At 34.4% G+C, this 72,089-nt stretch overlaps 3 protein-coding genes and 1 long non-coding RNA gene across 7 annotated transcripts; 1 reads left to right on the top strand and 3 right to left on the bottom strand.

Annotated features, from left to right (window-relative positions):
• Positions 1-11,264: 11,264 nt before the first annotated feature.
• LOC109819358 (putative methyltransferase PMT20) lies at positions 11,265-21,483 on the bottom strand. Of its 2 annotated transcripts, none has more exons than XM_083075074.1 (8): positions 21,467-21,483; positions 14,896-15,186; positions 14,661-14,809; positions 14,350-14,545; positions 13,702-13,912; positions 12,580-13,252; positions 12,403-12,480; positions 11,265-11,567 (listed from the first exon to the last, which is right to left on the bottom strand). In XM_083075074.1, the coding sequence occupies exons 2-8, from the start codon at positions 15,160-15,162 to the stop codon at positions 11,345-11,347; spliced, it is 1,797 nt and encodes a 598-aa protein (XP_082931200.1). In that variant the 5' UTR covers positions 15,163-15,186; positions 21,467-21,483; the 3' UTR covers positions 11,265-11,344. The 2 variants fall into 2 exon arrangements, with proteins under 2 accessions (XP_082931200.1, XP_020240651.1); XM_020385062.3 differs by lacking the exon at positions 21,467-21,483 and adding an exon at positions 15,752-16,073.
• Positions 21,484-23,254: 1,771 nt separating this feature from the next.
• Positions 23,255-26,153, top strand: LOC114915054 (uncharacterized). The gene is made up of 2 exons (XR_014433977.1): positions 23,255-24,859; positions 24,924-26,153. It is a non-coding gene; the product is annotated as an uncharacterized LOC114915054 (long non-coding RNA).
• An 11,640-nt stretch (positions 26,154-37,793) lies between these two features.
• LOC109819359 (putative methyltransferase PMT20) lies at positions 37,794-44,150 on the bottom strand. Of its 3 annotated transcripts, none has more exons than XM_020385066.3 (8): positions 44,002-44,150; positions 42,495-42,783; positions 42,257-42,405; positions 41,956-42,151; positions 41,275-41,485; positions 40,122-40,794; positions 39,946-40,023; positions 37,794-38,741 (listed from the first exon to the last, which is right to left on the bottom strand). In XM_020385066.3, exons 2-8 carry the CDS (start codon positions 42,759-42,761, stop codon positions 38,519-38,521), a joined length of 1,797 nt encoding a protein of 598 aa, XP_020240655.1. In that variant the 5' UTR covers positions 42,762-42,783; positions 44,002-44,150; the 3' UTR covers positions 37,794-38,518. The 3 variants fall into 3 exon arrangements, with proteins under 3 accessions (XP_020240655.1, XP_020240656.1, XP_020240657.1); XM_020385067.3 differs by having other exon boundaries at positions 42,495-42,811; positions 44,002-44,142; XM_020385068.3 differs by lacking the exon at positions 44,002-44,150 and adding an exon at positions 42,947-43,956.
• A 23,898-nt stretch (positions 44,151-68,048) lies between these two features.
• Positions 68,049-69,010, bottom strand: LOC145957890 (protein FAR1-RELATED SEQUENCE 7-like). The gene is made up of 3 exons (XM_083074314.1): positions 68,743-69,010; positions 68,564-68,689; positions 68,049-68,251 (listed from the first exon to the last, which is right to left on the bottom strand). Exons 1-3 carry the CDS (start codon positions 69,008-69,010, stop codon positions 68,049-68,051), a joined length of 597 nt encoding a protein of 198 aa, XP_082930440.1.
• Positions 69,011-72,089: the final 3,079 nt, after the last annotated feature.

Here is a 72,089-nt window from a genome sequence, read left to right as displayed (position 1 = left end):
TTTAAATTTAAAAATAAAATAATAAAAAATTGTAAGGAAATAGGTGGTTATGTATTCATTCCAACTTTGATTATAAAAAAAAAATCTATTTGATTAAACACGGGTATAAATCATATTTAATTTATTAAATTAGATATGAAAATAAATTAATTATCTTATTTCCATTCATGTCTCATATAACTTTAATTTGTATAAATTTAATTTATTTTTTTAGAGTTTACTTCATATTTATATAATTTTTATTCTATTTTAAATTTATATAAGATAAAATTTAATTAATGTTATTTTGTAATGATTACTCTATGGTCAAATTCTTAAATTCTTAATTTTATATCTTTTGTAAAAAAAATTATTAATTAATTTTTGAGTAAATTAAGGATAAGTATGAGTATACATGAAAATGAGTATGAAGCATAAATTTCCTATTCATTGAGTATGGGTATACTCAATACCCAAAAGGTTGTTAGCAACAACAAAAGTGGTGGCGGCCTTAGTAGTAGTGGCTTTGACGCGAGCACATTCCTTTCTCACTTGGCGGAAAAATGGAATATTAGAGTCGAGGGCTTCCATGATGCCTAGAACAAGAGGAAAGTCAACAATCAAAAGTAAATCAAATAAGAGAATCATAGGAAATTTGCTTACCTTCAAGACCTTTGGAGGGTTGAGGCAATTGGCGCAAGATAATAAGCCATCGACAGGAGAGGTCTTAGGACAAAGAATCAAGAAATTTCAAATCTGAAATCTCTTCGTCAAAAAGAAAATCAATAGAGAGGGTATCATACCAAAAAGGATCATGTGAAAAGGATCATGTATCCAATATAAAGGAAACACAAAGGTTTATTTTCCTTATCAAAAAATTGAAAATGGCATCAAGGATGAATCCCTATCTTGAAAAATCCTACTTTAAAGGTTTTGTATGAAGAGGCATAAGGTTTAAGGAGCTTTCGACCAAGGACACAAGCAAGAGAAACCCACTTGATGTTCTCGGAAGGACAATAGTAGTAATGATAAAGAAATAAGCTGGGTGAAAGGTTCACATGACAAAACCTACATAGATAAAGAAAGGCTTGCATAACAGCCTAACTGTTAGGGTGAAGTTTGGTGAGAGCAACATTTAAGGTCCTCAAAATGTTACAAAAGAAAGGGTGGAAAGGGATTGTAATACCAAGATCTCAAAAAAGACAATCATACATATAAAAGAAAGGGTTTGGATCTTGAGGATCTAAGGACGCGAAGATGTAGTCAGGGGTAGGAGAGGCATCAGTTTTGAAGCATCGAGCAAAGACTAGATAAGGATCCTCTTTGGGAGGGATAACTATGGAGGATCCAACTCTGTACAACCCAAACAAGTGTCTAGACCGATTGTTATAGAGGATCAAATCGAACTCTTAGACGTTATAAGACAGCTTCACAAAGAGGTAATAGGCATTAGACAAGCTTGGGATAAGGACACTCAAGAACTTGAAGCACTCCAAAAAGAGAATGTAGAATCAAAAAGCTTGAACAGAACTTGGAATCCTAATGGTCAGATCGAAGCCTCTTCATATCATGTGCCGAAAACTCCCCAAACACAGGCCCCACTTGCACAATCCTCGATCATTCGCGAGCAAATTTTCCCTTGGGGGAACAATAATAGGATCCTATAAGCACCCGTTCACGTAAAAAATTATGGAAATAGTATTGGCCAATGGTTGGAGAAACCTGTCGTTGGAAAAATATGATGGGTCTTTAGATCCTGATGAACACTTGAATACATATTTGACCCATGTTACGCTCTTAACTCAAGAGGACACCGCTTTGTGTTGTATCTTTCCCATGTCGTTAAAAGAAAGAGCTTTTAGTTGGTTTATGAAGCTTCCCCCAACGTCAATTAATTCTTTCCAGGAATTAGCCAATCTTTTTACTGTACAATTTGCAATTAGTTAACCCTATCAATTGGCTTCATTAGCACTAGCTTATATCCACTAAGAAAAAAGAGAATATCTTCAGTCTTTTATGGATCATTTTAACAAGATAGCCATGGAAATAAAGAATTTAAACCTAGCAGTAGCTATGGATAGGTTGAATACTACATTAAATCCAAGAGCATTCGTAAATAACCTATGTAAAAAGCCTCCCTTGGATTTGAACGATTTGAGGAGGAGAGTGAAAAAATACATGTAGATGGAAGAATTAGCAAAATCGAGAAACTAGGCCAGAGAAAATGTTATAGCAATAAAAAAGAAAGCTTTAAGGAGGTATATTAGAAAAAAGGAGATGGAACGAAAAGTTAACAAACTAGGGGACCACAGTATACTACCTATATTCCCCTAAATGCGAGTAGAGCAAAGATCTTAGAACAAGCACTATCATCTGAAATCCTAATGATGCCAAAAAGAGTTTATGCTCCCCCGTTGGTAGATTTATCTAAATCATGCTCATATCATCAAAATCATGACCATTCGATCGAAGAGATTATGACTTTAAAGGATAAAGTAGAAGATCTTATTAAGCAGGGACAATTGAAAAACTATGTTGAGAAATTCAATTATCACAAAGAACAAAGTTCAAGAAGAGAAGACTACACACAACGAGGAAAGGGGTCAGAAAGAGGAGAAATGAACGAGAAAGAAGTAGATTTAGGGAAAGGAAAAGAGATAATGATATTTTAGAAACCAACCAAAGAGGGTAATTAACATTATTTTCAGGGACTTCCCTAGTAGGGGAGCTTCGTTGTCGACTCAAAAAAGACACCTTAGAATGATAAAGTTAGTTAATGCAATAGAAGAAAGAAGAAGGACAAGAATACTGACAATAACGTTTACTAATGAAGATTTTCAAGGCATGGACCCCAAGAAGGATGATCCCATGGTAATTAGTGTCGAAATCAATAATTGCATCATTAAGAAAACCTTGGTAGACCAAGGAAGTTTAGCTGACATCTTGTATTGAAAAACTTTCAAGTAAATGAGGATTCTAGAAGTGGAGCTAAGATACTACAGTGAGTCGTTGGTTGGCTTTTTGGGTGAATGGGTAAATACAAGAGGTTGCATTGACTTGTATACCTATTTTGGGTTTGACCAACAAGTTAGTAAAACCACAAAAATTAGATATATTGTAGTAAACACAAATACTTTATACAACATTCTGCTTGGAAGACTTTCCATAAATGCTCTCGGGGCTATAGTTTTTACTCATCAATTGGCAATGAAATTACCTTTTGAAGCTCGAGAAATAGTTATTGTGCATACAGATCAGAAGGTGAAAAGGAAGTGTTATATGGCTAGTTATAAAATAACCCCAATCGTAGAAGAGGAAAATAGAGGTATGCAAATGATTGGTCATAACTAAAGAAGCCTCGGAGTTGGTAGACCTAGATCCCAAGATGGGCAACGATGACTTCAAAATGGAACCTAGTGAAGAAACCTTATCTTTCCAATTGGGAAAAAAGTTGGGGCAGAACACATTTATAGGGTCCTATTTGGGGAAGTATGATCAGGAGTTGATTCAAGAAACTCTTAAGAAAAATGCATAATTATTCACATGGTCATCAGCAAACATACTCGACATCGATCCAAATTATCATTGTCATCCGTTGGCCTTATGTAAAGAAGCGAGTCCAGTGTCACAAAGAAAAAGGACAATGGGAGAGGAAAAAAGAAAAGCAATAGAAATGGAGATATATAAACTGAAGAGTGCTCGGTTCATAAGAGAGGTGCAATACCACTTGGTTGTCAAATGTGGTCATGGTCAAAAAATCAAATAGGAAATGAAGGATATGTATAGATTACATCAATCTTAATAAGGCATGCCTAAAGGACGCATATCCTTTACCCAACATTGACCGACTAGTTGATGGTGCAGCAAGACACCAAATTTTCAGTTTTGTGGATGCATATTCAGGTTATAATCAGATAAGGATGTATATTAGAGATGAGTCAAAAATGACTTTTATTAAAGAATCCGCTAACTAATGCTACAAGGTAATGCCTTTCAGTTTGAGAAACGCGAGGCAACATATCAAAGAATGATGGATAAGATCTTTTGTAAGCAAATTGGGAGAAACTTTGGCATGAACTTCACTCCTCTTACAAAGGCAAGGGGAAGTTTCCTTAGTATGTTCTTGACAAACGCCATGATCGTTATGCACACCATCATACGTCCTAGTTTCTCTATCCTACTAGTGAAAAGCCTGAACAACTCCCTCCGGCCTTGGGGGCCAATGCTTCATCATCTATCTTTTCACTTTTAGGGTCGAGCCTACCTCATTCAAAGTTGTTTCTATTAGACAACGCATCTACCAATATTATTCCCCTTATAATATTACATTTCATATCTTTCTGCCTAGGAATATCATTTTTTTGTACAACCCTGGCTCTTCATTTCTAAAATGCACTCTAACACCCAAAACCCCAAAACCTCACACCTCTCATTATAAATCCATCATTCTTCAAGGATCCCTCTCACATTCTCTAACCCTAACTTTTTTCCAATCTTTAAACCTTCAAAACCTTCATGCCTTACCTTCTAAATACTTCTATGGATTCATCTTCTTCTAAAAGACCAAGAAAGCTTGAAGTAAAGAGGAGCAAAAAACCTCTACCTTCTAAGAGACAAGCTCTGGTCAACTAGTGGTTCCTGGAGGAGAAAACCCAGAAGGAATATTTTGAATGGTATGATGGGAGAAGAATAATCCCACCAAATACCATGAATCTAGAATGGTTCACCAACAAAGGGTTCACATTTCCATCTCTATTGAAGTTTCAAAGGCCGAAGCAATTTCTGGAACTTCAAGGTCCATACTACTCGGACTTGGTGAGGGGTTTTTTTCTATTTGGCATCAAGTTCAGGGAGAGTAACAAGTGTTGTGGTGAAGGGAATGCTTATTAGGCTGGATGGACCTACCCTTATGGCGATTATTAGTTTAAGGGGTACAGGCCAAGAGAGACCACAAAGTGCAAGCTTTGGTGATTTTAGTGACATGACCACTTTCAATGATTGTTAGAGAAATCTTGAGACTGCAAGTTATAGTAATTTTCTGGGTATTGGCCTAAAAAAGAATCATAGGCTAATTTCTTTCATTATTGCTTGGATGATTAAACCTAGGATTCACAACCATGCTAAGATGTCTATGAATGACTTTCTATTGATGTATGTTATTAATAATAAAGTTCAATTGGATAGGATTTCTGTTGTGAATGATTGTATTCTAAAAGCAATGAGAAAGGAAGATGGTCCTTATCCTTATGCTATACTACTCTCAAGAGTATTTGGGTACTTTCGAGTAGATCTCATGGTAGAAAAAAAATTATTCTCTACTCATCCAACATGATTGAAAGAGAATCTCTTCATCACATGGGGATGAAGAATCAATAGCATAGAAAAATATTCAAAGGAGATATGCCTCAAACTCCATATCGTATGGCTAATGAGGATGGAGTAGTAGGTGATCATGAGGTTGTAGAGGAACAAGAAATGGAGCATGCTGGAGAAGTAGAACCAAAACTTAAACTGTTCTCTCCAGTTAAGCAGATGATAATTAACAAGATGGATGTTATCATGTAAGCCAACCCAAAGCATGAGTCTACATTATCTGGGATGCTTAACAAATTTAACGAGCTTCTATATGGGATCAATAAGATTAAATATCACTTAGGCATAGTGGACGACTCAAATTGAAGACCTTAGTCTTAAGATCTTCTATTTTGCTTAGTTGGTGTACTCGTAGGATAGTTATGTTATCTTGTTAGGTTCTATTGTTGTTGGGTTGTAATCTTTTTAACTCTTGAAAAATTTGGTTTGTAGTGTCTTTAATTTCTTGATATTATGCACAATTTAATTCAGTTTGGTTTGATTTGGTTGAAATCTTGATGTTTTATGAATTTAGCATGGATTAGTATGAATGCTTGAATGCTTTAAACAATTTCATGTTGATTTTAAAGAAATATAACTATAATTAATAATGACTTAGCATGATTTGAATTTGAAAATTTTCATGGTTTACACTACTTGTATGGTTTATACACTGTATACATGTTGAGTGTATAAAACAAATGGTTGATATTGGGTATAATCTGTAATGTATATGATATTTCTCTTGAGTTCTAGACTTTTAAACTTGGCATAGATTTGTTTTTGATGATGTCCAAAGTAGGAGAAAGGTTTGTAATTGTTTGGCAAGTTAAGTGTACAAAATGTTGAAGCAAAAAGATAATAAAATTTGGTATTTAAAAAAAGGATAATAGTATAATTGGATGAGTTAAAACAAGTGAAATGAGGACTTGTCATCATAAAAAAAAAGGGGAGTTTGTTGATCATGCTCAAGATGAAGGCATGATCCTAGTTGATTTTGATGATTATAAATGAGCCTTTTGAGAGATAAGGGTGCAACTTGTAATTGGTTTTGTGTTTTGAGCCTCTTGATAAACAAGAGTACAAGTTGTATCTTATTTTGTGTGCTTTTAAGCTTTGTTGCTTGTGTGTTTTGTGCTTGGTAAGTAACTTAGCAATTTATCTCTATCTAGATGATGATTGATGACTTAGATATATATTAAAATTGATTTGTAAAGAGAAATGATATGAAAAATCGAGATATTAAGTTTTTACTTAAGATAATCGATTATTTTCTCTATTTGTAATTTATCATGAGAAGATATAGGATATTAAAATCCTATAAATTTGTTCATGTCACTGAAGTAAAAAAAAAATGAGGCTCCTAATATTAGATTAACATTATGTTCATCATTGGAAAAAATTACAGTAATAAATCCTAAATATTTGTCCCTAATCCTAAATTTGAAAATAATAAGTTGTATTTACATGATGGATCTTTTAATACAATTGTGATAAAATGGATATATGAACCTTTTATCATTATACTTGACCTTGATGTCAAAAGGTAAAAATGGTTATTATTTGATGCATTTGTTATTTGTCAAGAGAAAAAGTCAGCTAATAAAATCCTTAAAAAATTTCATAGATCCTAAAGTCAGAAAAAATGAGGTTCTCATTCTTAGATGAACATTATGTTCATCATTTGAAAAAAAAGGATAAATAAACTCTTTGGTTATCCTTAATCTTGAATTCGAAAAATGTCGATTGTATTTACATGATAATCTTTTGATCGATATATGGTTAAAAAGGTATATGAGCCTTTTATGATTATGCTTGACTCTAATGTCGAAAAATAAATGTAACTATTATTCAAAGCATTTTTAATAAGTCAAGAGAAAACATAGGGTATTACATTCCTAAAAATTTGTTCTTGTCGTTGAAGTTGAAAAAATGAGATTCTCATATTATGTTCATCATTTAAAAAATAGGGCAATGAACTCTAAATGATTGCCCTTGATTATGAATTTGCAAAAATTTAATTGTATTTACATGATGAATCTTTGAATAGACATATAGTGAAAATGATATATATCTTTTTTATCGTTATTCCTTACCTTGACGTCAAAAAGTAAATGTGGCTATTATTTAAAGCATCTAGTATTCATCAAGAGAAAATTTAGGATATCAAAACCCTAAAAATTTGCCACAATTCCTAAAGTCAGAAAAAAGAAATGTTTCCATTATTAGATGTGCATTATGTTCATCATTTTTAAAAAAAATGTGGCTATTATTTAAAGCATTTGTTATTCATAGTAGTTTAGCCTTTCTCTCAAGTTGGATGATGATGATTCTTAAATCCTTTCTTGAAATTGTCCATAAAGGATCAAAGGATTTTTTTACAAAGAGAGCAGAGATTTCATAGACGCTTTTTTGCAAAGACTGTCACAAAGATACAAATTTATCAATTCTTTTTTATCTAAGTTTGAAAATTGAAATTTAAAAAACTTTGTCAGAAATAATCAATTATCTTCATGGATAATTGATTATTTTGTTCTTGGTAAATCTAGAAACCAGTCAAGAACAATTTATTCAATTATTTTCTAAGATAATTGATAATTATTAAGTACTGACTTTGAAATAATTGATCATTGCACAATGATAATTGACTATTACATTGGGTCAATGTCTTTCTTCTTACTAAAGCCTTTCATGACTAACCTCTCCTTGTACCTAGGTCATGAGTTATTCTTATCACTCTTCAACTTGTACACTCATTTGTTTTTAGTGTTCTTTTACCTTTCGGTAACTCTACCAACTCATAAATCTAGTTCTCATGCAAGGATTGCATTTCTTCTTACACGGCTTTCAACCACTCTCCCTTATAGTCATCCAACATAGCTTCTTCATAAGACTCTAGTTCTCCTTCATCAGAAGTAGCACATACTTCGTTGCAAGATATTTGGTTTGTGGTTCAGGCATATTGATCGACCTTAACTAGGGCTCTTGAATATCTTATTTTTCCTCATAGACTTCATTCATATCATCATTGGTACCTTGCTCTTGTTACCATCAACTACTTCATTTGGATAGTTATCACTTTGTGGTTTATTTTCTACATCTCCAACATCTTCTATTGCATCTCCCTTGTAATGTTTTAGAAGATGAACCAGATCCAAGTTGATTGGATGTTCTCTAGAACTAACATGCTTAACACCCTTCTAAATATCTTCAATATTCTAGTCTTCAAATAAGACAACATCTCTGCTACTAATAATCTTTTTATCAGTAGGATCCCATAGCTAGTACCCAAATTCTTCATTTCCATATCCCAAGAAGATGCATTCCTTCAACTTGAATGTTGATCTCTCATCTTTTGGAACTTGAACAAATGCTCTATAACCAAACATCTTTAAATGGTTGTCGGATACACTTTACCAGTCCAAAATTTGTTTGGAACATCACCATTCAATGGAGCTTAAGGGAATAAGTTGATCAAATCAACTGCAATCATTAGAGCCTCACCCCAAAAGCTCTTGGGTAACTTGGCATGAAATAACAACATTCTCACTCTTTCAATAATAGTTTTGTTCATCCTCTAAACCACTCCACTATGTTGAGGTGTCTTTAGAATAGATTGTTTATGTTGAATTCCATTACTCATGTAGTAAGTCTTGAAAGCTCCCATAAATTCTCCTATGTTGTCAGTGTGAGCACACTTTAACTTAATTTTAGTTTCTCACTCAACACTAGCATGAAACTATTTGAATACTACAAACACCGAATCTTTTGTTTTTAGGGCATATGCCCAAACCTTCCTAGAGTGGTCATCAATAAGGGCAACAAAGTACCTTGTACTTCCATGAGTATTGGTGGTCATTGGACCATAAACATCATAATGCACCAAATCTAAAATATTTGGTCTTCTATGTGGGGCCTTGTAGCAGAATGAAACTCTATGTTGCCTTTGGGCCAACCAATATGTACATGGCTTAAGTGACATTTTTTATCCTTTCACACCTACTAGTGTATCTTTTTTGGCTAGAATTTGAAGTCCTTTCTCACTCATATGTTTGAGTTGTTTATGTCATAACTCGACCGATGAGTCTTCTTCAAAAACATTAACACAACCATTATTAACTTTGGCTTTTATCAGAAAAAGAGTACATGCTTCCTTGACTCGAGCTATCACTTGGAAACTTTTTTTTAACTTCCATTTTCTATCCCCAAATACACCAATATAGCCTTCTTCATCTAATAGGTCTATAAATATTGGATTGAGATACATATCAAGGACATGTCTCAAATCTTTCAATGTTAGGCGACAACAAGTGTTTATTTATATGCAAACATCTCCTTTACCCACAATCGTAGATCGAGTATCATTTCCCATCCTCACATGACCAAAATCACCATTTGTATAGGAGGAAAAGAAATCCTTTCGTGAGGTTAGATGAAATGATACACCAAAACCCACGAGCCAACATGTATCTTGTGATGTCAAATTAAAATGACCATCATCGCAAACAAAGATTCCCTCATTTCCATGAAAAAAAGGTAGTGACTACATTACTCACATCACCATTTGCTTATTGCTCTCTTTTAAGCTTCGTGCATTCTTTCTTCATGTGGGTTTTCTCATGACAATAGTAACATTCTTCATCTTTTCTTGCCCTCGACCGTCCTCTAAACTTATCTTTTGATTTGCCCCCTTACTTGTCTGTAGTGTTGAACTTCTTATGGATGTTTTTTCCACGATACTCTGTGACAAGTGTCTCAGACTTTATGGACATTCCTTGTTCCTTTCTTCTTGATTCTTCATTAAACATGTTATCTTTTACTATGTCCAATGTTAGAACACCTTGGGTGTTGTGTTACTTGATGAAACCACAAGTGTGACCTAATTGTCTAGCAAGGAACTTAGTAGTAACAATGCTTGCAATTCATTGTCAAACACTATCTTCATATTGGTGAGTTGATTTACCAATCTTGAAAATCCCTAAAGTATTCGAAAACACTTCAGCTCTCTTTATACTTGAGGTTCACCAATCACCGAATAGTAGAGGTTTACTTTAGGTCACTTTTCTCTCATACAACATTTATAGTCTCATCCATAACATGAACGCAACTATTTCTTACGCCGCATGATGAAAAACACTTTGATCTATTCATTGTCAAATTTGTCCAGCAGTTTTCCTATTCATCAAATTCTAGTCATCATTAGACTTTTATTCCTTTATTTTGCAAAGGCTAGTACAAATCTTTGCAATAAAGGATGTCTTCCATTCTAGACTTGCAAATGGAGTAGTTTAAAGAAGTTAACTTAATCATTGTTCATGATGACATTAAGGTTCACTTGTCCATTGTGAATAAAAACAAATTAAACTGCATAATAAATCATAGCTCTAATACCACTTGTTAGGAAAGATACCAAACATAATCTCAATGGATAATTGATAATCGCATGATCAAACTTTTCCCACACTATGTATAATCACAATGATACAACAAAAATATCTTCTATTATAAATTAATGAGATTACAAAAGTTGTAATAATAATCCCATTAAAAATATTTTTGGTTAAACTCTTTTTTAGATTTTTCTCTCGAAAGAATTTATCTTTCACCTACAAACAATGATATTATCTCTCTCTCAAAACTTTCTACATTTTGGTTTCTCTTGCACATGTTAATAGAAATGAAAACATGCACAACTTTTATAGCCAACATGTGTAATAAAATATGGCCATAGTTTAAGGAGAGTTTTTCTCCTTCTCTTTTTCATTAAGTTCCTTAAAAATCTTTCGTACCTTTCTTTCCATTTGCTATTATTTATCTCTCCTTTTTTTCTCCTCATAAAGAGGAAATCCCATTAGTATTAACATGATAAATCTTTTAATCAACATATATTAAAAGGATACTTGAATCTCTTATGATTATGCCTAAACATGATGTGGAAAAGTAAGTGTGACTATTATTCCATGAATTTTTTATTCATCAAGAGCAAATGTCACTGTGCAAGTTCCATAATTTGTCATCTTGAACTCTGGTTGGATGAATACCATAGCTTTTTCTTGCATATTAATATCTTCTGAATGTCACTATCATTCTTAGCATCTTCTTGACGACATTCCCAACGCATACCCTTAGCAATGGTTGTGATAGCATCCGTAAAATAACTAGATTCACGAATGATTGCATACCCACTAGGTCGTAAGATTCGATCCATTTCCAGCAACACATACTTCATTTCACACCTACCATGTAACAATCATTGTCAAAGCAGTTCGGGCATATTTAAGAACATAAGTTTAGTGTGAGCCATTAATACAAATAATATAAAGTTCAAGTTAAATATGCAGTTCAATTCGATGTAGATTATATGGTTTTTAATTCAGTGAAGAGGAAAGGGAGGCCAAGAAGGATATTGGAGAAAGTACTCAAGAGGGATCACAAGGTAAATATTAAATAACATCTCTAAAATGTTGGTCTTAATTGAACTGAATGAATTATCCATGTAGTTGACTTCACCTAGTGAGATAAGGCTTTGTTGTTGTTGTTGTAAGTCAACTAATGTCATTTCTATCGGATTAAACTAAATATTCTAATACTTGAAAAGGATTAGATAAGTCATTGTGTTACTCTGGTAATTAGAACATATTACCAGAAAAAATATGGAATACATTGTCAAAGATACAATAAATTTTAAAAATTTTAGAAACTGCCTGATGAATGTAATTTATATAAAATAACTTATGGAAGTTATGTATTAGGAGTATATCTTATAGTAGGATATATAGTTAGGCGAGTATATTATTATTTGCAGTTCCTAAACAGAAAATATTATTTGTTGCAGACTTTAGTCGCTTGGACAACTAATGTATTGATGTATTGTGTGTGATTTCTATGTTCAGTATTATATGTTATTAAATTATCAATTGGTAGTCTATGAAAATGAGTTGACATAAAGTCTATTTGGATACTAGCTACAAGCACTTTGAGAACTTCATTACTAAAAATAAACAGTATTTTTCAATATAAAAACTCTAAAAAACGCTTTTAAGCTTAATATTCAAACAGACTCATAATCACCTGTGGCTTTCTGCAGTGAAGAGTCCATCAAGATGAAGTAGGTCAAAGGTTCGAGGATATGTTGAAAAAGCTTCACACCTACCATAAAAAATCAAATCAACATCAGATCTTACAAGACAAAAGTATGTTCATGACCAAAAAGCCTTATGGTTCATATTCAATATATTTCCAAATTACCAGTCATGGAGGGTTCCAATTAGGCCTCGATCAAAAACCACAGGAAGTGTATTGGCAGCATATGATGAGACAACATTCATGACCCACACAGGATCATCAATCAAGGCTCCAGCAAAACCTCCATATACTGTATTCATGTCCATTATGTTTCGTATCTTGTTAGTCCCAAGGTCAGGAATCAACTTTTTGTAATACGCAGTCTGCTTTTTCCACTTACTGTCATCATGTTTGAAAGCACTAGCACTCCCACGATGAACCATTGAAATCCGTACTGGTGTAACGTGCAACCGTTCAGGCCACTTAGAAATGGATGACAGACCTGATATTTTAAACTTAGGATCTGGAACCACAATACAGGCACGAAGAGGAGTATACCAAGCTGAATCTGGTTCAAGGCTGTTATCACATTTAGGTGGATATGTATCTCTAGCTAGCTTATTATAACAATTGTTATCTGAAGCCTTCTGCCATACAGCAATATCACCCTTTATCTTGTACATTTTGAAGCACAATGAAGTAAGCAATTCCTGCAACTTCTCATAATCTAATCTTTGTGCTTCAACAGTGGAGTTCCATCCACGCCACCTGCGCTTATAATTAATGGGTGGACCAGACAAGACCCAAAATCCTCCAGGACGAACAATCCGGTGTATTTCAAGGAGATAAATACCGCCTAAGATCAGATACCCGTCAAAAAGAACGAGAATTTTAGAGTGGACTTCTCAACTCAAAGCAGAAAAGATTAGCAGAAAACAAAAAACAAATCATCGATGAGGTAAGATTAGAATGAACTTGACAGGCATGTGGGATCTAGTTCAAGGGTATACTGTTTACCATTTTATAAAACAATCACGCTTATCAGGACAAGAAACAACAACTCGAATAGTGGTGGCTTCACCTTTACTAAAAGCAAAGTAGTAAAAAGTTGCCAACTAAGATCTAAAATTCCAGGTGCTCATTGAAAACAAGTTATCACCCTGATTTCAAAGAAACAATGTATTTACAGCAGATGCATGAAATTTAAAAATTTAAGCAGCTACATACCGATCACTAGAAACTGTTGCATAAACAGGAATAAATTCTATTTAAATACTAAATTTCAAAATCCATAGAAAAAGGTACCAAACTCTGTCCATGGGATTAAGCATCTGGAGCAATGAGCCATATCAAAGGAGTTTGATGGGAATGGAAGTCTCTGTGTAGAAATGACACCAAGAATTGCAGGGATACCACGCTCCAGAGCAAATTGAACCTGAGCTCGATGGTTATCTCTTGGTGCAAGAGAAAGAGTTAGAATCCCACGATCCAACAAGTCACCACCCCAGCTAGCAACCTAAAGTGGAGTTATGTGGATTAACTGGTGTAACTCTTGTCTATAACATGCTTGAGTAATAGGACTCGATCAGAATTAGAGTAATGAAATAGGAATCATATTACTGGCACTTCCCAAACCCTTAGTTTAGTATCAAAAAGATACAAGAACAGTGATGTAGGTGAAGAATACATAGTATTTTAATGCCCCGTTCCCCCTCCTAACCCTCTTAATGGATGGGTGTTTTACTTGCACAACTAAAATTAATTGATTCTGTTTTCAGGTATAAAGTAAATTGGTTTTAAAATATATATGTGCAGCAGTTAAAAAGGCACCACTAATGGAATCAGCATGTGTAGTTAAACTAGAAATTTATAGTTAATGAAGGAAATCTGGAAATTATTATTTGCAGGCCAATCCCTATATAATTAAAGGAAAGGAGAAAATATAAAACTCACCCCACAACCAGTATCAATGGCAGTTCGGATAGTCCCATCTTTCATTTCAGGGATTAGATCTTGCATTAAATCAACATATTTACCAACACCATTGGGGAACATAGTACCCCCACCAGGAAAGGTGAATTTCTCCCCTTCCTTTTTCAACCAATGCTGATTGGACTTCTGCTTGTTAATCCACTCATTTGGAACATTGCTGAAATTAGACATAACAGATGACATGAAGGAGTGACAAAATGTCAATTACATTTACAGGAAATTTAAATTAAGCAAACCTTTTGTTGTTAACTTATAATACATCTATATTATACCTGTACCAACATTCATCTCTGCTCTCTGGCCATCTAATTGGAGGCTTATATCCGTCTGGGGGAGGAACTAAGCATTCTTTCCTCTCAAATTTTGGAGGGCAATGGCGTTCCAAGAGAGTCTGCCGATAGGAGCCATACTTCTTCCATCTCTGTTAATTAAAGCATACATACATAACAAGGAAACTTTCTTCTACAAGTCATATAGCATAAAAATATGGACTATTAGTAATTTTACCCTTGGATCTGTGCATGGAGTGTAATCTTGAAAGTCAATGCTGCATTCAGGAAAACTCATGTATTTAATTTGCAGAGGTCTTATTGATGACTCCTCGCGGTTTTCAATGGATTTTTGGCTGTAAATTAACAGAAATTTGTTCTTCTCAGAACAAAAGAGTATACTCATATAGAAAGAAAATCCACATAGCACCACCAACACGATTGCCATAGGGGCAATCCTGCTTTTTTCTGGCTGGGTGACAGGTCCTTCATCTTGGTTGTTCATTGTCCGAGAAATAATCAACTATCTCTGGAAAAGCAATAAACTAAACATCATGAATATGGAAACTTGTGACCTCCTCTCTTAACTCATATATTAAAGAATGATAAACCCAACAAATTAATATTTTTTTCAAAATAGTCGGTTATCAATATTTATCATAGAGAATCACTAACAAGTGACAAAATAGGACTCTTGGAACCCACAAGTTTCAAGAGCCACTCTAAACCACTTGGCAAGAAATCAAGTTTCTGTTAGTTTCATGATCTTTTTCCCCCAGATAATAATGATTTTAATAATAGTCAATAAGATCCTAGAATGCTTAAAAAAGTTGAAGATGGCATCGGCTTCCTATCTACTACAGAAACCAAACAAGCATATCAGTCACGCACTGTGGCTCATTCAACTCCAACAAACCACTTGATCCAAAATTATCAATCCTAGTTTAACTACGGAAGTCAAAGAATAATAACGGATTAACAGCAGTACATTAAATCACTGAAAAAAAAATCAATAAAAACCAAAGGAATCAGTAATCCATAAAGAACAACAACTGATGTTGATAAACACATAAACAAGACTTAAACACCATTACCTCAATCAGACCTGTTAGGAAAAATTACGCTGATCTTTCCCGTAACTTCAGATTTGAGAATGGAGCAAAAATAATTGTGGACTAATAGCACACACAAAATTGATAACGGAGTTCGGCCAACTCTGCCTACGTCTCCGGGCTGCTGCAGATATTTTACTGAAAAGGGAAATATAAATAGTGTTTACAAAACACTCACAATCTCTCAAAATACTCACAACCACTCACAACCCATGACCCAACTATACCCAGAAAAATTAAGAACTTCTCTCTCAATTTTTCTATACAAACGCTTTGCTAAGTATTTGCTTTCGTTGGATACAAAAATGAATGGAGGGGCTTGCTATTTATAAGGAACGATTGCAGTGTGAACGCTCCAAATTCGGTGCCTCCAATTTGGAATTCGGTGGTCTGCCTGCCAAATTTGATTTTGCATTCTGTCAAGCCTCCAATTTTGACTTTTCAAAGTTTGATTTCTGCCAAAATTGATTTCTGCTTTCAGCTGCCAATTTGGACTTTTCAACAATCTCCCACTTGAAGACTGATTTCAATCTGTCTTCACACTTTAATCAATGCAGCAGCCTTCCTTGGTCTGTTACTCTAGCAGGCCAACTGAAGTTGAGCACAACTTCAGTTTGTCAATGGTCACCACCTTTGTCAACATGTCTACTGGGTTCCTGCTTCCTAAGATCTTCTTCAATGTTAACACCTCATCCTCTAGCAGAGATCTGATAAAGTGATAACGAATATCAATGTGTTTTGTCCTAGAGTGAAATGCTGAATTCTTTGCCAGATGTATTGCACTCTGACTATCACTATGCAAAACACTCTTCTCTTGGATGAATCCCAGCTCTGTTAACAAACCCTGAAGCCATATCAATTCTTTGCTGGCTTCTGTCACTGCTACGTACTCAGCTTCTGTAGTGGATAAAGCGACAATTTTCTGTACCTGCGACATCCAACTAACAGCTGTAGTACCAACAGTAAAAATGTAACCGGTGGTACTTCTTCGGTGATCGACTTCACCTCCATAGTCTGCATCTACATATCCTTGCACCTTTATTTTGCCTTTACCAAAGTGCAAACATCTTTCTGTGGTGCCTCGTAGATACCTCAAAATCCATTTAACTGCTTCCCAATGAGCTTTTCCTGGATTCGACATAAACCTGCTAACAACTCCCACTGCATGGCCAATATCTGGCCTTGTACAGACCATTGCGTACATCAAACTTCCAATGGCTGAAGCATATGGAACTTTAGCCATAAAATATCTTTCTTCCTCCGTCTGAGGAGACTGATCCTTGGATAGGCGAAAATGACTAGCCAAAGGTGTACTAACTGGCTTGGCGTCGCCCATGTTAAATCTTTGCAAAACACGGTTGATGTACTCTGCTTGAGATAACTGCAAAATCCCTCTTTGCTTATCTCTCGTGATTTGCATTCCAAGAATCTTCTTTGCAGGACCTAAGTCCTTCATGTCAAATTCTCTTGACAATCGCTGCTTCAAGCTTCTTATCTCATCCATATCTAAACCAGCTACTAACATATCATCAACATAAAGTAGCAGAATGATATAACTGGACTTATATCTCTTGAAGTAGCAACAGTGGTCAGCATTGCACTTATGGAAGCCTTCTTTGTGCATGAAGCCATCAAACTTCTTGTACCACTGTCTTGGAGCTTGTTTCAGACCATACAAGCTCTTCTTCAACCTGCACACCATATTCTCTTTTCCTTTCTCTGAGAAGCCTTCTGGTTGGTGCATGTATATCTCCTCATCTAGATCTCCATGAAGAAATGCAGTCTTCACATCTAACTGCTCTAGGTAGAGCTCTTCACTAGCAACAATGCTCAACACTGTTCTGATTGTATTGAGCTTCACAACTGGAGAATAAATCTCTGTATAGTCAACTCCTTCCTTTTGCTGGAATCCTTTGACTACTAATCGAGCTTTGTATCTTTTGGAGCCATCATGCTCCTCTTTTACTCGATACACCCATTTGTTGTGAAGTGCTTTCTTATCTCTGGGTAACTCAACTAGTTCCCACGTCTGATTTGAGATCAAAGACTTCATTTCGTCCTTCATGGCATGCTCCCACTTGCTGGCATCTGTGGCCTGACATGCTTCATCATAATCTTCAGGCTCACCTCCATCAGTCAGCAACATATAGTTCATGTATCTCCTGTTAGGTACATGAGGCCGGGATGATCTCCTCACAGGAGCTGAAGTTGAAGGCTCTGGTGTGTCTGACTGTTGTTCACAACTTTGCTCTGTTGATTCCTCTGGCTGAGGAGTTTCAACTATAGGACTTTCTGGGACATCATCCACCTCTGCATATACTGGCCTACTCTTTTCTGAGTTACTGGCATCAGTACTATGTCTGTCCTTGTACATCACTCTCTCATTGAAGATTACATCTCTGCCGCGGATCATCTTTTTGTTTTCATTATCCCATAGGCGATAGCCAAACTCATCTTCACCATAACCGATGAGAGTGCACTTCTTCGATTTGGGATCAAGCTTATTTCTGCCTTGATCACTGATATGCACATATGCTACGCAACCGAAAACTCTAAGATGTGTGAGTTTTACCTCCTTTCCGCTCCATACCTCTTCTGGTATTCTATACTCCAATGGTACCGATGGACCTCGGTTGATCAAGTATGCTGCTGTGTTGACTGCTTCTGCCCAAAACTGTTTTGGTAAGCCTGACTGCATACGCAAGCTTCTGGCTCTCTCAGTCAACGTTCGGTTCATCCGCTCAGCTACACCATTGTGTTGCGGTGTACCAGGCACGGTTCTTTCCATTCTGATTCCGTGCTCATAACAGAACTTCTTGAATCTGGTGTCTTCATATTCACCACCATTGTCGGTTCTGAGCTTTTTAATCTTCAATCCTGTCTCATTTTCAACCATGGCTTTCCATATCTTGAAAGCCTCAAATACATCTGACTTATGTTTTAGAAAGTATACCCATACTTTCCGAGAGTGATCATCAATAAAAGTCACGAAGTATTGCTTCCCACTAATAGATGAGACAGTCGTTGGACCCCACACATCGGAGTGAACAAGCTCGAGTTTCTCCTTCTTTGGGGTTCTTCCACTTGTCTGAAAGCTGACTCTTTTCTGCTTTCCAAGTATACAGTCTTCACACATGTCAATTTCCACTGACTGAAGACCTGATAATTTTCCTTTAGAGTGCATGATCTTCATCCCTTTCTCACTCATATGGCCAAGTCTTTGGTGCCATAAATTGGGATTGTCATTTGCTGCAACTGCAATTAAATGACACGCTCCTGCTGTTTTGTAAAGAGTACCACTCTTTTTACCACGAGCAATCGTCATTGCACCCTTGGAAATCTTCCAATCATCACCATGGAAGGTCGTTGTGTAGCCTTCACTGGCCAACTGGCCTACTGAGATTAAGTTCTTCGTCAGGTCGGGAATATGTCTGACATTCTTCAATTCCCATACAGACCCTTTTAGCTTAATCTTCACTACACCTTTACCAACAATCTCACAAGATTGTTCATTACCAAGGTAGACTTTACCAAGGTTTCCGGGAACATAATTCTCGAAGAATTCTCTCTGCGAAGTAGCGTGGAAAGATGCTCCAGAGTCTAACACCCAAGACTCCTCCTTGCTCTCCAAAGAGCATATTAATGCATCATCTCTTCCTGAGGTAGAAGCAATATTTGCCTCTGCTTTCGCCTCCTGATTCTTCGGTGCATTCTTGCACTGATTTTTGTAGTGCCCGGTCTGCCCACAGTTCCAACACTTGATAGTTTTTGAGTTGTTAGAACTACGATGATTTCTGGATTTGGACCTGTTATCCCTTGATTTTCCACGTCCATTTCCTCTGGTTGGAGCCCTCCCTCTTGACTCTGTATGTAATACTGAAGAGGTTGAGGATTCACCCGACTCTCTCCGTCGGATCTCTTCACTGAGAACCAGATCACGAACATCATCTGATTTCAACTTATTGCTTCCCGATGAGCTACTCACAGCTGTGACAGTAGCATTCCAACTTTCTGGTAGAGAAGACAAAAGTATCAATGCTCGTACTTCATCGTCAAATTCAATTCCAACTGAACTCAACTGGGTTGTGACTGTACTGAGTTCATTTAAGTGTTGCGCTACTGATGCGCCTTCCGCCATCCGCAAGTTAAACAACCGCCTCATCAAGTGAACTTTGTTTGAGGCTGACGGCTTTTCATACATACTGGAAAGAGCCGTCATAAGACCCACTGTGGTCTTTTCCTTTGCAATGTTGAAAGCAACATTACGAGATAATGTCAAGCGGATAACTCCAAGGGCTTGTCTATCAAGAAGGAACCATTCATCATCCTTCATGCCCTCTGGTTTCTTTCCTTCGAGAGGTTGATGTAGCTTTTTCTGGTACAGGTAATCTTCGATCTGCATCTTCCAAAAGCTAAAGTCCGCACCATCGAACTTTTCAATTTTCACCTTTCCTTCATCTGCCGCCATTGCTCCCACTCAAATCTGACTTCTCGGATCGCTTCTGCCGACAAATTGGTAACGTTGACCAATTTACACTATTCACTATTCACGTGAATAGTACTATTCACAAAATACTATTCACATGAACAGTATTCTCTCCAGCAATTTCGATGAGCTATTCACTATTCACGTGAATAGTACTATTCACGAAAAATACTATTCACATGAATAGTACTCTTGCCAAAGTTTAACAGAAACAACCAGCTCTGATACCAGTTGTTAGGAAAAATTACGCTGATCTTTCCCGTAACTTCAGATTTGAGAATGGAGCAAAAATAATTGTGGACTAATAGCACACACAAAATTGATAACGGAGTTCGGCCAACTCTGCCTACGTCTCCGGGCTGCTGCAGATATTTTACTGAAAAGGGAAATATAAATAGTGTTTACAAAACACTCACAATCTCTCAAAATACTCACAACCACTCACAACCCATGACCCAACTATACCCAGAAAAATTAAGAACTTCTCTCTCAATTTTTCTATACAAACGCTTTGCTAAGTATTTGCTTTCGTTGGATACAAAAATGAATGGAGGGGCTTGCTATTTATAAGGAACGATTGCAGTGTGAACGCTCCAAATTCGGTGCCTCCAATTTGGAATTCGGTGGTCTGCCTGCCAAATTTGATTTTGCATTCTGCCAAGCCTCCAATTTTGACTTTTCAAAGTTTGATTTCTGCCAAAATTGATTTCTGCTTTCAGCTGCCAATTTGGACTTTTCAACAAGACCAATGCTAGAATACACAACAGTTGCTACTTTCCGCGCACTCTTGTCATGACATTGGACCAAAACACTCTTATTTAACAAGCAAAAATTAAGCTTTAGATCTTATACCATGCTCTGTTGCCATAGAAGAAAACACAATTACACAAGTAAAATAGACATGTCACCGTATAACAGCATTATAACAATCATTTCTTGGTATACCTAGTTTGAACCGATGAATTAGTTTTCCCCCTGAATCATCATTAATAGAGTTGTGTGAAAGTTGAATTTGAGAAAAGAACAAAGAACCCTCCACTCCAAGTTTCACTGATTCAGTTCAGATTTCAAAACATGAGGGCATATATGATATAACAAGAGTTTAAAGTATTTAAACCCATCTGATTGTAAAAATGTGCTATGCACCGTCACACAGAAACAGCAAACTGAAACACAAAACAAACAAATATAGAAAGAGGCAGAGAACCCACGTGCAGAGATCAGATTCTGACACAAAAGAATGAAGAATGAAAGCATCCAAGAAGAGTAAGAATTAGACACTAATCCAAAGAGATCTGACAGAAGAAGACAAAATGAATGAGAAAAGTCCACTCAACAACTCAGTCAGATTCCTGATTCAATTTCAAACCACCTCAACCATTCTATATAACATCTGCGCAATTTCCATCCCATGTTCGCATTCAATTTAGCATTCCATCTTGATCAAAAAACAAAATAAGTTCTTGATCAAAAAAAATAAATAAATTCAGCATTCCATTGGATTGAATAATTATTTTTTAGATAATATGATTGTGGGATTTTGGCTCATCGTAATTCGTGTCACGTTATTTTTAACATTCTCGATCTTAATTTTTATGTGATTTCTAAGATATTAATTTGTTTAAAAACAATTTATTTATAATTTAACAAGTGATCAAGACATTTTATACTTTTATATTCATTTAGAAATACTTATTTAAAGATATTTAAAAATTATTTTTATTTATTAAATAAAAATAAAATAGTTTAAAAAAATTATGTATACAAAAAATAAAATATATCTTTTATAATATGTATAAATAATATCATAAAAATAATAATTTACTTACAAATATGATTGGCGTGACAACTACATAAAGATTTTTTCTAAACATCTTTAGATTTTTGAATATTAAAACTATTCTTGCTAGGAAACACTATTATGTTGATGTTCTCTAACACTTGATCTTCTTTTACGTTGATGTTTTCTGACGCTTAAGTCAGTACTCGGTGCAGAACAATAAATACTATAGCATTAAATAATCATACCTACCTTTCATGTCCCATCAATATCGTATTTATAGTGACATACTTGGGCCTGATAGGCCTTTTGACTCCAGAGCCTAGTAATCTAGGTTTTATGTTCTAGTTAGGATTAATGTGGACCTTTATTATTTAACCTTGATTAAGACAGGATAATTCTAATAGTAGAAGGTTCTCCAATACACTTCCCCCCAAGCTCGAGGATGTAAGACGAAGGGATTTGGTTGGGTCACATTCGTGGGGTATGTCTTAGGAGGCCTTATCCTCAAGAAGAATTTTGGCTACAAGAATGGCCAACTATATTTGTTTTGGATGAGTGTATGTTTGGATAGGAGGGTCTCGTAACAACTGGAGGCCGAATAGTGCATCCTCCTATGTGCGACTAGATGTTTTAAAGTGTGCATGTGATGCTAGGTGACCGAATGGTGCGTACTCCTATGGCTAGGTGTTTGTAAAGTATGTATGTGTTATTAGTCGACCAAATGGTGCATTAAAAAATTGTAGCAAATTGGTGAAATTTAATACATGCACACGTTGGGATATAGGAGGCGGGAAAACCAAATTAATGTGACATTTAAACCAAGGTGTATGGCATAAAAATGAGACATAATGGAGTAGGTTGGTAACATCGGCATTCGTTTTCATGAATAGACAGGTTTGGAGTATTTGAATGCTAGTATGACCAAAAGGGTGTCTTTTTGTGCAAATATAATTTCTCGATTCTTTCAAAACCAATTGTATCCATGTTAGTCCACACTTGAACAATAGGCTAGTATTGGCTTTAACTTTTAGAATCTCATGGGTCATAAAAATGGACCGCCTATCCTAACTTCATTGGGTGTCCGCGTTATATATATATATATATATATATATATATATATATATATATATATATATATATATATATATATATATTATTTTGTTTCATTTGTTTTCAACCTGAACTTCATCTATCCTTCGCATAAAGCAAAAAGAAAGGAATATCCGCATATAGTGGAATACTCCCAATTGACCGTCATTATTAATCTTTTAACAAAAACTCTGAGTCACTTCCTACTTCTCGAAGGAGTACTCAGATGCTCATGTGGCTGAGGTGTCTTTTCGTGTGTGGGTGGGATTCTCAAATGAGTACTCGGATGTTCATTTGGCCGAAAAGGTGCCTTTTTGTACATAAGTGGGTTTCTCAAAGGAGCACTTGGATGCTCATCTAGCCGAAAAGGTGATGTGCTTCATGCGTGGTTGCATGGTCGAGTACTCATGTGATTGGATGGCCGAGTCGGTTTGTGTTCAGGGTCACGTGGGTGTTGCAAATATCAAAGAGTCTCTTCATGCCTCATTATCTGGTATTTGTCGTACTAAGGCGGTGTGAAGGTGCATTAGTTGCGCCACTATCATAAAGTTGCATAACGTTGGGAATTTGTTCATTTATTTTATTCATACAAGTCTTTTTTGGTTGCCTCTTGGGTATCTATATATAAAAGGGGTTTAATTGCCTTTCTTCGCGCGTGTTCTCTGTACCGAGATATCATTTTCTTCTCGTTATGCTCTTTTCCTTCTTTTGTTAAGGTATGTCTGTGTGCGTAGCGTGGTTGGGTCTTTCGGGGTACATATGGCTATAGTCGAGAAATTGGGCTTATCTATGGGGTCTTCGTTAGGCACTAGGAGTTCGGTCGATGTCGGGGAGGTTGAAGTGTCTGTGAGTTTGTCGAAGCGGCTCACAATGAGTAATGCAAGGGAGAGCATTGGTGACTCCTTTAGGTTGGGGCTTCCTGACGTCGAGATGGATCCACAAGATTACAAGCAAAAGTTCCCCCCTGTGAAGTTCCGGGATATGAATGGGTCGACGGGGAGGTGGCGACCTATTACTCCCATTTTTATGAGAGGGTCGTCGTTGAAAGCTTACTCAAGAGGTGTCGATTAACTCGTTAGGAGGATACAGACCCTTAACCAATAATGTTTCACTATTGTAGGTCCAAAGGCCCTGGTGAGCCCGACAAGGTCTTCCTCGAAAAGCAAGGAGGCCAAGGTGATATTTTCTATATGTATGAGTGTGTGTTTAGGGATCTCGGTGTGTCCCTCCCTTTGAAGACTTCCATATGGGTGTACTCTGGGTTTTAAACTTGGTGCCAACTCAGCTTCATCCGAATGGATAGGCGGTAATGCAAGCATTCTGATTCCTTTGTAAATATCACTACATCAAGCCAACCATTGGGCTATTTTTGTATTTTTTTTTACCTGCCCTTCCACCAAGACTATGAAATGGGTGTCTCTAATAAGGCATGTAGAACGATGTCTATTCAAGCCATTTACATCTTCGTTTAAAGGATTCAAATCTGGCTTCTTGAAGGTGATGATTGACCTGATAGTTGGGAGGAACTACTACTTTTATGATTAGGAGGGAACCCCCATGTTCCCCTTTTATTGGACAAGGGTGCCCCGCAAATATGATGAATACCCGATAGATATGCTTACTCCCTTTGAGACCACGGCCCTGGCGGTGTTGAACACATTGCCTCGAGAGATCCCGACTAGATTTCTAGTTTTATTACCCAAGTCTTCCCGACCATGTTATGATTTAAATGGTACATGCTAACTTTCTGCTAGTTATATCTATGTGTCAACCTAATTATTATTGTTGTGTTACAGGCTTTATGGCACAGAAGGGTTTAGAGCTTTCATATAGGCAGGCCATTAGGAATCGTGCCCTGACCAATGCACTTTCGGAGGACCACTGAAGTGTGGTTGTAGATGGGGCTGCAGTGGTTGTTGAAGCACGCTCCCCTCCTCGATATTTCCCCATACCTGAGGCTTAGACTAAGAAGAAAAAGGACAAAGGGAAAAGAAAAAGCGATGAGTCCTCCCGACCAAGTGAGGATGGTTCGAGGCTGCACAAAAGTTGACGAATCGAAGGATCCCATTTGAACCTGACCATTCCTTTGGCTTTTATTGCTCGAGACTTCTTGGCACAGGAAGTTCGACCTTCTCGGATGATGGCTCCTGATTTGCTGTCTGAGGGGGGTCATCGGATGCTTAACTCTGCTAGTCCCTCGGCTTAGTGGGCCATGGCTTGTGAACTACAAGTGTGCACTTTGGCAATCCTCCGAAAGTTGGCTTTGTAGCCAATACCTGAAGCAAGGAGTTTGAAGAGCTCTTTAGACGAAACCCAACGTTCATTGCAACACTCCGTCAAGGCTTATGCTGCGACTTCAGCTGAAAAGCTTCAACTTAAGTTCGAGGTTGCTAAGCTTAAGGAGGCTTTGGCCGACATGGAGGGACAAGTGGTGGCTGCCGAAGTGGCCGAGAGGATGAGGGTCGAGGAGGTGAAGGAGGCCTTAGGTCACAAGGCCAAAGCCAAAGAAGAAGCTACTACAGCATTGAGGGATCTTCGCAAGGAGTGTGAAGATCAGATTGTGCATGAGCATGAGGCAGGTTTCATGCATGTTGTCCGACAAGCTACCTATTTATATCGTGTGCCTTTTGATTTCACCTTCAAGGTGACCAAGGATTTCTACAAGGGCACTTATATGGATTTTACTAAGATTCCCGAGGATGTTGAGCCAGATGATGTTGCCCCTGCTCGTTCGAGTAGCGGAGAGGATCCCGGCACAACCTGCTAGGATGACAAGGAGACCCAGTATGGCAATGGTGATGACAACACAGTTTCTGGTATGTGAGATGGACCAGGTTCCCTCTTCTTGGCTGTTTTGTAGAAGCCTTAGGTGGGAAGGTTGACTTTTTATTTTTTGTGGGATCAGGTGTAATGTTTTACTTTTTGAACCTTGTTGGTTTATGTGTACTGGAGCTTTGAATGTTGTTATTTATTTTGTCAATACCCAAGCAACTGCCAAACTTAATGAGAATCTATTTTGTATTGCATCCTTGTGTTTTTTCTTTCAAATTGAAGTTGTTATTGCTAAGTAGTTGTATATGTGTGCATTTTTTTATTTTATTTTTTATATATAAGGTACACATCTCGTTTGCGTTTGGATTGTAGTCTCTTCAGGTAAGATTAGGATGAGTATTTTTGTTCGCTTTTGTTCGAGCCAAGTGGGTGGTACCCAAAAGGAGTCCTTGATCATCTGAGTGCATGAGTTTGGGAGTGGTGTTCAACATTCAACCTTGGCCGAGTGGATGATACTCGGGAGGGATGTTAAGTATTCAACCTTGGCCGAGTGGGTGATACCCGAGAAAGAACCCATTAATCATCTTAGCCCATGTGCATGAAATTGGGAGGGGTGTTCGGTATTCGACCTTGGCCGAATGGGTGGTACTCGGGAGGGAACCCTTAATCATCCTAGCCCAAGTGCATGAGCTTGGGAGGGGTGTTCGGTATTCAACCTTGGCTGAGTGGGTGATACCTAGGAGGGAACCCTTTAATCATCCTAGCCTAAGTGCATGAACTTGGGAGGGGTGTTCGGTATTCAACCTTGGTCGAGTGGGTGGTACTCGAGAGGGAACCGTTAATCATCCTAGCCCAAGTGCATGAGTTTAGGAAGAGTGTTCGGTATTCAATCTTGCCCGATTGGGTGGTACCCAGGAGGGAAACCTTTAATCATCCTAGCTCAAGTGCATGAGCTTGGGAAGAGTATTCGGTATTTAACCTTGGCCAGTGCTACCTGAGAGGGAATAAAGCATTGTACGAAGATTAACTTTGTGTAAATAGGGTATTTTAAGTAGAAATTGGGGATGACGAATAAAGATTTTCATTAATTTGGTGCCTCCTTAAAAACCTCGTCGGTAAAACCTCTTTCATATTCTTTTAAAAGGATAAAATCTGAGGTAGGAAAAGAGTGCACCTATGAATACACTTTGTCGGTTCAACTATAATAATGCTTCAAATGGGATGCATTCCATGCTCGTGGGATGATATTCCCAGTGAGTTCTTCAAGTTTATATGCCACATTCTTCAAGTTGTTTAGTATCCTGAAGGGGCCACCCTAGTTTGGAGCCAACTTGCCTTATGATCGATTCTTTCTTGCTTTTCCTGTGACTCTCCAAACCAAATCCCCTAGTTGAAATTCCCAGTGCTTGACCTTGCTTTTAAATTGCCTGGCCAGTATCGTCCGGCATGCTTCCATATTAATTAGGGCTCGGTCCCTAACTTCGTCAACCAAGTCTAACGCTATGCTTAATGCTTCTCCATTGTTGTCTTCCCTAAATTTTTGTCGCCTTAATGAAGTCTCTCCAATTTCTACTGGCGTTCGTTTCGTATTTTAACCGGAAAAAGGGTCTCTTTGGTGGAGGCTTGGGGGGTGCACCTGTATGCCCACAAAATTTCTGGCAGGTGTTCTGACCAACTTCCCTTAGCTTGTCGTAATCACCTTTTTAACTCCTTCAGGATGACTTGTTTGCAGCTTCAGCCTGTCTGTTTCTTTGGGGATGTTCCACGAATGTCATCCTATGTTTGATATGCAATCCTTCTAAGAATTCATTAAAGCGTTGATCCGTGAATTGTAACCTATTGTCTGTGATCAATGCATAGGGAATGCCAAAGTGAGTGATGATATTTTTCTAGAGAAATTTTTGCACATTGTTAGTTGTGATGTCAGCTAATGGTTCTGCCTCTATCCACTTCGTGAAAGGATCCACTACAACCAAGAGAAATTCACCTGTCCTTTAGCCAGGGGAATGGCCCTAAAATATCCATGCCCCATACGGTAAAGGGCTAATGATGGAAGTACTTGGAGAAGTGATTGTTGTTCTTCTTCAAGATCCATCCATGCGTCCAATCTAGCTCTTGAGGATTGACTCTTCAATGGCGGAAGCAAAGTTACAAGCTTCAAAGCTTGTTGAAGCAACTCAAGGAGGTTCGGTTTCTTCCTTAAAGAGGAAGAAACTTAAGGAACCAAGAACAAAGGAGGAATTCCTTTGTTGAGAAGCTTAGGGGAGAAGCTTCTTCTCCATGGAATTGAGACTCTTGAGAGAGAGAATTTTAGAGAAAAATTTTGAATATTCATATGCTCAAAAGTGAGTACAAGAGTGAGGTTTAGGAATTTATAAAAGTAGGTAGCTTGTGGAGCAAGCTAAGCTTAACCATGGTTCAAGTGAACCATGGTTAGCTTAGCTTGACCGTCCACTCTAGTTTAGGAATTTATTGTTAGTTAATTATATTAAACAAAGTGAAATAAAGGTGTGTCTGTGTGTATGTTCAATTTTTCAATTTTTTTTATATAAATCTGAATTTAGAATTATTTTTTTTTACAATCGAATTAATTCTTATAAATTTTAAAAATCCAATATTAATTAATAGATATAAGTAAGAGTGTGTATGTGTGTCTAAAAATCCAATATTAATTAATAGATATAAGTAAGTGTGTGTGTGTGTGATGCAGCAAAGATAATTTGAATCTTTTTTTTCCTATACAAAATTATTTACCATTGTTTCTGTTTGGAAATTTGAATCTTGGTGGACATGTGATGCAACAAAGATAATTTTCAATTGGTCACAATTAGGCATGGCAACAGGGCGGGTTGGGTATAGATTTCATGATACTCGTTCCTGTCCCCATGTTTTAAATCCATTCTCATCCCCTTTTCCGTACTCGTTGGGTATGTAATTTTCGTCTCATCCCCTTCCCCATCGAGTATCAGGTATACCCGTATCTGTACAAGTCAAAAATTAATTAATTTTCTTTTGCAAAAAAAGAAACACACAATATTTTTAGTTTATCTTTCCATTATATTACAATTTTAATTGAGTTGTTTGTCTATCTCATATTTTAATCAAGAGATTTCTTAATAATTAAACAACCACAAATGTTTCACATCATAATAAACAGTCACACATAATTAAATATTAAAATTCTTTAAAACAATCAAATCGGGGATGGATATCAAACTGGGGATGGGGATGGGGACGAGGATGGGGCGAGTAAGTATATACCCGTCCCCATCCTTGTGCCCGGTTTAATATTTCGAGTTTTACTTGTACTCGTACCTGGTCAAATCGGGCATTCCTGGTCAAACTCGGGACAAGTTCAGATATTACCCACAAGTATGAGTTTATTTGTCATCCCTAGTCACGATAGCAACACTCTAGCTAAAAAGAAATTCAGGCAATTAGAAATGTAAATAGGTCATCTCAGATTAAACTTTCAATATATATGTCATATTTATTTTAAAAATTTTAAAAGTTTGATTTGATCTATTAGTTTATTTAAAAATCTATTTTACATTAATAATGTTAAATTTATCAATAAATTTAATTTTAAGCAAGTCAATAAAATCTATTTTTAAATATCTATGCAAGTCTTTTTAAAAATTTTGTGATAGAAAAATAGGTTATTCTATCATTATTAAAAATTTAAAATTTAAAATAAAAACAAAAAATTATTGTAAGAGGAACAACTCGTATACATTATGCATATGTTCAGGCATTGGTATAGTGAAAGAAAATAATTTTATTAAAAAATTTCTAAATACTTCCTATATTTAGAATATTATAAACAAACAAAAATGAAAATAAAATAAAAGAGCAAGTAAAGATGTGATTGTTAGACTTTTTATTTTTTATTTCTTGATTTCATATGAATAGAGAATGTGCAACATTTAATTTACTAAAAATGAAAAAAATATTAATAATTTAATTTTTCTACTATAAATTTATTTAATTATATTGTTAATAATATAATATGTATATTATATTTTTGTATTATATGATATAGATAAATAGGATGGTCTATTAAGTTTAAGAGATATTTTTTTAAGTATAAGCTAAGCCTTTTTAAATAAATAGATTTTTTTAAAGTTTAAATCTGACATATTTATTAATAGGTCAAGTCATGTTAGACTTCAAACAATCAGACTATAACTCATGTTTAAGGTTTAACCTATTCTCACTCCTTAGTATTAATCTCTTATATTTTGATGTAACAATTGTTGCATGCAACATGTTGATTTTGATATCTTCATCTCTAATTGATGGGTAGAATTTAAGGTAGACGGTTGAAAAAATTTTCTTTCAAAGAGAAATTAAAGCTATTAAAAGGTAGGCTTAGGTTTTACATCAAATAAGTTTTTAGCAAAATATATAATAATAGTTCTTATTCTTGACACTTCCTCAAGCTTCTTCAAGATCTCCAATAGAGGTAGAGACCTCTGGTTTAACCTTCAAAGATGAGAAACTCTCTTCAAGTGGTGTCACCTCAAGGTAGAAGATAAATCACTTCAACTCTCACCACACTCTTAGGAAGAGGATAAGAAAATTGGAAGTAAATCAAATAGAGCATTTAGACTTTTGAGAGAGAGAATTCAGAGAAGAAATCTCAGTCAAAATCTCATATATGCATCAAAAGTGAGTTTTACAAGTGGAACAACCTATATACCATGGTGGAGAAGTTTGTAGTGCAAGCTAGATAAGGTAGAGACAAGGTAGGGACACTTAAATCTAGATTAGCCGATCATAGAGTGCCAAGTGTCACCTTGTCTCCTACGAGACAAAGAAGGGACACTTAGATCTAGAAGAGTCAATCATAGAGTGCCAAGTGTCACCTTGTCCCCTTGACAAGCTAAGAGACAAGTGTATTTGAGAAGCTAAGCAAGTAACTTCGGCCAAAGGAGAAGTGGGCGGCCATACTTGTTTTCCTTAATCTAATCCAATAAAAAAATCTTGAAATTGGTTTAATTAGGTTCACCAAATAATGGTGATACCTAGCTAAATTAATTCCTTGGATTTAAATAGAGAAAAACAAGCTTAATATGTAAAATTTGACCTAGGTCCACTAGGGCCCAATTACTAGCTTCACCTACACATTTACTATTTGCTACCCCACTACTAAAACTAAAAATATGAAAATCTATTACCCTTAACACAAGGTCAAATGAAGTAAAAGTCTCCAAGTAACATACCCTAAAATCCTAAGGGTATATGACCTACAAATAAAGATAAAGATGTTTTACAAATACAAAGGTAAAAATAAACTTATACAAGTATCTACTATATATATAGTATTATGCAAGGTATGTATAATAGAGACTATGAGATTAAAAAGTGGAATCATACTCAATGCTCATATAGAGCATATGTCTAAGAAACACTTCCTCTATAGAAGCCTTCTCTAGCTTCCTAACCATGGACCTAGTTAAAGGTCCAATGGTCTTCAAGTGCAAGCTCTCTGTGGATGGTCCTCCATCAACAATGCCACAATCCCTAAAGATTGATAAGTTAAGAAAGATTTGTCACTTTGAATTAGGAAATTCAAGAATAAAAATCAAAAGTAGTTCATAATAACTTAGAGAGAGACAATCCTCTCAATTGAAAAAATATCCAAATTATAATTAATTTCATACTCCGCTTTGAAATCTTACAAAAAGTTCTTATTTATAAGCTTAGATAGAAAACAAGTAATAAATTTTCACTAAGACTCCACTAAGAAATAAATTTTCGTTAACACTTATTTTTCACTAGAATTGACTCCCTACTAACTCACTAACTATCATTATGATTTATGAAGCCTTAAAACACTAAAAACTGACCTAAAAAAATATGAATTACTTAAATAAAAAGAAATTCAAAAATTACATTAATAATTTATAAATTATGCTTAAGCAACTATTTAGCCCGAAAACTAATTAAACTTCAGCATATCAATGCTTCTTCTTGATCACAAGAATTTGGACTTATCATGTTATCTTTAAATTGGACTTAAGTCTTTATCAACATGTAAAAATAACACTAGATGATATATATCCATGGGCCTTGTCATGCAAATCAGTTCATCTTATTTATTTCTCAAAGTCTTCCAAGTTTAGCCTTTGGTAGATTCTATCAGGATTGAACCTTGATTTCTTGAAACAATTGAAAAATGGTAAAGAAAAACGTTCATGACATGATGACAATATTTTTCAAAAATTGCAAAGTACTCAAAAGGAGTGTTTTCTTCATTTATACCTTTGATTCAAAAAAGAGATCAATCATGGTGTGAGTATATGTCTATATTTCTTATTAGTTTCCTATACAAAATTATCTTTAAAATTTTGGTTGTTTGACTAAAAGTACTATTGTAACAAATAATATATCAATGTCAAACAACTTTTATAACAAGAAAGCAACTTTTATAACAAGAAAGCCAATTCTTGACGAGGTATTGATTGCTAATGAAATAATGGATCAAACAAAAATAAATTAAAATATAATGTTTAATTCTTAAGTCTAAATTTAAAGAAAAAACGTTATTGTTTTAGTTGAGGTTTCCTAGACTATATGATTCAAAAAACTAGATTCTGCAAAAGATGGAGAAAGTGAAAAAATGCAAGCATTTAATCATCAATGATTTATATTTTGGTTAATGGAAGACCGAATTAAGAAATCAAAATGGGCAAAGGTCTCGAAAAAAGAGATTTTGTAACACCCTTCTACCTCAAATTATTTTAATATAATATACTTAAGAAAATGATGTTTTTTAAGACTTCAATTTCTTTAATAAAAGAGTTCAAGGAAAAGGAAATAATTAGGAATAACTACCTTTAAAAGTTCTTGATAATAACTAAAATGAAACTAACATAATAAAACTCTAAGTATGAAATTAAGGTTCTAAAAGATGAATATAAGCAAGAAAACATGAACTATAATCCCCAAGCATCGATATCACACTAATCAAAGAAATCCCATCAAACATAAATTGAAGCCTAAGATTCATCTCTCACAAGCTCAAACTCATCTACCTGGTCAATTCCTACAAATGACGTTTAGCCCAAACAAGGAAAACAACAATACAAGAGGAGTGAGAATATATCTCACACCAATATGGACACATACATGAAATATGAGTAGTACCTACACACATAATCACTTCCTATATTAACATAGTTCATTCTTATCTCAATCTCAATTCTTAAGATTTCACTTCACAAGATAGATAGGACTCATGTTCTTAATTCTATATGTATGTGATACCTTTCTCAAAATCGCATTAGGCACTTAAAGTTAAAATAGTCTAGGAGTACATGGACAAAACACAAGGCCACCAAACAAGAGGCACCTATCTCAACATGGTCCAATCTTATTAGAATGAATTTTATTAGGAGTTATTGGGGTATCACAATTGCATGTGGTCACTTCCCTCCGTTGTTAGAAGTTCTTTACCATAACACCCCTGGAGTCAAGATAGACAACCATAGAGATTCTCCCACATAGAAACACATCTACCTCTTAACAAACTATGTATGTATGTATGGACTCTAATCATATCACACAAAAATGCAATAGCATCACACTATTAGACTTGTGTCTGGACATCTCAAATGACCAAACTTTACTTGGATTTCTCGTTGCCAAGCCTCTACTTGTACTTTTTCACATCATGCATCAATGTTGTCTCATATCTCATCATTCTCAAATGTCTCAAATGTTGCACACAAGATTCTCAAGTTAAAAAGCAATATCTCATCTCATACATCACATATGTCTCAACCATAACAACATCCTTTAAACTCCTATTTGTTCATAATTATCATCATCTCTTCTTCTCTAATTACATAACCATAATTCTTACTCACTCTTTTCTTTTCCTTAATTAGCCTAAGCACTTCTCAAAATAAACACTTAAGGATCAAATCACTCTCTATCGCAACTCAAACTTTTGACATTGCGCCAAGAGAGGCATTTCTCGCACTAAAGAGGTCATTGTCACATTCTCACCTGGTGTGACTGAATCCACACTTAAAGAGACGACTTGCAGAAACCAATGTCAAATGGAATCCAATAAGACATTATCCTCGCCTAGCATTGAGGTCTCAAGGACCTATTTATGGCTCTCGCACCTGGCGTGACACTTCCCACGCCCAGTGTGAAGAGGATAGAACCTTTATGCCCTCATTATGCTTAGCACCATGAACATGCACCTAGCATGATCACGAAATTCGCACTTCACAAAATCACAATTTAGGGTTCTACGACCCCTTTAATCTTATCTCAACACTTATTATCTCAATTTATTCGATCAATTACTCTTAGGGGGTGTATTGGTTAAGGATTTCATAGGATTTTAAAAGACTTTTTTTGAGTAAAAAAGTTCGTTGATATTCGATCAGGATTTTATGTCACTTAAAAACAATCCAGTGGTATTCAATTAGGATTTTCAAGATTTTTTAAAGAGTCCATTAAAATCCATTGGTATTCATTTGATACTTTTTACAACTTAAAAATAATCCATTGGTATTCAAAAATATAGGGATTTTAAAGGATTGTTGTATTAGAGGGATTTTGAAGGACTTTTTAATGGTATCTATAAATACCAAATTCATAAAACAATCCCATCCAAACCCATAAGATTTTGGAGGATTGTTTAAAGTGACTTTTCAAGTGCTTCAAGAATTTCCAAGTGATTTTGTCATCTTTTTTTTTCTTCTATGCTCATGCCTTCTCCATTTTTTTTCTCTTGTTAATAATACTGCACTACTGCTCATATGTAATACTGTACTACTGTTCTCATTCCATTCTCCTATTTGGTGAAACTTCTTGCTCTATTTTTCTCTCTATTCTCTTTAATTGACTTGCTTTATTTTTCTCTATTTATTAGTTGAGATTGTTCCTCAGTTATATAATGCAGAAAATGCTTAAAATTTCAACTTTTAAGTAGTAATTTTTTTATAACACGCGTCAAGAAAAGGAAAAGGTGAAAGCTAAAATTGATATCATGATCTCTATAATCAACTATAGATCTTCAAGACCTTGTAATCAATTTAGATTTATTAGAAATATATATATATATATATATAAGATGAATTTGAGTTAGGGTTCCTGTGAGTAGAATGAGATAAGAATGGATCTTAGTTGAGGGAAGAACCCTCTCAATACAAAAACTGCGATCTCTCTCCCTCTCTTGAATTTGTTATTGTTATCCTTCCCTTTTTATGACTCAACAATTATTTTATTTCTTTTTTTATTATGAATTTTGTTTTTTTTAATTTTTATATTATGAAATAGGATTTTTTATATTTTAAAAAAGAAAATTAACATAAGGCATTGCAGTATCTTAGAATTTAATATTAAAAATATTTCTTCACGAGTGAATAATTGAAATCAATTAAAAATTAAAAAAATTATTTTGTACCTGTAACAAATTTCAAATATATTTTTTTTCTTCTAGTTGATGTTTGTAAATTTCTACTTCAGTACTGATATAAAATTAAGGGACATATTTAATTATAAGAGAGTAGGGTAGTTGTCCCACTATTTTTTTAATTATTTATAAAATTATAAATAAAATATTTCAAATCACAAATTAAAAAAATTTGAAATGTTATTTAGAATAATTTTTAGCATGTGCGACACTACATAACTTTCTTCATAAAGAATGTCATTCTGATGAATTTTCAATTAGAGTGATAGATGAACCTTCATCTTCAACATTACCGATTAATAAAAATCATAATTTTGAACCTATTATTAAAACCCAGGAGCAAGAGCAAAAAGATACTAATGCTTGGATAACTAGTATAACTATGGATATATGGGTGAATTCTATTTAGAACGACATGATATTACAGATTATTATTATTATTATTATTTATTATTTATCCAGACATTATTATTATTTTTTTTATTATTTTTATATTTGACTCTTTTTAAATTTGAATATATGAAGAAAAAAAATTTGAACACTTATCCTATGTAAAAAAATTACGAAATTCTACAAAGTTCACAAAGTCTCACAAAATCCATTAAAATCTTAACTTAAAAGTCTTGCATAATCCATTAAAATCCTGATTGAAAGTCTTGTGGAATCCTACAAAATCTTAAAAGTCATGAAAATCCTGCAAAGTCTTTTAAAATCCACAAGACTTTTTTTAACTAAAAAAGCCCTTTAAAATCCTAATCTAATACACCCCCCTTAATCTACTCATAAAACACTTATTTAATATCAATTAATGCTAAAACATCCAATTCATACAAAACCCTCAATGATGCATTCTAAACCCTAACCCTCAACAAGCAAACACAAGATAAAGCACAATTTATCATCTCAAATTATGAAATTCACGGTAACTCATGCTCATAAAACTGTAATCAACCCAAAAAATCATCAATTCATTAAATGTATAATATTGAAAATCCCAAGAAGGCTTAGGGATCGTCTCATTACCCAAATCTCTTATACATATCCATATGGTGAGGCATTCTCACTCACCCTCTTACCTCAAATGATAATCTTCAAGGCAATAAGCATGATCTCCACATTTCAAAGCTATTCCACACCTCAAATGGGAATAAGCTTGTCTCCCAAAGGAAAAAGATAGTTTGGGAGTGAAGAATCTAGAAAGGATTAACCTTAGCTTAATCATTATAAATGGAAATGGAGATGTCGCGACAATCAAGTGTAACTTAGTGCAAAATAGTTAACTATATATATGGGCCAATGGATAGGGATAGTACTTCATGCAATAAGAATTACAAAGTAACATCATTGTGGTGGTTGGACTTAAACAAATTAGAAAGTCAACCTAATATTGTTTTGAGATAGTTCTCTAACAATGTGAGAAGCGGAGAATGGGCCAACTTTTGGCATGACACTTGATTAAAGACATCTTTTCTCAAAGAGGTATTTCCAAGGCTTTTTCCTTTCATCTCAAAAGAAGGATGTAAACATTGTAGGATTAGGATTGCAAACATTGGATTTTATAAAGGTGAAATCATAGTCTTGATTAAATGCTTTCAATGGTGGAAACTCTATCATTTTCAAATTGGCACATTAATACATTGACTTGTATTTCTATTTATGCTAGCTTTGCAAAATAACTCCCTGCAATGTCTTTTATTGATAAGGTGGATTGAGCTTTTAGAGTGGTTAACCAGTGCCACATTGATAACTTGGTGCAGAACGAAACCACAAGCAAGCCATTAACAATATGGTCAAAGCTACAATGGCCTAGATGACGAAAATATTGTGAAGGAATCTATGCAAAGGAATGGCTTGTACCAAGTAGGACAAGCAAAGGTTTAACTAGACAACATCCCATTATTGTCACACAATTTTCTTTGTTTAGGTACAATCGTTTTTCACTCGGTAGATTACAAATTGGTGGGAATAATGTATTTGACTTTTCTTCATGGACTTAACATCCTTGTGTTTAGGTTCACTTGTACCAGTAATAGAAATTTTATTAAATAGTTTGTTTGAATAAATTAATTCAAAATTATTAAAATCATAAATTCTTAGTTTCGTTTAGACAATTTAATGTTTACCATATATACAAACTTAATTATTGAATATATACATAAAAATTGAAATGCTATTATTAAACTCTAAAAAAAAACATTAATCATATTTTAAATATTTAATAGTTTAAAAAAATTATGTATACTTTTTATGTCAATATTGATAAAGAAGAAAAAAGATATATAATTAAGTAATAGAGAAAATAAATATGAAAATTTTTTAATTTTGACATTTTTGAAAACTTTGAAATTCTTACTTCTTGAAAAAAAATTATATAATTCTAAATAATCAAAATACTTTCACTAATAATAATAATTTCTAAATTCTTTTCAAACAAAACATTTCATTCCAAAATATATTAAATTCATAAAATAAATAAATTATCCTCTTAAATTTCTTCCGAGAATAACTTAACATGGAGTACAAGGAGAACTCACGAAATTAGAAATAGTGCTGGACAAACATGACTGTTAATAATGTTCGCTGCAGCAAACTGTAGAATAAATCTCATTTTAACGATACAACCACTATTCGTGAATCAAAGTAACAGTTTAAATACTCCAGTAATTCCACCTAACAAGTAGAACTTCATTTGCCAACTCACAGTAAAAACAATCTAAAAAAATGTCCGAGTTTCACTGCATCATGCTCAGCATTAATACAAGTGCAGAGTGCTATTCTCGGTAAAACAATTACTATACACAAATATCACGGTCCTTGAAATGGCAGCACTCGTGGTAAATCATATGCTTCCTGTGGGATTCAATTCCTTCACGCTGGCAGCATCTTGTTACTAAACAAACATTTTTTTTGTCTAAAGGGAGTGGTGGGTGCTTAAAAGAAAGCAAGTGATATATAATTATGTAATATGTATATATGAAATTTCTCTCTATAAATTAAAATCAGATTAGTGGGTTACCACTTGTTCTTTTGACAAAGTTAAACTTGACTGAATCTTGGCTCATTATATTATAGAACTCGAGTCCATATATGCCCGGAGCAACTCTGAATTCCCTTCCTCTGCTTCTACTCCATGGCACTACTACCCTAACCAGTACCACCATCATCAAGTTCCATAGTTTGTCATCTTGAACTCTGGTTGGATGAATACCATAGCTTTTTCTGGCATATTAGTATTTTCTGAATGTCGCTGCCATTCTCAGTATCTTCTTTACGACACTCCCAACGCATACCCTTAGCAATGGTTGTGATGGCATCTGTAAAATAACTGGATTCACGAATGATTGCATACCCCCAAGGTCGTAAGATTCGATCCATTTCCAGTAACACATACTTCATTTCACACCTGCCATGTAACAATCATTGTCAGAACAAGTTCAGTGTCGGCCATAGAAACAAATTAATAAGCCCTATTTAAGTCACTGTAATTACTGTTGGATTAAATTAGATCTTCTAATACTTGAAAAGGATGACGTCAAATTACTCATTGTGTTAACCAACATTGCTATTCCGGTAAATGGAAAATATTAATCCCAACCTAGAGATTAACCCACAAGAAAATATAACAAAAGGCAGATACAATACGACATACAAAGTCAGAGATGCAAGAAATTTTAAAAATTATAATAGGACACAGCATAGTTACAGTATAATTTATTAGTATAAAATTAACATAAATGGTGAATAAAAAGAGAATCAATGTTTTAAAGTTAATGAGTCACAATTGAGATAAAAAGAAATGATCATTTATCAAATATGATATTCACATTTTTATTAGTATTGAAGCTAAAAACTTATTAAAAGAAATTGTAAAATGCAGCTAGGTGTATCCCAAGTGTCCATTAAGTGTTCGACACAGATGTGTACAGTTATTACTTATTATTTTAAAGGTTGGTGCTCCTTTGCTCCCATTGTTAGAAGCTAAATCCAAGAACATAAATTTCAAAATAAAACTACCTTCAGTCTCAATCCAAGTGAGTTCACAAGGAAATAAAATCCTAAAGTTGCAAAGCAAAACCTAAAGATAATTGAATCACCGCAACAACGGAAAAGTTAAGTTTATCTCTTTTTCCCCTAAATATATTTAGAGCCCGTTCAAATTAACTTGTTTAAAAAAGTAAATTAAAAAGTCCAAGTGATAGATTTTGACCAAAACATTTTTATGTGTCTATATACAACAGCTCACTCTATAGTCATATATTCATTAGTTAATGCTCAATGCAATGGGAACCAAAATCCAAGTGGGTTAGAAAAGGATCCATTAATGGATTGGGTTAGAAAATAACTTTATCCTAAAATAATTTTGTATTAGAAACTTTCTGGGGCAGTTATTCATAGAAATTAACTGATTTCGACTATTCATTAGGAATATACCAGATAGTAGGATATGTAATTAAGCATGCTATTTGCAGTTTGTGAACAGAGAATACTCTGATGGAGACTTTTAGTCTCTGGGACAGCATGTGTATTGTTGCATTGTGTGTGATTTCTGTGTTCAGTATTATAATTTATTAGTTTAATGTTCTATGAAAATGAGTTGACATAATCACCTGTGGCCTTCTGCAGTGAAGAGTCCATCAAGATGAAGCAAATCATACGTTCGAGGATATGTTGAAAAAGCTTCACACCTACCATAAAAAAATCAAATCAACATCAGATCTTACAAGGCAAAAGTATGTTCGATATAAAAAATCCTTATTGCTCATATTAAATATTTCCAAATTACCAGTCATGGAGGACTCCAATAAGGCCTCGATCAAAAACCACAGGAAGTGTATTGGTAGCATGTGATGAGACTACATTCATGACCCACACAGGATCATCAATCAAGGCTGCAGCAAAACCTCCATATACCGTATTCATGTCCATTATATTTCTTATCTTGTCAGTCCCAAGGTCAGGGATCAACTTTTTGTAATACGCAGTCTGCTTCTTCCACTGACTGTCATCATGTTTGAAAGCACTAGCACTCCCACGATGAACCATTGAAATCCGTTCTGGTGTAACATGCAACCGTTCAGGCCACTTCGAAATGGATGATAGACCTGATTTCTTAAACTTAGGATCTGGAACCACAATACAGGCACGAAGAGGAGTATACCATGCTGAATCTGGTTCAAGGCTGTCATCACATTTAGGTGGATAGGTATCTCTAGCCAGCTTATCATAGCAATTGTTATTCGAAGACTTCTGCCATACAGCAATGTCACCCTTCTTCTTGTACATTTTAAAGCACAATGCAGTCAACAATTCCTGCAGTTTCTCATAATCTGATCTTTGTGCTTCAATTGTTGTGTTCCATCCACGCCACCTGCGCTCATAGTTGATTGGTGGACCAGACAAGACCCAAAATCCTCCAGGACGAAGAATCCGGTGTATTTCAAGGAGATAAACTCCACCTAAAACCAGATGCCCCATAAAAAAGAATGAGAATTTAGAGTGAACTTATCAGAGCTATAAGTAGAAAGAGATTAGAAGAAAACAAATAACAAATAATCAAAACAGCAAGATTAGGGTGAAATTGACAACCTGAAATAAATGTGGGATCTAATTCAAAGGAATACTGTTTACCACTTTATAAAACAGTCACACTTAACAAGCCAATAAAACCTCTCAAATAGAAACAACTTCACATTGATTAAAACCCAAGAAGTCAAAAATTGCCAATAAAGAACCAAATATCCAGGTTCTCATTCAAAACAATATATCAGCCTGATTTGAAATAACCCCGTGTATTTACTACATATGCTTGAAATCCAAAACATAAGCAGCTACTATCGGGTAAAGTACTAAAGTTCGTGATCATTGAAAAGTGTTGCATAAAAAGGAATAAATTCTGTTTAGATACTAAAAGTTCAAAATCTATAAAAATAAAGTACCAAATTCTGTCCATGGGATAAGGCATCTGGAGCAATGAGCCATATCAAAAGCGTTGGATGGGAATGGAAGTCTCTGTGTAGAAATGACACCAAGAATTGCAGGGATACCACGCTCCAGAGCAAATTGAACCTGAGCTTCATGGTTATCTCTTGGTGCAAGAGAAAGAGTTAGAATCCCGCGATCTAGCAAGTCACCACCCCAGCTAGCAACCTAAAGTAAAATTAATTGATGTAAGTTTTGTCTACAACATGTTTGAGTAATTGAATTGGATCAGAATTAGAAGGATGAAATAGGAATTATATTACTGACACTTCCCAAATCCCTAGTTTAGTATCAGGAAGATACAAGAACAGAGATGTACATGAAGAATACAATGGAAGTGTTTTAATCCCCTATTCCCCACCTTATTCTTTCTTCTGTAAATCATCTTAATAGGCATTTTACTAGCACTAACGCAATTAAAATTAATTGGTTTTCTGTTTTGAGGTAAAAACTATATTGGTTTGAAAACATATTTGTACTGCAGTTAAAAAACACAACCAGATGAAGCAGCGCATGAAATTAAAGTTAAACAAGAAATTTATTGTTTACGTAAGAACCTGGAGAATGTAATTCGCAACCTATATATATATATATATATATATATATATATATATATAGATATTTAAAAAAAAACTCACCCCGCAACCAGTATCAATGGCCGTTCGAATAGTCCCGTCTTTCATTTCTGGGATCAGATCTTGCATTAAATCAACATATTTACCAACACCATTGGGGAACATAGTACCCCCACCAGGAAAGATGAATTTCTCCCCTTCCTTTATCAACCAATGCTGATTAGACTTCTGCTTGTTAATCCAGTCATATGGAACATTCCTGAAATTAGACATAACAGAAGACTTGAAGGAGTGGACAAATAGCAATTACAGGAATTCTAAACTAAGAGAACCTTTTATTGTTAGCTTTTAAGACATATTGTACCTGTACCAACATTCATCTCTGCTCTTTGGCCATTTAATTGGAGGCTTATAACCATTTGGAGGAGGAACTAAACATTCTTTCCTCTCAAATTTTGGAGGGCAATGGCGTTCCAACAAAGTAAGCCGATAGGAGCCATACTTCCTCCATCTCTGTAAATTTAAGCATACTTAACTAATAAGGGAACTTTCTTCTACAAATCCTATAGCATCAGAAAATGGACTACTGTTGGTCATTTTACCTTTGGATCTGTGCATGGAGTGTAATCTTGATAGTCAATGCTACATTCAGGAAAACTGGCGTATTTAATTTGCAGAGAACTTATTGAGGACGTCTTGGGGGAGTCAATGGCTTTCTGGCTGTAAATTGACACAAATCTGTCCTTCTCAGAACAAAAGATAATACCCATATAGAAAGAAAATCCACATAGCACCACAAATATGATTGCCATAGGGACAATCCTGCTCTTGTCCGGCTGGGTGACTGATTTTCCATCTTTATTGTTCATTGTTCGTGAAATAATCAACTATCTGTAGAAAAGCAATAAACTCAACATCACTAATTTGGAAACATGCTACCAGATCCCCCAACTCACCTTTCAAAGAATGATATGGCCAACAATAAAAATCAAATCAAATCCATATCTCATTCAAAATAGTCAGTTATCATTATTTATCAAACATAAATAATCACCAACAAAAATGGGCACTTAGAATTCCCAGGTTTCAAGAGCCATTCTGACCACCAACCAAAAAGTAAACTTTCTGTCGCTGTTTCAAACCTGATAATTATGATTATTATAATAATCTAGATGATGCTAGAATAATGAAAAGAAAAAAAAAAAAAAAGTGAAGATAGCATTCGTTTGCTATCTATTCCAGAACCAAACAAGCATATCAGTCACACTATGACTCATTCAACTCCAAAATTCCACTTCATCTAAAATCATCAAATCATCCTAGTTAAACCACTGAAGCCAAAAGGAGAACAACGGAAGAACATCATTAGATTCAAAAACAACAAAAGCCAAGGAATCAATAATCCATAGAAGCCAACAACCAATGTTGATCGATACAAACAAAAACAAGACTTAAACATTATCACTACAACAACAAGACCAGAGCGAGAATACACAAATTCCCATGATTGATCCAGATTGTGGAACCAAAAAATGTGAAAGAGAATACAAATGATGATCAAATTCCAGCTGGTCAATACTCAGCAACCAACAATTACTACTTTCCACGCAACTCGTCTTAACAATTTTCATCTCCATTCAAAAACCAAAAAAGAAGCTCTAGATCTCACACCACACTCTGTTGCCATGAAAAAAAAAACACAAATAATTAAGAAACGACTTCAAATAACAGTAACATAACAACCATTTCTCGTTACACCCATGAATTGTTTTTCCCCTGAACCCCCACTAACAGAGTCTGCGAGAGTGTAACATTTCAAAAAAGAACAAAGACCAAGTAACCCCCCTCCAATTGAACTTTCACCAACACAATTCAAAAAAAAAAAAAAAAGTAAATAATAAGAATCTAAAATATCCAAACCCAATCGTAAAACAGCAAAAAAAAAAAAACTTTGCTTGGGTGATAGCAAAGTAACACACAGTCAAATATGAAAGGCAAAAACACCATGAAGAAGAAGAAAAAAAAAATCAGATCCGTGGCAGAAAAGAATGACAAATGGTAACGGAAAGAGATCTGACAGAAGAAGAGAAGAGATAAGGAGACACTTACTTGTCTGTTTCGATATGTAAAGTGAGAGTAACGAAAATAGAAAGAGTGGTGAGAGAGAAGGAAGAGGAAGAGGAACTAAGAAGAAAAAGAGTCCATGCAGGGTGCAGCTAGCTGAGTCAGATAATACCTAATACTATGACTAACTAGCTCCACCATTATATATATATATATATATATATATATATATATATATATATATATATATATATATATATACCTATAATACCATGTGCTTGCTTGCGTCCAATTCATCGTACACCGTCCCACCACTACTTTTTTTTTTTTTTTCATTACTTTTCTAGTTGCTTTATTTTATTTTTTTTACTTAATGGAAGATGGAAATAAAATTTATAAATTAATATTAATTAAATTAATAGATGAATTATTAGAGACAAAGAGCTCAAGAAGTAGAAAGAAAACATTTATTGTTCATTGTAATGTGCTTTAAAAAATGACTATCATATTCTTGTAAATTATGTTTAAGGATTTAAGTATAATTTCTTTTATCAAATCATTTTTTTTTTATAAAAATAAAGTAATATTTTTTTTCCGTGAGTTCATATTCAAGTTGAAAATTAAATTTCCACCCATTCAACTATTTTAGCTTTATAAAGGTAAATAAATAGATTTTGGGTAATGTGAAAAATTTAAAATAAGTTATTAAATTATTCATTCTTCAATTGGACATGGATCATTAATTTTTTAAAAGAACCACTAGGGTATTTACAGTGCATAACTGTAACACGCAAAGAAAAAATAAATTGCCTTTTTTTCGCAAAATTATTTGTCATTGTTTCTTCCATGTATATTGCATTTTCTGGCGTTTTTGCGTGGCACCCACTAATTAGGGAAGAACTGTGACGTGAATATTATATTATAGTAATTTGAAACCTAAGCCTGAGCTGTGGTATGACTTTGGCTTTTGCACAAAACAAGGACCCTGGCACTTGGATTCCTTTTTAATCAACTAAGCATAATTTGCCACGTGGCACCCTTAAAGAAAAGCTTATTCTAAAATTCATTTAATTCTTTTGCCCCACTGTCCCCACCTATAATTCTATTATTAAAAAACGGAATTTAAAAATAAGATACCAGCAAATTGAATAAATTCTTTTATTCAATAAAACAAAACTACCCATGTTGATGTTAACATTATCCAATAAAATAAAATAAAAAAATAAGGAAATATTATCTGAAAGGTTCAGAAACAAAATTCAAGGCATTGATGCAGGGGAAGGGAGAGATAAGGAGATACTATCTTTACGTAGATATCGTTGCTTTTTGTTTACGCGTTTTTTTTTATAATACTTTTCTTTATGTTTTTCTTTAGGTGCTAGATTTTTCTACTTTTATTTAAGCGATAAAATTTATAATATAGTGAGGTCAATTATTTTGACTAGTGTTATTTGTACATAAAAATTAAAGTTAAATCTTACTCTTTAAAAAGTAAATATATATTACAGAAATGTTTTAAAGAAAGTAAATGTTTCTAGAGCATACTACTATATTAGTATACGTAAGTTCAAGACTCACGTGAATATGGAATAATAGGGATGGTTTAGATAGTACAATAGTACTTGTTTTATAATTGCACTTGAAAAAATATTTATATTCACATATATGGGAAATGGGCTAGTAGCTATTTATCACAAAATTGGATAGATGCCATACGGGCACTCGGATACGATATAGAAATAGAATATAGAGAGATATGATATGGACATGGATATGAGAATACGGTAAAATAAAAAAATATAAAATATATGAACATTGATAATATATATATAGAGAGAGGAGGGTTCAAACGATACCGATGTAACTTTTACTAAGTGTTACACTGCTGAATAACTTTATATTAAATGTGAATTTTGAAAATCCAACTGTTAGACTGAAAGTTCATTACTCTTAGATCATATATATCAAATTTTATATTAATCTAAGATGATTTGATACTTCATTCTCATAAAATAAAATTGACGTAATATATATATTTCAAAATATACTAAAATATGAACACTTTGATTACCTTCAAGTTGTTGTTCAATTTTAACAAAATTTGATATATACGATCTAAGAGTAAGGAACTTTCAATCTAACGGTTGGATTTTCAAAATTCACATATAATATAAAGTTATTGAGCGGTGTAACACTTAGTAAAAGTTATACCGGTGTCGTTTGAACCCTCCTTATATATATATAATACATAATATAAATAATATAATAATAGGTTTTTATTAACCAAATTAAACTTAGGGGTTCATGTCGACCTCACACAAGCAACTTCTGCTCAAGTCTGTTAGTGTTAGAAGCCCTCCGCTTCTTGTTGTTTGTGTTGCGCTCTATGCACTCTACACTCAGCTTACATCTCTCTCTGTTATCACTCCAACCATTTAAATGAGACATAGCAATGAAAACTTTTTTACCAAAATCCTCCATCAAGAAAGCTACAATCTTTATAGTGATACAAAGGTAAACTTCTCAGGTTGACCCGAGTACCCGAATCTTGCAGCGAGTTCTCTATAATCCAAGTAGAAAAAAGACACGACTCGTGGGCTTCCATTGTTTTTAGCAACCCACCTCCTCCATTCACAATTCACATTCGAAGAAAAGTTCAAACCATCGATGGATCGTCATACTTGTTCAGTGGCCAAGATCCATGCTCCTAGTTCGGTGTCTAGTGCTCTTGCGGTAATCCTGTCGCCTTGTAAGTATACTCTTATCTTCTTCTGCTTCTTCTTCTTCTTCTCCTTAATTAGGGTTTCAAAAAGGGGGGAATGGGTGGTGTCCAAGGAGGTTTAGGAGGACACCTCAGACAGATTCTAAACAACTCTACGTCTTTCTTCTTCACTAATGTGGCAGAGAATCAGGAGATCTCAGTGCTATGGAAAATTTTCCAAAAATGGGGGACGGTAGTAGATGTGTTTATCCTGAAAAAATGTGACAAGTAGGGACGAAGGTTTGGGTTCATACGATTTTATAGTGTCTGCAATGTGGAGGGTTCGGAAAGGAGTCTTAATTCTATTGTCATTGGAGCACAGAGGCTAAAGGTCAACCTCACTCGCCATTCTCAGATGGCGAGGAGCATTGGTTATGTTGCCACTTGGTTGCAAGTTTATAGGCAACGTGTGTCTGGGGGTAATGCGTAATCATGGAGCCTCGTATGTGGATAAATTGAAAGGAACGACGAGGTTTAGCGTTAGGGATTCGAAGGGAAATATGGTGGTATCGATTACGAGGGTAATGAGTGGGTGTGAAAAAAGGAGCCTTGGGGTCATCTTCATTTCTTGGTTGATGATGAGTTAATTGAGGAATATCGGTGGTCTTTGGTGGGTCCGCATCATCGTCATCTCCAGTTGGCTATGATACGTCAAGATTTGTTACAAGAGGGTCTTTTAGATATCAAGGTGACAACGATGGGTGATGATATGGTTCTGGTGGAATCGGATGTTGGTGTTAATCTTGAGGATAGATGTCACTGAATAAAAAGCTTTAGAAGAGAGGTGGTTTTATGAGTTAGTTGAGTGGCATCCAAGGATGGTTTGTGTACGACGTGAGACATGGGTACATTGCTATGGCATCCCCCTTCACGCATGGTCAAAGAAATTCTTCGTTAAAATGGTCTTTTCGATGGGGGATTTCATTCAAGTTGATGATGCTACATGGGAGAGAAGGCATCTCAATTATGCCCAAATTCAAATGAGCACGATGTATAAGGCGTTGATCAATGAGGAAACACGGGTGTTGGTGAATGACTTATGTTTTTCGGTGTGTATGGTGGAGGAACATGGAGGATAATTTTTGACAAAAGGATGGGCTAGTGATGATAGCACCTCTGAGGATGTCTCCGTGGATCAGTCACTTGATTTGGAGGATTTGGAAAATTATTCCTCTGATGAGGATAAAGGTGTGGAGGTGGGGCAACCGGAGACGATGTCCGAAGAACGTAGTTGTGGCGAGGTCTTACCAGGGGTTGTCAATGACGATAGTGGTGGGAATTTCGTTGAGGGGGTTGCGCAAATGGTGGAACAGATGGTGGAAGGGGCAACATGATCCACTATGGCAGTTGCTAAAATTACGGATTTGGTTATGGAAGGTGTTAATGCAATTGAAGGGGTTATTAACGAAGTTTCTAAGAATATTCAAAATAGGGTAGAAGAGAGTATGCAGAATGATATGGTGAGCTCTATGAGGGAGTTAGGCACTGGCCACTGTGTGGCATTGGATGATAGGGGTGGTTTGATTAGCAATAGGAGTAGGGTGGTTAGTAAAAAGGAAGGTGTGTTTAGTAGAGGGGGTGGTGTGGAGTGTGATGAGGGAGGGGTGCGAACAGAGGTGGAAATGGAGGTTCTAAATGTGGTGACTACTAGTGGTGTTGATCCAGATCATCCCAAAGATGTGAGTGAAGGGGGTGGTGCGAATTCTAAAACAATAGAGGGCCTAAGTCTGGATGGGTGTGCATTACTAGATGAGGAATTGGGGCCTGAATCCTATAATGACCTTTTTGGGCTTAACAAATTGCTTTGGCCAGATGAAGTGGAGGGGTGTATTGAGCCTAGGGAGGGGGTGGTGTCAATAGACTCCTTTCAAGCCAAATATGATGAGCCTACTATCAGAAATAATGTGAGAAGTGCACTAAAAAAAGTCAAAAAGAAAAAGCATAACAAAGGAGCACCTGTTAGTTCAGTGTCATTGTCGAAAGGTTTTTTTGTTTATAGTGACTGTTGCAGGTGGTGGGAACTCAACGGTGATCTTGTCGAATGATATTAATGGTGTTGATTCAAGTGCATATTTAGAATGGTGTTGCGACAAAGCCATGACTATCATATTTTCTCTATCTATAAGAGTATTGGAAAAGAGGTGCGTGGGAATGAAGACGAGGTGCGACAAAAGCTTATTTCCTTGGAGTGGAGGGACCATATGGTGGCGGTTGGTATAGGGGTTCCTCGGATATGAAATTAGAGTTGGTACATTCAATTGTCATGGATTAGGGGTTGATGTGAAAAGGCATCGTATATCTGAGCTTATTCGATCTGAGGAGCTAGATTTTATTACGATACATGAGTCTAAATTGGAGATGTGTGATCGTGCTTTTTGTGCTCGCTTATGGGGATCTATAGACTTTGAGTGGTTTGCTTCTCCTTCTCAAGGTAGGAGTGAGGGTCTACTTTCTATTTGGAACTCTAACCGAGGTAAATTGTTGTTTATGTTTTATGGTTCTGGTTTCCATTGTGTTTGCTTGCGACGAGGTGTGGATGCTTATAGGTGTGTGGTGGTGAATGTCTATTCTCCTTGTCAGCTAGTGGATAAGAGGCAGTTGTGGTAAGATAATCATGTCTAAGCATGGTTTTGGGAGTTGTTTATGGTGTATAGTTGGGGATTTCAACACAGTGAGAAGATTGGATGAGAGAAAAGGGGTGGTTGGTGACTACAATGCACGAGATATGGAGGAATTTAATTCGTTTATAAGAGATATGGAGTTGATTGATGTACCGCTAGTTGGGAGTCGATTTACTTGGTTTAGGAGTGATGGTTCTATGATGAGCAGGTTGGATAGGGTGTTGGTCTCAAAAAGTTGGAGTGCTTACTAGGGTGTAGGATTTGTGGTGATTCTACATTATATGTATGATCATTGTCCGTTGATTTTGAACCATAAGGTGCTAAACTGGGGTCTTAAACCATTTCACTTTAATAATTGTTAGCTTTCTCATAGTGGTATTGAGGGTGTGGTGAGGTCTGCATGGGAGAAACAGGTCCAAGGCTTGTGGGCCGCCCAGAGATTACGTGGAAAGCTCTTGAATGTTAAAAATGCTCTAAAGAAATGGAACATCGAGGTGTTTGGTAATGTGGATACCAAGATAAAAAGTCTGGCTAAGGAATTAAAGAAGCTGGATGCAAAGAATGGGGATTATTTTCTTGTAGAATCAGAAATGAGTAGGTAAAAGGAGTTAGTGGATGGTATTTGGTGTGCTCGGAGGAACAAACTAAGCTTGTTAGCTCAAAGGGCATGAGTTGGTTAGGGGTAAATATGGTGATTTAAATTCCAAATACTTTCATGCTTGTACCAGCGACATAACCAGATTATTGCTTTAAAGATGGGTGAGTGTATGGTAGAGGAGGTTTATGAGATTAAAGAGATTGTGAGGTCATATTTTGAGGAACATTTCAAAGCCAGAAGTTGGCTTAGACCGCGATTGTCACTTGCTGGTTTTCCTGTGTTGTCTAATACGCAGAATGCAAGGTTGGTTGGTGACTTTACTGAGGAAGAGGTGTGTTGTTTGATTAGGGAGAGTGATGGCAACAAAAGCCCAGGACCTGATGGGTTTAATTTTGCTTTTTTGAAGAGATTTTGGCCTTTTATGAAGGTGGATGTGATGGATTTGCTTGTTGAGTTTCATACTAACTTGAAGGTTCCAAAGGCTCTTTTGTCTTCCATCAATTATTTCCAAGAATCAGTTTGATTTTATTCCTGGTAAACATATGTTGGATAGTGTTCTAGTTGCTGCCGAGGCTATTGATTATGCTCAGAAATATAAGAAGCCGATTTTTGTTATGAAGATTAATTATGAGAAGGCATATGACTCTGTCGAATGGGACTACTTGTTGTTCATGCTCCGAGGGTGTAACTTTGATGAGAGATGGGTCCGATGGATGGAAGGTTACATATGTGGGGGTAGTCTATCAGCCTTTGTGAATGGGAGTCCTACGGCAGAAGTATCTATTGGTAGGGGATTGAAGTAGGGTGATCCGTTAGCACCAACTTTTTTCCTATTTGTTGCGGAAGGTCTTAGATTGTTGATGAGTAGGGCTTTAGATATGAATCTGTTTACGGGATTACACTTGGGTGGTGAAGGTTCGTCGATTTCTCTTTTTTAGTTTGCGGACGATACTTTGATTATTAGTGAAACTACTGTGCATAATCTATGGTGCTTGAAGGCCATCTTGAGTTGTTTTAAGTTAATTTTAGGCATGAAAATTAATTTTCATAAGAGTTTCATGGTTGGTATTCATTCAGGGGCAGATTTCATTGATTTGGCGACTTTTTTTTTACATTGTAAGGTGGGTCAACTACCATTTAAGTATTTAGGCTTACCTCTTGGTGCAAATTCTAGGAAGTTGTCTACTTGGAAACTAATGCTTGATGGCTTATGTAAGCGTCTATCCTCTTGGAAGCATAGTCATTTGTCTATTAGGGGGAGGGTGACCTTAATTAATTTGGTTTTGAATGCTATGGCCATCCATTTTCTTTCATTTTTTAAAGCACCAAACTCGATGATTAAGGAAATTGTGGCCATCCAACGTGATTTCTTGTGGAAAAGTGTCAAGGATGGCTCAAAGATTCCTTGGGTAAGATGGGAAACGGTGTGTAAGTCAAAGGTTGAGGGTGGACTAGGAATCAAGGATGTTAGGTTGTTCAATAGGGCACTACTAAGGAAATGGGTGTGGAGGTGCATGCTCTCACCGATATGTTGTAGGCTAAAGTTCTTCATGTTAGGTATGGGCGCATTGAGTCCTTTTCTAATTGCTCAAATGTGGATAGGAGGCCTTCTTAGTGGTGGAAGGATATAGTGTGTGTGCTACAACAAGGAAATTTTTTGTTGGATGAAAAGATTGAACGTTGTATTGGCGATGACACTATGACCCAGTTTTGGGAGGATAAGTGGATAGGTGGTTTGCGCTTGTTGGATGTCTTTCCTCATTTGTACTCCTTTGCCTTTGATTCGTTGTCAGTGGTGGCACATAATGGAACTTGGGAGGGATCTAGGTGGGTGTGGCAGGTTAATTGGAGAAGATAACCTTTTGTCCATGAAGTTAGTAGTGTGAATACCTTGTTGGATATGCTTCATGACTTGCAGATTTTCTCTTATAAGCAAGATTATCGGAGATGGATTTATGATAAGGATGGTGGATTCTCGATGAAAAGTGCATACCTTTGGTTGCAGCGCTTGTTGGGTGGTGAACTCAGATATTCTTCAGATTTTCAACTAGTTACAAAAAGTCTTTGGAAATGCAAGGTTTCGATCAAGTGCTTGGTGTTTTGTTGGCAGGTGTTCTTGAATGTGTTTCTGTGCAAATCATTATTACAAGTACGTGGTGTGGAGTTGGATAACAATTTATGTTCTTTTCGCTCTCTGTTTGTTGAAGACCTTCTCCATCTCTTTCTAATGTGCCTTATGACTTTTAATACTTGGTTAGTTGTTGCTAATTGGTTGGAGGTTGCGGTGGTCCTTCCTAATTCTTTGATTTCTCTTTATTTATATTGAACGAATCTTGGTATATATAAAAAATGTTCTTAGTATTTTCTAGTGGTTTGAGTTTCTGTTATCTAGTCACTATGACTTCATTGGAATGTTATGACTTTTCAACAAGGTGTTATAGATTGCAAGGAAGTGTTGGACAGTATTAAATTGCATTCATGGAAGTTGATTACTAATTATGTCCTCAATTATTTTTTAAGTTACATTAGTTGATATTATAACCTGTGTTTGTATTTCTTATAGTTTTTGCTTTGATTTTTGATTTCTAATTATGTTTTTATATCTCTTGCAACGAATTAGAGTAGTCATTTTACTCTCTTTAATTTAAATCTCTTTTGCTTATAAAAAAATATAACAATAACTTACTAAGTCTAAAAAACAGATTACTAAGAAACATTATAATATATAATAAAAAAATTTAAATCTCGAATCCTCATTTACTTTTTTTTATATTTTTGTTAAGATTTTTTATTTTCTATTACGTGAATGTTAAGTAAGGGGAGATTAGAACTATTCTCTACCTTATTTCTGTTTTTATAAAGATTTTTTTCTTTTTTTAAAAAAAATCAAATTCTTCCTTCTTTATTTTTATTTTTATTTATCAAGATTTATTCTTTTTTTTAACAAAAAATATTAATTCTCCCTTCTTTATTTATGTTTTTATCAAGATTTATCCTTCTTTAAAAAGAAACTCAAATTTTTAATTCTTTGTTTTTGTTTTAATCGAGATTTATTCTTTTTCTAAAAAGAAATCTCAAATTCATGTAATATAGTATCCATACTCGCACTTATCTATATTACATTTTACGTGTAAATATATAACCTAAACTCATTCTCATTTAGTATATTTACACTATCTATTATGGACAAAAAAAATTTCGAATACTCGTTGGGTATAATTAGAATTATCTTCCCTAGTGAAGAAGTGCAAGAGATGTTAATAGTATACTGACGAGTCACTTTTTTGTCAAAGACATTTGGGTAACATTTATTTCATGACCGTTTTCACTAATAGGGAATAGACATATTGAGGTTTTTTCAGCCTACATTAAGACAAGTAAATATATTTATATTGACAATTAATTATTTTACTAAGTGGATCAATGTTGAATTCCTTACCATATTATATAGAAATCTTATTAGCTATTTTGGCGCATTCCAAGAGTCATGGTAAAACATAAAGACATGTTTCATTTATAAAGGATTTAGAGCCCTCCTCAACATGCTACATTTATAATAGAATTTTGCCTCACACTCTCACAACAATAACTAGGCAAAGGTAGAAAACAAGGTGATTAGAGGTCATTAAAGGAGACACAAGGAAACTAGGCAAAACAAATTTATATTGACATATATCAGACTGTGACTCATTCTTCAATTAGAAAGACCCTCCTTTTGACTTACAAATGAAATTTAATTAGGTCATAATCCCCATCGAGATAAAGGAAACCTCTTGGAGGATTGTTGAATTTGAGGAAGTTAATTAGAAATTTGAAATCAACCAAAGAGTTAGATTTTCTTGATTAAAGAATAGTTGTGACCCATTTTAGAGCATTTGTAGTTAAAATCAAGTTGCACTTAAGATATAATAATTAAAATTTCCTAAGGAGCTTTGAAAAATGCATGAGACCTCATTATATGAAGAATAGATGTATAAGGAAGAAATGCAACCTATAGAAAGTTATTAACGTGACACTATTTGCCACTCCAACTATATTAGTTATCATTTATATTACATAATTAAATAAGTATAAGGTTTTCAAAAACTTTTCCAAAGATAAATGATACAATATTTTAAACCCATATCAAGTCAAAGAATTTACTAAAAGAAAACATAAAACCAATAAATAAGTATTTGACTCTCTAAATATCATACAACTCAAGTTGAAGACTATAACTAAAAATAATGAACAAAATCATATTTGAAACTAAACACCAATGTCTTGATGTCTCGTCTATTAGAACGTACAACCTAAACTAAAAGCAGTAAAATGAGGCTTGTGTCATTCCTTTAATATCATCCTTTGTGTCTTACTAAATGATGAGGACATAGGAGAAGGTGTGATGGAAGGACACAACATCTAATAATAACTAGTGTCTAAGGATTGAGAAGACTATAATGACAAGAGCAAGAGTCAAGAAAAAAAAAAACCTAAATCAAATGGTAAAGAATTTGATACATGAAAGTTCCAAAGTTAAAGGCTCCATATGTGAAATGGAGCCCAAAATAATTTGTTGCAATTAGATTGAAGATTGTGAGGATTAAAGAGGGTTGCAAAATTATTTAGTCTACTTTTGGGTCATTTCTTAAGTTAAATAAGAGTGTATCTAAAATTTTAGCTTGACTGTACTTTTGGGATGTTTAAACCCATTTTCTTTTACTTTTGTAATTAGTTTTATTTTAATTTTATTTTTTTTAGTTGATACGGTTAATTCACGCTAGCTTATACTAAACCTGGGGGTTAAGATTGTGACCAAATAAAAATTACTCATAAATAGTAATTGGGGGCATACCAGATTTTATGTAAAAGTAAATTGCTTGAGTCTTTGTTCTTTATGGTTCTTGAAATAATCCACCAAAACTTAACAAGGAAGTTGTTTCTTGTGGCATTCAGTCTAGGCTTATTAATCTTTAATTGTGGTGCCTTCCCTTTCTTTCCCTTGTCTTTTTGTTTTCCTTTCATTTTAGAGTCTCAATTTTTAGTCAATTTACTTCATTTCATTTGTCATCATTTACTAAGCCTTCTTTGATGATTCATCTACCTAATTCATGTTTCAAACAAATATCTTTGACCTTGATTTGGAATCTCTATTTTATGGTGTATTGTGTGAGATATGAACGTTCATTAAATAAAATGTCAATTTGGATTAGTCAAGATGGCGTCTGCCTCAAATACGACTATGATGATCTGGAATTTCAATCCTCAACAATTACATCACTTATTATTAGTTGATGTCGTAAGTGTCACCTATTTTAGATCCTAATTTTGTTTGTTATTTTCGTACTTCATAAAAAAAAAACTTAAAAAACTAAATGATAAAATAATTTACACAAAAAAGGTAAACTAAAAAATATTATAAGAGAGAAAATTATGAATAGACACGTATTCCCTAAACTCTTCATTGCTAGCATGTCTTTCTTGTTGAGTTTGGTGAGGCAGTTAGGTGTACGACACTATTATTTATTCTTCCATTTTATTATCCACACACGCTCTTTTCGATGTAATACGTTACTAACAAAATAGTTTACCAAATTGAGAGGAGAGAGACTGATAAATCAAAAAAATAGAAAAAGCAAACTAGGCTCCTCTTTATTGACTTTATTGAATTATTTTATTGCGATGTTTTTTATTGTTTGATTTGTCAACCAGTCAAAACACATACCTACCTCACCGAATCCTTTATTATTATTATTATTATTATTATTGAAAAATCCAATTTTTTAAAAAATAATATTATTGATATGAAATATTTATTGATTTTTATTAACAATTATTTTTTTAAAATTTGATTAAATATTTTTGTGAAATTTTTTTTATTTGTATATGTGATTTTGACACTCATTTTTAAAAAAAATATTTTTAGTTAAAATTTATTTAGAATTATAAATTATGCGACTCATATATTTTATTTTATAAGTCCCTTTTAATTTTGTGATAAAATTGATTAAAATTTATAATTTATAATTAATAATAATAAAAATATTAGCAGAAAAAAAAAAAGAGTAGAGAGTGAAATGTCATTTCTCTTTCAATTATTTATTAGTGTTATTATGGGAAGTCGATGTCACGCAGAATAACGCGAATCACCGACTCACATTTATGCTTGCTAGGGGCAAGGTCAAACCAGCCGCGGGAGAAGTAATAAAACCCTATGAGAAAAATCACAGAAAAAAAATTCCTTTGTTTGAAAATGAGGTTTAATGGAGTATTTGTGAAATTCTAGCTAGTATTCAATTTGCACTGAACGAATTAATGAACATCATAAATGATAGAGAATAAATACATATAAAATAATATTAAGTGTTGTAACAAATTATTTTACGTAAATAAAAATAGTTAGTAAATAAAGAAAAGAGATTTTTTTTTTATAAAATTAGTTTTATCATTACTAGAAAAATGTCATTTTTTTGCGAATTTTTCTAAAAAAAAAGTATTTATAGATTTTTTTTTTGCGAATTTTCTTGCAATAATAATTTTACAAAAAAATATTGTAAATTTATTTACAAAAAGTAATTTACAGAAATTTCTTACAAATTTTTTATGAAAAATAATCTACAAATTTTACTACAATTTTAATGATCATAGAAACTTTTTTCCATGGTAAAAATTTGTAGAAAATGTTGTTAGAATTTTATTTTATTTCTTGCAGATTTTCTTGTTAAAATAAATTCGCAAGTAATGTTTACTGAATGGTAGAAAAATTTTGCAGGTAATTTTTCTTGCAGATTTTCCTGCAAATTTTAATTCACGGGAAAAATAAAATAAAACATATTATATATATATATATATATATATATATTATAAGCTTAAGAATTAAAAGATATTCCTCAAGTCTCATATTGATTAGATATAAAACAATTAAAGAGTATATAAGTTGGGACAACACTCACCTTACAAGTTGATTTTGTATAATTGAGTGTTAGACCTATAATTTACAATCTAAGAGTTTAAAAGGTTATCTATCACATATTAGATGCATGAAAGCAAATTTCTTAATGCTTCGAATAAATTCATTGTAATCATTTTGAAAGTTGAAAAATTATTAATAAAAATTGTACAAAAATTACCTCTAAATAATAATTTCTTTGATTTTTTTTGTAGAAAATTTTCCTTTAGAATTTCTTGCAAAAAAATTTACAAGAAACTTTCTTGCGAATTTTTTTACAAAAAAATTTCTTGTGAATTTTAAAATTCACAATAACATATTACCCATTCAGGTATTACCGAAAGATAAAATTTCGCAAAAATTTTTTGTAAAAACAACATTTCTTGCGAATTTTTATACAAAATTTGCATGAAAAGTCACATGTAATAAGAGAAATTCTAGTAGTGTATGAAGAGGGAGTTTATCTATACTTACTTCATTCAATAACTCATGTTCTACATCAAATTTTAACGATTTAATTGTTGAATTTAAAGTTCTTAATATATAAATTAAGTTTGCAAATTTTAAAAATAAAATAAAATCATTTAATTATTTGTTTCATTAATTCAAATCAATGTATAAAATGATCTTATGGTTATCCGTCAATTTATACATTGATTTGAATTAATAAAAAGAATCAAATAATTTTCAAACTTTTTAAAAATTTGCAGATGTAACACAATCATCTCATGACTTTGTTGCTTGATTTGATAGTTGTTGTTGAAAGCTCTGGTGTTGAGAGACCCTGAGGACATGTTGATTTCTAGAGGGTTGGACTAGAAATAAGTGGAGTAGATTTAAGAAAGGTATAAGAGAAAGATTTTTCAAAAGGAAGCTCATAACTTATGTTTTTTAAAGCTTTAGAGAGAAGTCAGAGAGCTTGAAACCTCTTCTCCTTCTCCTCATTCCTTCTGAGAAACTTTTCCTTTTCTTCCTTTCTCAACTGATTCTAGTAAGAATGGTGAAGATTTGAGTTCCTAAGCTTGGAGCTCAAGTCGTTGAAGCATGATGTCATCTTCTTCTTTTCTTCTTTGTAGACCTTCTCCAAGAAGGTAAGGGAAGTTGTGATTTGAATTCTTAGGTATGTTGTGGGGTTGGAAATGTTGAATATGAAGTGATTTCGGGTTATTATGGATATTTGATGATGAAAAGATGAAGTTGAAAGGGTTTTTGTGAGGTTTGTTGTTCAAGGGTGTTCATGGTAGCTCATGCTTGATTTTGGATTGATTTAGTTGCGTGTTATTTTTTATGATGGATTTATGTTGTATATGTTGTATAGATGTTGTTTGTTGTGGGAATTGACTGATTTTCAAGAAATTGGGTGAAATCAGGTTTTGCATAAGTGTAGAATATTCTGATATCGCACCTGACACGCCTTCAAGATGTCGGGCGTGGTTCTAAAGGAGAGGTCTTTGTCTCACTCACATTACGCACAAGATTGATAGCATCAGGCATGAGAAGAAAGACTCATATCGGGTTGGAATCACGCTAGGCGTGGGTTGAATGGCATCGAGTATGAAGATACAGACTCGTCTTTGCTTGGATTCATGTTGGGTGCTAAAGTTTGTGGCGCTAGGCATAAGTTAGGTAGATGGTTCTCTACTTGATTAGGGCTGGGCGTAGATGTTGCCACACTAGACGCGAGAGTATGGGTACTCTCTACCTTAACCACGTTTGGTGTAATTGGTGTGATGTCGAGCGTGGGCCAGACATGGGGCATTTTTCCTCAATGACGTTGGGTGCCTAATGAGTGGCATCGAGTGTGAGTTGAATGATTAGAAGATTTTATTAATGATGTTTTACAGTTGATGGATGGTGAATAAGTTGTATGATGAACAATTGGTGAATAATGAAATAATCATGTAAATAAGATTATATGTTTGTTGATTGTGTGGTAAGTTGAATATGTTGCAGTGTTATAAGTTGTTTTAGTTGCTTAAGTTGATTTTTGAAGTTGTTTGCTCAAGGATGTGAAAGTTTTAAAGATGTATGTTATTTACATTGTTTAAGTTGACATGTTGTGAAGTAGAATGTTTAATGTTGTTAAAGTTGATAAGTTGAATGTTAAAAGATTAATAAGTTGTTAAATTGATAAGCTATAGATATGTGGGTTAAATACAAATCTTAGCTACAATACAGGAAAACTAGAGGGGAGTTAAAGATGTTTTCAAACTTAATATCCTAGTTCGAATATATGTTGCGGCGCTTTGAGAGCTCGAATGAACCCTTCAGTAGGTAAATTGACCTATGAATGTGTAAATTGTTTTTTGTTGTCTCCTCTAGGTTTTATGTGGTATTCGTGTGTGGATAAGGTTGAGACACATGTGTATAAAGTGACCAACCAAATAAAGTACCGGGTCGGGGACTTAGTCTCTAACCTAGTATCAGAGGATTGTGGTATTTGGAGGATAATTGGTGGGTTAATCCCATAGGTGGCTTAGTGTTGCAGACTAGTGTTGTGTAGGCTTATATCCAAATTGTTCTATCCTGACATAATACTAAACTTCCTTATTTAAGTGGTGAAACCTGAGAAACCAATCTAGCTTATGTTAGCAGTTGTTTATGGTGTTATAACAACTGTTGTAATTCGGTAGGGTCAAGTCACTTAAACTGCTCAACCAAAGATGTAGGAGATTTACATAGTTGACATACATGACAATGTATTTGATGATGTATATGTATATGTATATATGTTGATATGATGAATATGCTATGTGATGTCAAGTTGTTATGATGATGATGATATCCTGTTGTAAGTTGAATTATTTTAATGTGATGATGTTTATCCGTTGTTATGGTTAATTCTTTTCACTAGCTTACCTTGTGGTTGAAACTATGATGATCATACTTAATATGAGAGTAAGGTAGGATTAACATGATGGCTTGTATAGTTGGAGGCTAGTCTTGTTGGAGGTGGCTAAATCTTTGATTGATGGCTACTCTTAAATAGTCAAGTTTTGCATAGATGTTGATTGACATTTAGGTTTATTTTGCAATTGGTACCATATTTTGTATATAGGGCGTATATATTCAATACCAATTACTAGTTATATTATAAAATATAATTATGATGTATGTTGTTTAACCTTCCACTATGCTATAATTGTTTAGTAGCAAGTGTATTGACCTGCTAGGTCATTATAACAAACCTTATCAATGTATTAAGAACTTTAAATTCAATAATTGAATCATTAAAATTTGATGTAAAATTGAGTTATTGAATGAAATAAATCTAGGTAAATATATTTCTAACGTAAACGGATCCCGCCTCTAGTTTTATAATTATTTTTTTTTATTAAAAATGATGTAATGCAATAATCATTTTTTTACATAATATAATTAGGAGCGAAAAAAGGTTGTTAGCACTCAATTGAAAAATCAACATAATACTTATGGAAATGGAAAGATTTTTTTTCCCTAAAACAACACTTATTAAAATATTATAAGATGATGGGAGTAATCAATTATAACCCTTATTCCTATACATAAGTCACTTTTTTGCATTTTTGTTTGTCTTTTTATAAGTTCATTTTTCTGATTGTCAGTTACATTAATTATATCTTCTAAATCTTCTTTAATTCACAAATATTTTTGATAAAATATAATAAATACTTGAAATTAATTGGATACAAATTTTATGTTCCGAAAAAATTGGATAAAGATTGTCCCTTATTAGGATTTGAGAAAATAATTAAAAACATAAATATTTTTCTTCCAAACATTAATTAATTAGGTAAAAAAATGATTAAACAGAAAGAGAGATAGTTAATTTAAGATATCTTAAGAATAATTTAAAAAAAAATAATTTAAATTATTGACAAATTTAATTTTCTTAACTAAGTTAATATAATTTGATTGAAAGTCTTAAAAAAAAAAAGTAGTAATATTAAAGACGATTTCATCAAGTTATATTTGAATATTAAATAATTATTAAATTACAATAAAGATAATACATATCTTTTTTATAGTTTCGGTACTCTTAAGTTGAAATAAAATAAAATAGGAAAGGAAAGAGTATATATTCTTTTTAGATATAAATATAAACAACAAAAATATTATCGATGATTTTAAATATAAACAAATATTAACTAAATTTATTTCATTTAATGTTATCATTTTCAAATTACTCTTTTCATTTAATTAAAAAAATATTTTTAATGATCAATTTTTATTCTTGATATTAAATTTTAATAAGGGATAATTTATGAAAATAAGTTATTTTTTTTATACAAGATATGTGCAATTATATGATATTAACTCACTATTTAGTTAGTGTGATTTTTTTTACTTATAATTTATTATTAGAGGGAGTATTAAATCCTCATTGCATGAGGACCTAAGTTCAATCCTCATTGCGACTATCTTTGTAATATTTTCTATCTTTACAAAAAAAGGAAGTATTAAATATAAAAAATGTTAAATTTTAGCTTATTCTATTTTGTTTTAAATGCTCAAATAGCAAAATTTAGTATCATTTAAAAACTAAATACGCAATTTCATTTACTATGACCCTATTGAGTTGATTCTTTCTTGGTGAATATAATTTGATTCAAGGAAGTTTGTGTGATTTAATATAATTTGTTCTCAGTGTCCAAAAACAAAATTGTTCTCCAATCTATAAAATTCTAAGATATATTATTTCTTTAATTAACGTAATCACTTTCTCATATTGATTTATTGAAATATTGAAATTTTGTGGAGAAAAAATAAATATTAAAAGAGACATTGAATAGTGTATAAAAAATTCACACGTTTTTTTTATAGTGAATAGTAATGCGAGTTAGATGAAATGTGTAACAACCCATTTTTCGTGGGCCAAAGGCCCAATTCGTGGCCCAGAACGGGCCATTTCAATTTTGAAACAGGACGTTCTGGAATAGTGAGTATGACCTAAATTGTAGAAGCAGAACGGGCCGTTCTGATGGGAGAACGGACTGTTTTGGTTTGGAGAACGGGCCGTTCTGGAAGCAGAACGGGCCGTTCTGCTGGGTTTGAGAACGGGCCGTTCTGGTTTAGGAACGGGCTGTTCCAGTTGAAAAATTTACGTAGGTTTGAAGGGACCAAAACGGGCCGTTCCGATTTTGGAACGGGCCGTTGTGGTAGGTGGGCGAAAAATCCTATAAATAGGCCTCAAATCCTCTCATTTCTACACACCTCTCATTCTCACTCTCTCTTCTCTTCTGTTCTCTCTTTCGTTCCTCTTCTTCTCTCTGAAGACCAAGAGGAACTCAGAGGATGAGGTTCTGCTCCAGTTTTAGTTCCGATCCTTGTTTAAGGAAAAAGAGGAGGAGGTTCTGCCCGAGTTCCTATTTATCCAGGTACGGGAGAAAAAGGGGTTATTTATATGTGGAGTTACATGAGGGAATTGGGTAGAAGAAGAGCCCTTAGGATTATGAGCAATTTTATAATTATTTCTGTTTGAAAAATTATTGGCATTATTTGATTCTGTATGAATTTAGGAGTATGAATATATGATTTATTTGTAAAAATAATGTTCTAGGAGAGAGAACGAAATTATAGAAAAGTGCCTGTAGGCTAGGTTTTGGAAAAAATTGAAATATTTCTGTTTGAGGAATTAATGATACCATTAGATTCTGTATGTGTTGAGGATTAGAAATATATATTTAATTTGTAAGAATAATGATCTAAGAGGGAGAACAAAACTGTAGAAAAGTGTCTGTAAGTTAGGTTTTGAAAGAATTGGGGGTTTTATGGTTTATGTTAAAGTTATATGAAATTGATAATTCCATTGTTTATAATATTAATTTATGAATGTTATTATTGTATTGATTGATAAGAATGAATGATCTTGATGTGAATTACTTGAGGGGTGTGTAAACCCTTATTTTGTTGGGCTTATCTGTTATGTATGTGAGGTGGAATTGTGTACGTGATGTGAATTTGAATTATGAGATGAGATGTTGTATGGATGTGATTATGATTGTGATTGTGGTGCCTCACATCAGTGACTAGGGATGGCACGGCCCCTGGGTAAGTGGTGCTACAGGGAGGGCGTGACCCTAACATGGTGTGGGATGAGTAAGACAGTTAACACACACCACTTATGTCGATTATGGCAGCCCTGGCATAGGGTTAATTGCAAGAGACTGTATGGATTGTAATTTGATTGTGGTTCCTCACACCAAAGGATCAAGGATGATACGAACCCTGGTAGTTGATGTTTCAGGGACGAGCGTACTCCCGGATGATCAGGGATGATACGAACCCTGGGTAGGTGATACTTCAGGGACGAGCGTACTCCTTAAATGACTAGGGATGGCACGGCCCCTGGGTAAGTGATGCTACAGGGAGGGCGTGACCCTGGTTTGGTGTGGGAGGCAATTAACCTGTATCACTTGTGTCAGATGTGGCGAGGTCTTGGCATAGTGTTAATTGTAAGATTGGTGTGAATTATGGATGTGGAAATGATATTGTTAATTGTAAGATTGGTGTGAATTATGGATGTGGAAATGATATTGTTAATTGTAAGATTGGTGTGAATTATGGATGTGGAAATGATATTGTTAATTGTAAGATTGACATGAATTATGAATATGGAAATGATGTTGTAAATTGTATAATTGGTGTGGATTATGATGGATTGAGATATGTATGTGAAATGAGATATGTTAAATGTGAATTGAGATGTGAAGATGATGAATGATTGATATATATATATATATATATATATATATATATATATATATATATATATTATTAAATAATGAATTATGATGAGATTATATTGTGATGTGTTTGTATGTATTTTGCATATAGATATTTTCTTTTCTCACCGTATAAACTGTGGATATTTTAGGTGAAGAAGATCCGGCTACAAGTGGCATCTAGAATGCCAACAGTTAAATTATGGGAATGCTCTGATAATGTGACATCGGGGCAGAGGATTTCTAGGACAGAATATTTATATGGATTTGGTATTGTAATAAATGATTTTAAAATTGTAAACTCTTAAATTTTACCTTTCAAGTTTTATTTTTCAGTCATTTTCTTATATTGAAGAAAGAACAGTTTCGAAGTTTTATGTAAACCCTTTTACGAACCCTTTGAAAGTTTATTCTTCTTAATTAAATTATATTATATATGTGTTGTGGTAGTAAGGGTGTCACAAAATGCAAAGAGTAGACAGATGACATACTGAGTATTTTTATACTGATTCATCTTAACCACTGAAACTACATTTAGTTCTCAATCCAACCAAATTGATTTTCACTATCTTTAAACAAAGATACAAGTATTTCTTTCAACAAGTCGCTTTTGTTTCAATTTCAAGTATTTTTTGACTTGTCTCTTCAACCAACTATGTAACATTGGAATTTGTGATAGTGTTATATTACCCCTAATTATTTTATGTTGTTAAGTTGAGTTGTCAATGTTGAGAGACTTGAGGGTCTGAGAATCCCTAAAGTGCTGTACTGGTGTCGAGAGGAGATTTTTCTAGGTAGAGATCCAGTTTGACCTTGGAGGGGAAAGTATATAGGATTCAGATTACGTGCAGTTACATTTTGGTGCACTTGTGTGCAGTTTAACAAATTTCTATCACACAATTTATCCAACCACCCACTTTTTGTCACGTCATTTTTTTACATTAAAAGTACAATTTCATGTTTTGTAATCAGTCAAGCTCTGGGAGGATAATTTTTTTCACTTGTTGTCCCGTTTCTCCACATGGCCTCTTTGAATATTTTTTTTAGTTGATCTGCAATACATGGTTCTTGCATGGTATGTGTCTATCTTCCAGATTGTTACACATAAACTTACAACATTACAAAGGTGAGAAATAGAATGTTTCTTTGTCAAAATTAATTTTCATATATATAATAAATAAAGTATAACTTTTTATTATAGTTTTACATGAGTGATATCAACTAATCAAATAATATGAAATTAGGGGAATGCTCAAACATCTATAATGGTCATGAAAGACAATGAAAATTCTTTCATCTACCATGCATGTTCCCAATATGCTCTAGATGGACAATATTAGTTTTTTTTTTGTCAACTACAGTACCAGTTTGTTTATGAGACAAAGATAAAATTGAAGCTTAGGAAGAATGAGATAACTCTGCTCAATAGATTACCAATAAGTAACAATTGCCCACTTCATTGAAGAAATTACTTTTATTATTATTGATATTGACTGATTATGTGACTAACATTGATCTCTCTATTCAAATAAAATTATGGTGCCTACTTTGACAATTCCAAGTTAGTATTGTTGGTCCTGTTCAATTGTAACATTGATGTTGAATTGTAATATAGAAAAAACATGAAGCCATCATTGTTTCTAAAATGAAAACTAGCTAGCAAAGTCAGTGACCATAATCCCTCAGGTTACATCATTATGAAAAACATTAAGACCTACACATGGATCTTAGTTCAATGAACTAATCAAACACTTATTCCTCTACAGAAGAAAAAATATCATGAAGCTCCAAAATTGATATAGCCAAAACTGAACATCACAAGAAATGTCTTGAACAGAGCATACAAAGCTAAAGTTGATATAGCCAAACTTAAGAGAAAAAACTCTTATGCTCAAAGCCTTGTCTTTGGAAAATTAATTTGCATTAGCCTCATGAGTATGTAAGCATCAAAAGTGAATTTATATTAGAAATCAATACAGTAACCATCGAAATTGAAAAGATTTGTCTTCATTCATTGTCAAGTGACTCCTACATTATGATAAGAAAAAGGCATAAAATCACTACAAGGTATAACAGTCAATGTTTTTAATATGTTAATGATGAGTGAACTTATCATCAATAATCTCATGAAACTAAATTGATTTCTAGTTGCTTGGGATAACTCATATTCTGGATGTTCAAAATTAGATAATCCACACTCCATTTGACTTAAAGGTTCATTAACCTTGATAAAATTAATAAATAGGCAAGAAAGGTAACACAAATATTGTTATAACCATAAAATTATATACCGTGTGTTGTTGACTTGGTGTAGCCTTTAGTGTTTTAGCCTTTTTTTTTCTTTGTAGATTGAAGCTCAACCCAACCTTTTAATCGTTTATGTCTCCTTAGGCCATGTCGCTTCTTAAACCCCTTTACTTGTGTCTCATCTTCTCTAGTTAGTATAGGAGCACTATATTCATCACTGGCCATTATATTTTCTTATAACCGAACCTTCTTTACTTTCTTCCACAAGTCATGAATTCCTTGTTCTACAATTTGGTGCAATTTTTTTGATGTAGAGACCTCGGCTGCTAATCTAATCATAGAGAGGAAAACTTGCTTATATCAATGTGTGCTATCTAATTTGGGATCTTCCACAACCTCATTTTTCCTTGTGTCCAATATAATAATATTATTGCATGCATCTCTTGTCCACCTCTTTAGGATGTATTGATTGGGAACAAGTTTAATATCATTTGCCTCAAAGACCTTTAATGCATGTAGACACCCAATTTCGTCCGGGGGGCACACAAACAAAGAAATGGACCTCCATTATGAAGGAAAGGAGCTTCCAAAGCAGGCAAATAACAAGACAGGACATCAGAAGGCCTAAAGGCCAAATAGGGTGTTTTTAGTAGCCCGGAACGGGCTGTTCCAAAATCAGAACGGCCCGTTCCAAAGTCAGAATGGGCCGTTCCAAAATCAGAACGGGTCGTTCTGAACCCCGGAACGGGCCGTTCCAATATCAGAATGGGCCGTTCCAATATCAGAATGGGCCGTTCCAATATAACTAAAAACACCTAAAGAGGCTTGTGTGGAACGGGCCGTTCCAAACAAGGCAAATTTGGAACGGGCCGTTCTGGAAATGTGAAATTCGTGTTATTTTCTACTCTGGAACGGGCCGTTCTGTTTTCAGAACAGGCCGTTCCAGAGTACGAAATTTACACATAATAATTGGGCCAGAACGGGCCGTTCTGAAATCGGAACAGGCCGTTCTGGCCCACTGCTGATCCCTATAAATTGAAGCCTTGGGCACAGTTCTCAGGGCAGCCAGAAAAATTTCGAATAAGACTCCTTTGAGCACGAAAATTCTCTATCTCTCTCCCTTTTATTATATTTCTTGAGATTTGTGTCGCATCTCTATATTCTCTCTCTCTCCTATTGTATTTCTTGAGATCTGTGAGGCATACTGTAGTGTGAAAGGTCGCCACAAAGCACCTTTTCCGTATTTGAAGATTCAATAAAGCTTGTTCAAGAGGTATTTCATTCAATCTTCTTTTCTTCTTTTTTATTCCTCATTTTTTATTTCCTTTTTATTATAATAAACGTCATAATGTAGATATTTTAGGGAAATTGCTTAATTTATATTTTAACTATGTAAATAAACATTATTAAAGGGGATTTAATATTTAATCTATTAATTCTTACTACGTTATCTTCATCATAGGGTACCGATTTAGGGCGTTGTAGGGGTGCTTAATACCTTCCCTACACGTAATCGACCCCAGAACCCAATTTTGGTTATCAAGGCCATTATTGAATCTTTAAAAACCTTTTCTTTTTCCAATATTTTGAGTAAAATATTGGTGGCGACTCCATGAACCTATTTTCAAAACCATTAATTAAGGATTAGTCTGGTGTCCGGGCATTCCTTAATTAATGAGACTTTTAAAAGGATGTCTAAATCATAGGTCGCAAGATCAGAAATTTTCGGGTTGCGACAATGCATTGCAGCAAAGTATTTTAAATGTCTCAAATTTTCTACAACTACATGATATGGAAAGTTGTATTGGATCAAATAACACTCTCCATTCTCCTTCCTCTTTGACCAAGGTAATGACATACTTAAACGAAATTTGTGATAGATCCCTTTCTCGTATGCAAGTGGATAAAAATAAAGCAAGCTCATTAATAAACACATAAAAAAATATAGGTGTGTATACCTCTACAAGATGTAGTAGCATCGAAGAATGTTTATATCTCAACTTTGCAAGTTTATGTCGAGACTCATATTCATAGACCAACTCATTGCATCTCTTCTCCTCAACTCTTTTGAAGTCCTTGAAGAATTGGGTGGCATTGAGGTCTGGTCTATGACCAACTTACTCCAAGTTGCCTCAAACTTCGCTTCTTGGTTATAATCATACATACACTTTTTGAAATTAGTCAAGAAATGGCTTCCTTTCTTCATTAAGTTTCCAAGATGTTTGATACCATTTTACATTAAATGCCATATGCATAAGCCATGCCGGGTCTCTGGCATCACCTGAGCTAGTGCTTTAGCCATTGCTTGATCTTGGTTAGTGAACAAACTTTGAGGCTTCTTCTTCCCATGTGCTTCAAGGAATATTTCAAATAACCATTTGAATGAATCAGTAGTCTCATCATATAATAATGCAGCCCCGAAAATGATTGTACCCCCTATAATGATTGAAGCTTGAAAACAAAGTTAGTGGTCTATTTGCACGATTTGTGCAATATGTTGTATCCAAAGAGACAACATATGACCAAAGAATCCATAGTCCAGGATCATTTTTGCATTGGCCCAAACTACGTTTGTGATTTGTTCATCACAATCAATTTGATATGCATGGTAAAATGATGGATTCTCCAAAAGTTGTCGTTGAAAATACTGTAAGAGACAATCGGCTTTCCCATACACCATGCTATGTTATCTTCTTGCTTGGATATAGTTCTTCACATCCAACTATGTATATCCAAGATTAGCTTTACCTCCTGCATGTGTGCTCATAAGTTGAAATGAAGCCTTTTGCATCAATCTAGAGTCTTCTGCCATTTCAATCTCATATGCTTGAACTTCTAAAATTTTACGGTGTGATGCTAGCATATGGGTTATTTCTACAAGTTGTAAAGGGTGGTTATGGTTCTCTACAAAGTTGTGAATTACAAACTTGCCATTTTTTTTGCAACAAGTGTTATTCTTTCTTGGCACTCAATTCTTGTATTAGCCTTGAGCTTTTTAACCAAGGATGATTTCTTGTTCTTCTCCCCCTCCTTAAAACAAACAAATCTACAAGATGTAATGGAACCATATTCCTTCTTTTTGTTGAAGTAATTTTTTCTAACTCCAAAACCCATTTTTGAATCGTATTCTACCCAAAATTGGCAGGCTTCTTCAGGATCATTAAATTCCTTGCCAACACTAGGCCTCCAATCCATCACAAATCTTTGACAACAACCCAACCTATAATGAAACAAAAAATATATATTATACTTGTTAATGAAGAAGAAATGCTATAATGAAACAAGATAATATTATATATTGACTAATGAAGAAAATAATGGAGGGAATGATTGTATATTTAAATGGGTGGATAGAAACCAAAAAAAACATTACTACAATACAGGGAACCTTTAAACAGAGGAACAATGGTAGAAAAAAAATACCTTTGGATAATATTGATTGAAAACAGAAGCCTTGAAATGAAAGCAACAATGTTGTGTCTTCGATTGTAAGCAAAAATGAAAGTAGTAAAACTATTTGTTATTCACATTATTGGTGCGAACGAATCCTCTACCTCATTTTATTACTAATAGACAAAAACTTGTTTTCTTAATATAAAAAGAATGATGTGGCAGAATGTGAATGGTTGGATGAATTGTATGATGGAGATTTGTTAAACTTCACACAACTACAACAAAATACAATTGCACATAATTTGAATATAAGTATATAAGGTTTTTATTTTGAATAGAGCCTCATAAACTATTTTCCTTAGCCTTCTAAAGAGAAGATTCTAGATAGAAGGTCTCTAGTTTGTGAACTCTTTTTTTTCTTCTCAATATTCTTCTCTTCTTCTTCCGATCTTTTCTAAGTTGTGTTGTTTGTGATTCAAGTAGTGAAAATCTAAAATCAAGTTGCTAATTTTGTCAGAAGACTTGATCTTCCTTCTATTGTACTTCGAACTTGAGCTATCCCAAGGTAAGGGAAGCTAGAAAATTTAAGGGCGATGTATGAATTGAGGGTTGGAAAAACATTTCTAAGTTATGTGTAGTGTGGAAAAACATTGTGTGTGACTATGTTGATGAATTCGAAGAGTAAAACAAGTTGAAAATGGTAATTTTTAATGGCCATAATCATTAATTATTTGCTAAGTTTTGTTTTCATGTTGAATTTTGGGTGGAATTTTTGTGTGACTATGTTGATTTTGAGTTGGATTTCAGGTTGTGGCTCAAAATCAGGTTCTACATATGTAGAATTCTAGTGTCCCTCTAGGTGTGCCTTCAAGGTTTTGCGCACTATTCTAGCTTGAGGCTTTCTATCTCGATCACTCCGGGCCCAAGATTGGTGGAATTGGGCTTGAGGAGAAAGAATTATCTTAGGTTATAACGACACTAGGCGTAGTTGAATGGCGACAGGTGTGGGAGCCTTGAGAGCTCTCTGACTTGGTGATTTCAAGCCTAAAGTTGAGTGGCGCCCAACATGGCCAAGCTAGAGCTCTTTGTCTAGATTTCATCGGGTGCCAAGGTGGTGATGTAGCGAGACTTAGGCATAGACTCTCTACTTGAGGTGGCGATGAACATGGTTGTTTACCACACCAAGCGCAAGGTCTTAGGGGCCTCTGCCTTTGCCATGTTGGGTGTGGGTTATGTAGCACCAGGCATGGGGGAGGTAGAAAGCTCCCTACCTAGATGGCATCGGGTGTTGGAGGTGTGGTGCTAGGTGCTAGTTGCTGAAAATAATAGGATGATATAGTTGATGAAGTCTTGATTTCTTTTTGATTTAAAGTTGTTAAATGAAAATATAATGAATGAGTTGTAGTGATGAAGTAGTATGTGATGATTTTGTTGTGAGTTGATTAGTTGAGGAGTAGATATGAGTTGTAAGTTGTTTGTTGAGAAAGTTGTATGTTGACCATATAGTTGTGTTGAATATATATATATATATATATATATATATATATATATATATATATATATATATATATATATGAGTAGTTGTTGAGATGTTTGTTGATTATAGAGTTGAATACGAGTTGTGATGATTAAGTTGTAAGATGTAAAGTTGTGTGTTGATTTGGTTGTTGTGTTGAATCTATAAAGAGTTGCCAAGTTGTTGAATTGAGTTGACCGCTTAAAATTAGAGGGAAGATTTTGATAGTTGCATATCTCATTGTGTGAATATTATGTTGTGGTGCTCTAAGAGTCTTGTGACACCCTTACTACCCCAACACATATATTGTAATAATGTAAATAAACTAAGGAAATAATTTTTTTCACGTTGGTAAAAGGGTCCACATAAAACCTTCATAATTGTTCTTCCATATCCAAAATAATCGAAAATAAAACCTGGAACATAAAACCTAAGAGTTTACAAATTGTTTTCAAAATAATAAGTACAACTTCAAATACATATAAAATCCATTTCCTAGAAATCCTTTACCCCGATGTCACAATATCATAACACACCTACAACTCAACTGTTGGCATTCTCGACGCCACTCATAGCCGGATTTTCCTCACCTAAAATATCCACAAATTTTGCGGTGAGAAAAGAAAATATTTATATGTAAAGTTCACAAGGAAAAGCCACAACATAATCTCATTATAACTCATTACATAATGAAATATTTAGAATCATTTCTACATATTATAATTATATCAATCATGCATCATCTTTACATCACAATTATCAATCACACCAATCCATCACATCAAATAATTCATACTATGTTAAGCTCACGCCACCCCTCTAGCATCTAGTGCCCAAGGTCGTGCCACGCCAACATAAGTACTAGTTTCCACACACAAATCTTGTAATTAACACTATGTCATGCTCACGCCACCCCTATAGTATCCCTTGCCCAAGGTCGTGCCATGACGACATACGTGATAATTGCCTCACACATCCCACACTATGCCATGCTCACGCCACCCCTGTAGCTTCTCATGTCCAAGGTCGTACCACGCCGACATAAATGTGAGGAACCACAATCACATTTCGTTCATAATCATCACAAATCTTGCAATTAACACTATGTCATGCTCACGCCACCCCTGTAGCATCTCTTGCCCAAGGTTGTGCCACGGTGACATAAGTGTGAGGAACCATGATCACATTTCATTCACAATCATCACAAATCTTGCAATTAACACTATGTCAGGCTCATGCCACCCTTGTAGCATCTCTTGCCCAAGGTCGTGCCACGCCGAGATACGTGTTAATTGCCTCACACATCCCACACTATGTTATGCTCACGCCACCCCTATAGCATCTCTTGCCCAAGGTTGTGCCACA

This window comes from Cajanus cajan, chromosome 5 (assembly GCF_000230855.2).
Source record: "Cajanus cajan strain Asha chromosome 5, NIPB_CcT2T_4, whole genome shotgun sequence".
Classification (NCBI taxonomy): domain Eukaryota; kingdom Viridiplantae; phylum Streptophyta; class Magnoliopsida; order Fabales; family Fabaceae; genus Cajanus; species Cajanus cajan.
Note: the sequence above shows the minus strand (reverse complement) of the source record. Positions and strands in the feature narration are given on the sequence as shown.

What these genes read in the sequence shown, in the direction of transcription:
- LOC109819358 (XM_083075074.1), bottom strand. Translation starts at nt 15,162, where the DNA reads ATGAACAACCAAGATGAAGGACCTGTCACCCAGCCAGAAAAAAGCAGG. An exon ending in CTCCATGCACAGATCCAAGG is followed by an intron (nt 14,810 to 14,895) that starts GTAAAATTACTA and finishes TTTAATTAACAG; the next exon opens with AGATGGAAGAAGTATGGCTC. An exon ending in AATCCCATGGACAGAGTTTG is followed by an intron (nt 13,253 to 13,701) that starts GTACCTTTTTCT and finishes ATCTGATCTTAG; the next exon opens with GCGGTATTTATCTCCTTGAA.
- LOC109819359 (XM_020385066.3), bottom strand. Translation starts at nt 42,761, where the DNA reads ATGAACAATAAAGATGGAAAATCAGTCACCCAGCCGGACAAGAGCAGG. An exon ending in CTCCATGCACAGATCCAAAG is followed by an intron (nt 42,406 to 42,494) that starts GTAAAATGACCA and finishes TTAAATTTACAG; the next exon opens with AGATGGAGGAAGTATGGCTC. An exon ending in TTCACTGCAGAAGGCCACAG is followed by an intron (nt 38,742 to 39,945) that starts GTGATTATGTCA and finishes GTTACATGGCAG; the next exon opens with GTGTGAAATGAAGTATGTGT.
- LOC145957890 (XM_083074314.1), bottom strand. Translation starts at nt 69,010, where the DNA reads ATGGATTGGAGGCCTAGTGTTGGCAAGGAATTTAATGATCCTGAAGAA. An exon ending in TGTTGCAAAAAAAATGGCAA is followed by an intron (nt 68,690 to 68,742) that starts GTTTGTAATTCA and finishes TACAACTTGTAG; the next exon opens with AAATAACCCATATGCTAGCA. An exon ending in TATGAGCACACATGCAGGAG is followed by an intron (nt 68,252 to 68,563) that starts GTAAAGCTAATC and finishes CAATCATTATAG; the next exon opens with GGGGTACAATCATTTTCGGG.